The 65,443-nt window shown below is 38.2% G+C and overlaps 2 protein-coding genes across 3 annotated transcripts; both read right to left on the bottom strand.

The window, feature by feature from the left end:
• Nucleotides 1–19,643: 19,643 nt before the first annotated feature.
• rasd1 (RAS, dexamethasone-induced 1) lies at nucleotides 19,644–21,108 on the bottom strand. Its single transcript, XM_086063659.1, has 2 exons — nucleotides 20,744–21,108; nucleotides 19,644–20,630 (listed from the first exon to the last, which is right to left on the bottom strand). The coding sequence occupies exons 1-2, from the start codon at nucleotides 21,012–21,014 to the stop codon at nucleotides 20,104–20,106; spliced, it is 798 nt and encodes a 265-aa protein (XP_085919785.1). The 5' UTR covers nucleotides 21,015–21,108; the 3' UTR covers nucleotides 19,644–20,103.
• A 4,361-nt stretch (nucleotides 21,109–25,469) lies between these two features.
• pemt (phosphatidylethanolamine N-methyltransferase) lies at nucleotides 25,470–62,113 on the bottom strand. 2 transcript variants are annotated; one of them, XM_086064262.1, is made up of 7 exons: nucleotides 61,833–62,113; nucleotides 60,204–60,311; nucleotides 51,615–51,730; nucleotides 40,742–40,887; nucleotides 38,548–38,659; nucleotides 30,379–30,453; nucleotides 25,470–26,076 (listed from the first exon to the last, which is right to left on the bottom strand). In XM_086064262.1, exons 1-7 carry the CDS (start codon nucleotides 61,932–61,934, stop codon nucleotides 26,028–26,030), a joined length of 708 nt encoding a protein of 235 aa, XP_085920388.1. In that variant the 5' UTR covers nucleotides 61,935–62,113; the 3' UTR covers nucleotides 25,470–26,027. The 2 variants fall into 2 exon arrangements, with proteins under 2 accessions (XP_085920388.1, XP_085920389.1); XM_086064263.1 differs by lacking the exon at nucleotides 61,833–62,113 and adding an exon at nucleotides 61,163–61,396.
• Between the last annotated feature and the right edge of the window lie 3,330 nt (nucleotides 62,114–65,443).

Here is a 65,443-nt window from a genome sequence, read left to right as displayed (position 1 = left end):
AATAGATGACGTAAATGAACAAAGCCTTTGTCACATTAAATCTATTTCACAGAAAACAAAGAATATTAGTGTCAAAGCCACTGTTGTAGAAAATATATATTTTCACAAAAAGCTCGTTTTCTCCTTATTTTTATTTTTTACTTTTGCTAGATGTCACACAAATTACCTATTTTCAAACAGGGATTACTAAAGAACGGAATACGATAGAAACATACTTTTTTTCTACTGCAAGACTGGAATGCGATCTTTCATGTGGTATCCACCATGTTTATGTAGTAATAGCACAACAGTATTCTGTTTGCCTTGAAAGATGAGTTAAAATGCTCGAAATCGGCTGGCACATATTTTTTGACAAGTTCTATGCAGCCCCACTAGTCTAAACATGACATTTTGATTAAAATTACATTTGTGGAATATGACTTATGAAGCAAAATCCAGCAATTAAAAAACAAAAATCCATCTCAGGGGGCGGCCATTTTGCCACTTGCTGTCAACTGAAGATGACATCAACGTTTCTCAGGTAACAACCAATCACAGCTTAGCTATAAGTTGGTCACATATAACATATTGTCAATAAATGTTTAAGGTTGACTTCCACTTTAAAGGGGTTACTATAAGTAACATGCTAGCATGTTAGCATTAATATGACAGACAGTGTTTCTCTTTTTTTTTAAGTCGAGGGGACAGTCTCACTGTCACAGATGACAAATCCAGAAACGAACAGACAAGGGGATGGAGAGACAAAGACATAATGAGCAGCCAGGCAAAAACAGGTGATAAAGGAACACAAAACAAAACGAAGATCAAAACACAAGCATGGTCGGATGGCGGCGGCAGGGCGTATTTTACCCGAGCAGGTGGCTGGCGCGACGACATGTGACTAGTGCAGTTTTACGCGCTCCGTACTCCCTAGATGGCATGGCAATTTTATTTTTGCATCACTGTAAATAAAACACCTTAGACCGCATAGACAAGGCACAAGGGGATGTAGAAAGCTGATTGGCTAAAGACATGACAGAACGTCAAAAACAGGAAATGCTAACCCTAACACAAAACAAAAACAAAACCCAATGCAAATGTCAGCGTTGGTGGTTAGACTCAGCATATAATAGAAGACCAAACATGATGGTTAACCACATGCTACTCTTTCCTATTTACTTTAGTTGTGTTCCTTTCCTTCGCCCGCACTCCACCCCCCGTCTCTCACACCCAGTCTGTTTATAGACTTTTCCGTCTAATTGCTTTATGGCAGCAATGGAAACAGACACACAGAGCATGTTTAATATTATTTTCACACATGGTCATGACCACATCATAACAGAGATGATATTTTTGTGTTTTTGCAGCTTTCCAGGAAGTCCTGTTACTGGTGTTATGTGTTTGATCAAGTAGCGGGACTAACAAGAACAATGGTGGTGAGCTGCTATATATTTAACGATAATAAATCTTTTCAAATGAAAATAAAATAGAATACCATAATGTATGTGTATGTTTTATCACGCATCTCAAGGTGCACATGAATAAAAGTACCACAAGAGTCTGTTTTAGGACCACTGTTATTTTCCTTACTTATTTATTAAGATTTCAGTGTTGGTATTAAAAACAGTCGATATTATCAATCAGTCATCTGCCAAATTGGCCTCTCAGCTGATCCAGTGCTACAAAACGTTCAATCATGTTTCTGTGCTATCAAAACCACTCTTGCGAAACATAAATTGGCATTAAATCCAAGCAGGTCAAACACCGTATATAAAAGTCTGTTGATTCAAATGATAATTTATGGGACTGATCTTCTCTCCCTCTTCGAAGCCTCTTTCGGCCTGCCTCTTCTCTCTGTCATGAGTCATTTATCTAATCTTGGTGTTGTCCATGTCATATGCTATTTTAATTGATGTTATTTTAACTGCTTATTTTTCTTTTACTATGTTTGCACAGTGCCCTTGAGTGCCCTGAAAGCCACCAAGCTTTTTATAATAGCTTGCTCTCAAATGGCCCTCCTTAAATAAAAAAAAGTTAAAAAAGGAAGTAAGTAACAAAAAGGCAGGCAGACAAAGACAGTACAAGTAGGATAAAATTAGTGGAAAGTTTTTGTATGACTGTTTGAAAATTCAACAATATCCCTGCATGTGGAGTGAATCTGGCAATTCTGGAATTTATCAGGATTAAGATGGAGAATAATGAAGAAACTTCAGGACACAGCTTTCTGTGATTAGCCCTATGTTATTTTGGTAACAACAAGCTTTTGTCCGAAGTAAATCTAAAAAAAATAAAAATAAAAAAGGCACGCGCTTCCAAACCTTTTCTACGTCCCCTCTTATTGGGCTGGAGAATCAATAGCAAATGTTACTTAATGATTATGCAAAAGTGTCTCCACCCCCAAAAAATCTGCCCATCAGTCTTCCCTTTGTAGATCCAATACCCCAGGAACTTTATTCATGTCTTTATGACTGTTAATCTCTGACCCCCAAATGTTTGCCTCCGGCTAAATAGTAAATTTATTTCCTGGGATGGATAAAGAGCTAGCTAGCTTGAGAGCTAGCTGGACGAACGGATGGACGGATGGATAGATAGATAGATAGATAGATAGATAGATAGATAGATAGATAGATAGATAGATAGATAGATAGATAGATAGATAGATAGATAGATAGATAGATAGATAGATAGATAGATAGATAGATAGATAGACAGACCGACAGACTGGTGAATGGATGGATGGATAAAATAGCTAGATAGATAGATAGATAGATAGATAGATAGATAGATAGATAGATAGATAGATAGATAGATAGATAGATAGATAGATAGATAGATAGATAGATAGATAGATAGATAGATAGATAGATAGATAGATAGAATAGCTAGCTAGCCAGGGTGTTGCATTTGTGCTTGGTGATGAGTCAATGTGCAACTTTTTTGGGTGGGGGTGGATTTTATTATTATTATTTCAATCTTAATTTCATAATCTACTCATATGGGCTGTCATTGTGGTCCCCCCCCACCCATTTCAACGAATATATTACTTTTTTTTTTAAATTGCTATTTCTTTACCGCTGTAAAGCATTATGGATTTGCCTTTGTATGACTCAAGCTTTGCCTCAAGTGAAAAGAATGAATTATTGAATGAATTATTTTTTCTCACCCGAGTCCTTTTTACACTTGTGAGTTTAGTTTTGTGTAGTTTAGCGAAGACTGGTAATATATTGGCTTCTATTAAGGGTGCATGTGCATGCCGACTTGCTAGATCTGAGTCAGTGATTTGCGGAGTGTTTGCGTTCCATTGTTGCGGCAGATGAGTCATGCAATGGCACATTTCGGTCAGTCTGTTGGCCTGGCTCGATGCCACCTCTACTGTATGATATTTGCCTGCGCATCTCTCATCTCTCTCCCTGTATGTGTGTGCATGCAGGAACAGGGCACGATGTTTGTGGGTGTATGTCAAACACAGTAAGTAATTACTGAACAAACACACCGACGCTCGCCGACAGTTTAATACACTGATAAGCTCCAAATGACTGCAGGAGACAATTACTTGTAAGTTATCCAACGACATGGTTATGATTGCATCTATATTTTACTTTCTCCTTTGAAAAATGTTTTTGTTTTTTTCCCCCCGTATCATTCAAGCAAGTATATAACATTTCATGTAAGAGAGGCTGGAACTTGGCGATGATGCAACTTTGGCATGGTTGATAACAATATGTAGCGTGTTTTTAAATCCACAATATCACAATGATATTCTCGATTTTGATCACAGTGACGATCGAGAGCTACGTCGCAGAAAACAGACCATTTTTGTACATTAGTGGTCTGTGATACTGCAAATTTAGGTATCGATCCGATACCAAGTAAATACAGGGCCAGTATCGCAGTTACAGATATTGATATTTTGGGGTATATATATATATATATATATATTATTATTGTTTTTTTAATTAAGGTAGTTGTATCATCAAATAGCTTATTCACAGTCAATTTTCAACCTTTAAATGTGTTTGTGTTGTTTCCTTTTTAAACAAAGGACAACATTAGGACACAGTTTATTGATAAATAGAAAATACTTTATCAATGATTATAAATAATTATGTGGATTGACGGCCCCTGGCTATATTTAATAGTGTTATTATCTGCATTTTGTACTCACATGGAGACCAGAGATGGGAAGTTACAAAGTACTTGAGTAGTTTTCCGGTACTTTGTACTTTCCTGAGAATTTTTTTAGACTACTTTGTATTTTTACCCGTTACATTTTAACCTGAGTATCTGTACTTTTTACTCGATACATTCTTAAAAGTTTCTACGGAAGAGGATTAGGGTTGGCGGGATTCTCACTTTATTCTCAGAAATTTGACTTTCAAGTGAGAATTCTGACTTTAATCTGAAAAGTCTGGCCGATGTATACCCATTTTTTCTCCATTAGCTAATGTCTTTCAAATCGACGTAGGAGGGGAAAAATATTGGTACTTATTACTTCTACTCGTCAAGTACGTCAGAGTCTGTACTTTTGTACTTTTACTTGAGTAATTATTTGAGTGAGTACACAGCAAATCGGTCAGTGTTAAATTTCCAGTGTTCGATCAAATATGCAGTAAGGAGTGTTATTTTAACACTCTTAGGATAAAAAGTTGTCGTCCCCCAAACTTAAGAGCTTGGGTTCGATCCCAGGCCAATGTGATTATGTCAAAGTATCCTTGAGCAACATACTGAGCCTCCAGTTACGCCTGATGCTGTGTCATTGTTAGTCAAACTGCTTTGAAGGCCTTGTAAGGAGGAAAAAAACAATACAAATGACCAACACAAATCAATGTCACACTTGTTTTGTTTTTTTACAGTACAGTACTTTTTTTAATTTTTTAATTAATTGTTATGAAATTAATAAATGACTAAAAAATGCAACCATTTCCCAAAATTCCCAGTTTTATGTTAACAAGAGTATGAAAAATTTGATAAAAATATTGTACACTTTAATATGAATTTAGTTATAAATTGAGGTATAAAATGTGCGATTAATTTGCCATTAATCGCGAGTTAATTATTGAAGTCATGCGATTAAAAATTTTAATCGACTGACACCTCTAATTTAAACAAATTACACAATGATTAAATGCGAAAACCATAACTTGCACATGTATCTTGCTAAAGAGCGCTTCATTTCCAACACTAAACTGACGATCGGGAAGGGCCCCGCTGAGGATCCCTGGAATCGTCATTCTCTTCTTGGCACAGCTTGATCTTTTCTGCAGGAAAGGCAGACGAGGGATGTGAGGGAGAACTTGAGACGATGATTTCATAGTTATTGGAATTTCGTATTTTGCATGCAATGGAAAAAGAACAAAGAGGGAACACGTTGTGAGCCAGTGCAAACTGTTTGTATTGCTTATTCATGATTCATTTACAATCTATTCAGGAAAGGAGACGGAAGAGCACACGCTGTTTGTTTGTCTGCATCTTGCTCACCTACTAGGTGTGTGCGTTTGCGGGAAGTTGGTTAATTTCCCCAAGACCACCCCATCTTTCTGCCATCTATCTTAAATGAAAGTGCAGGGATTGCTGTCGACGTGTGCGGTGAAACTAATCAGGAACATTTTCACATTGCGCACGTACGCGCACATCTGCGTCGTCCTGCCGATAATTTATGAGAAGAACACACTAATTGGATTTGACACATAACCGCAACGACGATCTATTATTCCTTCACATGCCAGCAGTTCATCCAAATGAAACCGTTTAGGTACAGCAATGCTTTGGTTATCTTTCCAAGTGTTGAGCCCGATAGAAATGTTCTGACTGGTGTTCTTAAAGCAACGCATGTTTTGAACGTTAAGGACGTAAACGGCACACCATTGCCCATAAAGGAAGCCGTAGGCCTGTGTCCACATGGAAGTCATATTGAAAATGAAAAAGGAAATGAAGAATCAAGGCAACTTAAAATAGTGTACACATGGCCTTAATGAGTAAATATTGTGTGTATTCGTGCTTTGTGTATACACAACAGAAACAATGGATGAATTGCTTTAAGTGGCTACAAGAGAGAATGCTAACTTCTTATGTGGATGGTAACCCTTTTTGCTATAGAGGCATATAATTTAAGCTTTTATGAAGGCACACATAAAATAAATAAAAATAAACTTTGTTGTTTATTATTACAATGAGCATTACATGTTTTGCGGATTGTAGCAGCCTATAATGTTATTACATTACATTCCTTTATTTTTTATTTTTTTTATAAATATTTATTTATTTACGTTTGGGGATTTATTACATTTTCAGGTGGGTCTCCCCCCCCCCTCAAAACAGATCATGTAAAACTTGATTGATATGTCAATTTTTAGTCCAAAATTCTATATTTTGTGTTTTGAAGACCATTATATACATTCGCAGCAAAAATTGCAGTGTTAACATTTTGGTGTTGTGATAGGCTCCAGCACCCCCGCGACCCTCGTGAGGAATGAGCGGTTAAGAAAATGGAAAATGTTTCAAAGTTGATTTAAGCTAAATCAACTCTGCAGAAAGTTAATCAATGTAAGCTCCGCCCACTTGATTAGAACTGTGCTGCGGCAAACGTATGAGATATAATTTGTAGAATATTATCATGTAAATGATTATTACATTATCAGTAAACATTTTCATTAAAAGGTCAGTCAGGATTTTTTTATTGTTATTAAATTAGTGTAGTGGTGAAATTATTACATTCTTGGGGTTTATTACATTTTTGTTCGAGTTAAGTGCAAATTGTGTTCCATTTTCAGGCGTTTTTGACATTTTCCGGAAAATGATTGCATTCCGTCAAAAAAATATTAAATCATTTTAAAATGCATGTAGGGATGGGGGAAGGCGTCATTCCATCACTAATTGATGGAATAATGGATAAGATAATAGATTACAAAAAGATTGGTTTGTGACAGCTCGAAAACGCTGCAATATTAATTAATTAAATTTGATCTAATAATTATAGTAATTAAATTTATCTTAAGTCACACCACAAAAAAAAACATGCATAAATTGGTTTGATTCATGTGATGCCAAGTAGTATATGTAATGTGTATGAGCAATGTAAAAAAAAAAAAGTTCAACGTGATATACACAGTAATAAAATGAATTAAATCAAATTGAATTAGATTAAATTCTACTTACAGAAGAAACACACTTTACACAAAAAGAGGAAAAAGGAAAACATCTAAAAGAGGTTGTTTGTTTTCATCAGATCGCCATTTTCACCCTGCAAGAAATGTGCTTAATAATGCACGAATTCCAGGAGGCCAAATAGAGGCAACATACATCAGCACAATAGAAATAGCAATTTGATGTAAATGTGTCATCACGAGTGTCAGGAATTGGATATCGCGGGATGGTTCAACGCTTGACTCACTTGAAAGTGACGAAGCCCCCTTCCCGTTTGAAATCTAGATGAGTGTTTTTAACTCTAACCTTTAAATAAAGCTTAATCATCCATGGTGTGGAAATGTAAAGGCTTCTAGGATTTTCTGAGTGGGTGGCATTTTCACAAAGATATCCACAAGGAGTTCCAAGGATCCTGAAACAAGAAGAGCTGAAAGCGTTTTTAATAATAATAATAATCACTATATATATATATATATATATATATATATATATATATATATATATATATATATATATATATATATATATATATATATATATACATATATATATATATATATATATATATATATATATATATATATATATATATATATATATATATATATATTATAGGGGGAGGACGGATTTGCTATTGGGAGATTTTAGTCTAGGTGTGGGAATTATTATTTATTCCGAAAACCAGTCAATTTTGGCTCACAGGAAAGCTGAAGATAAAGAGGTTAATTCCACCCTCCAACCACAATGACCCAAAGCATACATCCAAATTGACAAGGATGTGTTTTTAATGGTCACACATTACCATACAACCTTATTTACAGTAGCCTCGTTTTCCTTTTACATCACGTTTGCTTTGTACTCACTCCTTACGTAACCCATGGGCTCGTTCCTTCAATAATGTGTGTGTGTCATTAAGAGAGCGAGGGACTCAATTCTGACTCAACTTTCTGTGTAAGGAAAATTGACACATTGACGTCTTTTCCTCAACAGATTGAGATAACCGCACAAAATAAGGCTCGCGCAGTGAGAGGCGGCGAGACCATGCCAAGTTGTCACATTAGCGTGTGTTTGTCTGTGTGTGCGTGAGTGAGAAATCTTTTAAATCTGTTTACAGAAATATAATGGCGCTGTGTGTCGTCATCAATAGTTACTGCCACAAGACACGCCATCTGTGCATTTACAGATTACGTGTAGGTTGATAATTAGGAAGCAATGTGTGTCATACTATCTATCTATCTATCTATCTATCTATCTATCTATCTATCTATCTATCTATCTATCTATCTATCTATCTATCTATCTATCTATCTATCTATCTATCTATCTATCTATCTATCTAAACATTCCATCCATCCATCCATCCATCATGTTGCTTAACAAACACTGCATCTGCTATCTCTCTACTGTTACTGTAGCTTGTCCTGTTTTTGCATGTGTTTCTTGTCTTTTTTTGCATAACAGCAAACACAAAACCCGGGGTGCGCATGCAAATTCCATAACGGAGCGCCCAAGCTGATATTCTAACCAGAAGGCTATGTCTGTGGGGCAGACATGCTACCCACCACAACTGTGCTGCCTTATGCATCAACATGATAGATACGTTTTCATTTTTGAAACCCCAGGCTCTGCCTCCCCCACATTCATACAGCGGTGCGCAGTGTTATATAGTAACAAAAACAAGATAACCGTGTGGACTGAAAGTAGCCGTGTGCACTCTCGCCCACGCTAACATCTCTCAGTTGTTCACCCACTCTCAGGTTGGCAGTTGTCTGTCCATTTGCTCCCACTGAATGAATCGTGAGGAATGTGCATGCACAGATTACCAGCACAACAAAGATGAAATATTGCTCGCTATTTGTTTTTGTGTGTTTTTTTTAATGACCATCCATACATTTTACATCACACTTTTCCTTATTAAAGGGTAATTCCCCCAGTCACAACCTGTCCAAGAAACATGAAAAAAATAGGGGTAAACAGAACGGGAAGTCCCGCGACCCTTGTGAGGATAAGCGGTTGAGAAAATGGATGGATGGATGGATGGAGAACAGGAAGAAACATGAGGAATGGGGAGGAGAAAAATAAAGCTCAAGCTCTGCCTCTTTAAAGGGGACACAGTATGAACCTGGAAAAAGTTTCACGGGTTAAAAATATTTGAGTCTTTAGTGAACCGCTTACACTTTTTTTGGGGGGGGGGGGTGGTTTAGTGTATTACCGTTTTTCTCCATAGGTCTCCATTTCTTGAAACTGAAATGACATTTTCAAAATATCATGGACAAATCTCAAAACCACCTTACAATTTGGTGTCAGCTGAATGGCATCCTTCATTGCTCTCATCAAATTGCCAATGTCTTAGCACATGTCTCAATTGCCTCAGTGGATCTTTGCAAATGGTTGTGTACATTTAGCCTACAGTTAGCACATTTTCCAAATGAATAGATCTTGCTGATTTTTACTTGCAGTGCTTACAGAATGCTAAAGGGACGATGCATTTTGGGGGCACTGGCAACTTGTATGACATAGAAATTAGATTTTGACACATAGGTGAGCTGTTTTGGGAGAGAGATGAGCTTTTGCAGATGATCTAAGGTGTTGTGCAAAATCATCCAAGTTACTTTTGGCTAAAGCACTAAGAGAATGCAGATGAGCCAAAGCTATTGAGAAGGATCTTTGCAGTTGTGACAGTACCGACTCTTTGTTTGGGAAAGGAACTTGGAGTGAAGCATGTGTGAGCAGTTTTGGGATAGATAAATGCTTTTGCTTATGAACAATCGTAAGTCTGTTTGGCCAAATGAGCTTGCAGTTTTGAAAATGCAATTTCAGTTTCAAGAAATGTGCCAAACCTATGGAGAAAAACTGTTTAAAAAACAAACAAATGTTCAATATGCAACAAAGTGCAGATTTACCAGTTTGCCACTGAATAACAACATTAAAAAAATGCTTGCACTCGTTTAGAAACATTTTAAAAAATAAGGCCTTTTCACACTGCACTTAGTTTTCTTGATGTTACAGCACCCTAGTGCAAGTTTGCCCACATTTGGAAGTGCTTGCGTAGCAACCAACCAGGAAATTACACGGAGGCTTTTCCTGCTTGTTGGTCAATAGCTGTTAGTATTCTGAAATCACTGCCAGTCCGTCTCCTATTGGATGCTTACCAACCACGCCACTCTCGAGATGAATGATTTTTTTTTTTAACTACTTAAAAATATATATATATTTAAAGACACAGCGTGTTACAACTTCAAACACAATCATTTGTATCGAAGCAATTAAATATCCATCCATGTGCTTGAGCACATGGGCCAGAATTGAGCATGCGGGGGTGCTAGACCCGAACATGAGAAACATGATTCCACCAGTGGAATCCATTGAAATTCGATTTTTTTCCCCCACCCACTGAACAGCAACGAATGTGCCCAGAACCATTCAGTGAGAACTATAAATAACCTTTCACAAAGTGTATGCGTTTATGACAATGAAAAGAAAGCATGTAGCACTGTGACTCAGTCAGTGTAGCTATTTCCTCTTATGAAACCTTTTTCATCATTTTGTTCGTTGCCACCACTTTGTTGAACCCCCGGTCAGCAAATTTGACACCTAAAGGGTTTTTTTTATGAGAGAAATGTGGACGCAACCAGGCCGAAACCATCATAATCATTCAAAGCAACGTTTATTCTCCACTGCAATGTCGTTTCGTAACCCGGCTTGAAAAGACGGATAAATGTTTATCAATACGGAATATTACTGTGACGTTTCTGGATGACGTCTAGTTTAATCCTTTGTATTTGTGTATCTAGTTATTTTTCAGGGAGGGGGGGGGGGGCTGCCACTTGTGTCACGTAAAGATCACATGATGGTCAGCAGTGGCATAGATTTTATAGACAGAGAAGTTTGTGATGTCAACACGGGGCTCTCAAGGGAAATGTTACCGCTGTAACGAGGCAGCTATAAAACTTAGCTCATCTCATCAGATGAGCAAATCATTTTGTTTATATTCCTCCCGTGCAATGGTGTCACCTTTTCGTTGTTTTGATGATGTCAGCATTTAGAAGGGAAGGCCATAAAAACAATGGAGGCAGTTCAAATTCCAATTAGGATTTTCAAGAGTATAAAAGTATGGGAAAAAAACAAAACAAGACGTCATCTAATGTGGCCGGAGCAGCGTAAAATTTCTTCATGAATGACATATGAGCTTTAGGTTTGTATTTAAATGTCTCCCTGCTCAGTCTATGTGAAAATTATTTTATAAAATAAACAAACGCTTTTCCCACTTAAGCAAAAATAGCCGAAACAGATGTGTGCAGTTTGTGGCTCATGCAGCCAAACAAACAAAAAACAAAAACAAAAAAAAAACAAAAAAAAACAGCTAGCTTACTTAGAGTTAGTAAATAACTGACTGACTTACTAAATTATACAACAACTCTAAGTTACTAATTGTTGGTTACAGTGTTCTAGAACTCTGCTGAATCATACTAAGATCTTGTTTCTACTGTATGAGCCTATCCCAGCTGACTTTCAGCAATAGACGGTGTACACTACGGACTGGTTGCCAGTCAATCACAGCGAACATACAGAAATCTACGCAACTATGGAAATATTTTGAGCCTTATTATGAATATAACGCCTGTCAAACACTGAGCAATGTAGCCGTTGCACTGCAACAGAGAATCCGCCACCCTGTATTGGGTTTTGACACATAAAACGAACCACAAAAACATGGCATGATTGTCAAGAAATGTTATTCGACATTTTTAAATCTCAGTTTTAGTTCAGTTTCAATCGCGCTTGTTAATTTTTAACATAGTCAACCTCATCCCGTTTTTATTTAGTCAACATTTGGTCGATTATAAACCTAGCATTTTAGTCTTTATTTTAGTCCAAATTTTTTTTATTTTATTCGTCTGGTTTTAGTCAACAAAAATTTTCAATGTTTTAGTCAGGACAAACATTTTACCTCTCATCTTTTTGATGAAACAACTTGACACAAAATTACAGTAGATCAACAAGTGGCTACCATGGCTCCATGCTACAAGCTAGTAAGTTAGCCAGCATTAGTTAGCGGTCGGATTGACATTATTGTTGGAACGTTATAGCGATTGGATTAATGTTACGTTATAACTATAATATATATATATTTTTTACTTTTCACCGTGAATTCATCTCCTGTCTGTCCCATGTGTTTGTGCATGTTGCACACGCTAGCTTCAGATTCGAAAGGGTGTGTGTCACATGATTGTGACAGATGAGCAGAGACAGGATTTTACAAAAGTGTCTTAGTTCATGGACTAAAATGTCCATACATTTTAGTCCAGCTTTCATTAAGTGCAGTACAGTTTCGTCTTGTCTTAATTATCTTGTCTTTGCCTTCTAAGCAATATAGTTCCGTTTCCTAACACGCTATATGTGTATGTAAATATGTACATATCTCTGGCGTTGGGCCAAAACCTCCATAAATCACAATTCGGGAAATGTCTTGTTTTTTAAAAGGTCTATACTAGTGGGCAGTCCACACATATAGGTGTTATTTATTAATTTATTTATTTTAATGTTATTTATTTTTATCTATTATTATTATTATTATTATTATTATTATTATTATTATTATTATTATTATTATTATTATTTATTTATTTATACACTGCCAGATGGATTAAGGCTAGTTTTACAAATGATCAGTACTCAATATAATTGAAGAAATAAAGGGCCCCACAGAGACTGACTTCTGTTAACACTTGAAGATCATGCGGCGTGCACATCACGAGCATCGCTGTCGAGTGACAGCAACACCGCCCAGTCGCGGTTGCATCAAAACCACAAAGGGACCTTGACTTGTTTGAAGCATGACAGCTTGTTTAGCTTTTGTGACGTTGTGCGTTAGCAACCCTCCTGCGCTCACAGCGGGGGCCTCTCGGATAAAAGCGCCTTATGTCGCCCTGTAATTTCATCTTCACGCCAGCGTCTGTCTTGCCTCCGCTTTGATACGAGGCCTTGCGAGGAGCAGCCCGCGTTCACGGGCATACACAAACGTCATTGTTGTTGTTTATCATCGCCGCTGCTCTGCTTTCGGTCAAAAGCGTGTGTGACAAAACGGTGTATTTATTTATTTTTCTCTTGCTTTTGATACACGGGCACCGACCAACGAGCGGCATTCGTTTCAATGTTGTTATGACTTTCAGCATGACAACAGAAGTCATCCCATCGGGGCAGTTTACGCACGGAGCAGCTCAAAGAGCACTTATCGAAAGACTAACTGATCCCCAACTAAACCTTAATCAAATCCGTTATTCTGATACATAAGCTCTGACTGCTTGGATGCCTGCGAGCTCATTTCCTTGCGCGTTTGAAACAAACTTCATTAGATCTGCTTTGTGCTGTTGAATCAAATCTTTCACTAAAATGCAGGACTCTCACATCAAAGGGATACGTATTGCTGACATCAGGATGCCAAATTGAGAGGACATATCTTGTCACAAGTCTGTTCCAAGATAAACAAGCAAGCATGTGGTTACTGGGATTCGTAGTTACCAGAATTTATGCCACGGAATAATCATACAGCATTTTGAAAGTTAAATGTGTGTTTATTTTGGTTATGTGATTGTGTTCATTCCAAATACAGCCACATCCTCAGTTTTAAGAGGGTGCACACACTTATGCAACCACATTATGTTAGTTGTTTATTTTAAATTCTCCTCTCTAAAAGTTGTGTAGAAAAAAGTTTTCAAAAGATTTAACTTGGTCTAATTTATTTTTATTTTATATATTTATAACTGGGGTGACTAGACGTCCCTGATTGTCCGGGACAGTCCCGTTTGAGTCTTGGGTCCCGCATCCCGCCAACCTCATTGTTTTGTCCCGATATTACGCAGGTCCCGATCTGGCGTCTCATTATTATTATTATTATTTTTGCCATGTGTATGTCAATTAGTTGTCATAGCGATTCATATGATGAATCAATTAAAAGGGAATTTAATAGTAACATTTTTAACTATTTATTTCAAAATTCACGTTTGCATTCTCATTTGCATCCACATCTAATTGGTATCAGAAAAAGGTAAATCACCAAGACTACTTGGCTAGATATAGCTGAGATCACACAAGGGTCAGGGATAAACCACGGGAACCTCAAACCAAAATTCCTTTTTTGTGTCCTGAATGTAAAAAGGGAAGTCAAGTTAAAAAATGTCAGTACAATAATATTTCTATACACTATACTATATATTTCTAACACAACATTCTGATTAACATCTGGCGTTGTTGACCATATTTTGAATTCCAAAAAAGAGGACAATCTCTTGAATGTGTCGCACGGCGTGGGGGAGGGTGACTCTCCCGATCACATGTTGTTTCTTTAGGAACGCTACGAGGCCATTTTATGTCACTACGCACTGAATGCGTTGCGACGTAAATAACAATGGCGGCGTACGTCCAAATAAAGTTTTTGTTAAAGAACAATTATTTAAAGGACAATGCAAACTTTGCCTCTTTCTTCCGCACCTCTCACCTTCCCTGCATGCACATGCTCACTTGAGTATATGAAAGGCCGATCATATAAAAAAAAAGAAGAAAAAAAATACCTAATTTCCTTTGAAAATACCTCATTATTAACAACACGGTGTACTCCGCAATGAAAACTGGACATATTCATTAATTTATCAAATCCCCGGGATGTCCGGACAGGATGTAAAAAAGGGGACATTCCCGGACAAAAGAGGACGTTTGGTCACTCTAATCTCAGGGCGCTAATTAGCGAATAGCTAAGCTTCTCGTTCTATCTTGGACAGGTAGTGACTGTGAAAAACAAATTCATTGTGTGTTTTAACTTTTTACATACTACATACTAACTAATAAACATGATTCTGATTGCGGTTGTGGAATATAAAGTCACAAATTTACGAGTATTTTTCTCGCAAATTTGTCACTTTATAAAGTCGCAAATTTTGAGTATTTTTTCGCAAATTAGCCACTTTATAAAGTCGCAAATTTGCCACTTTATAAAGTGGCAAATTTGTGAGTTTTTTCTCGCAAATTTGCCACTTTATACAGTCGTTTATAAAGACATGTAACCAAAAGGCAACGTGCACCCGTGGCCAGGGTGCTGTGAAGCATAACCCCCTGCCCACTAACCATTCCCTAGTTTAACACGCGATTGCAACATTTAGATCAAACACACACACACACACACGCACACGCACACGCACACGCACCCCCGCACACACACACAAAATCTGTATGACAGTCACTGCAAATGACTTCCTGTGGCTCAGTTAAATCTTAACCAGTCAACTCGGTGATGAGATGCAGAGGCCAGAGGAGGATGTTAGAGGAAACCAAGTCGTTACTCAGTTACTTTGAAGTGTGTGTATGCATCACACATCACTTCCAACTGTCCTATTCATTACCAGACACACTAAATGCACCGGGAACACTGGACAAATCAAACATGAATAGAACATGAACAAATGCATAAAGGCCAATATTCATAATCAATATTTTCCTCAAAAGTGATTTTGTGAGTCTCGGTCTGGCTTTCATAGAAGCTGCCAAGTCTTTCAAATGGAAGCTGCAGTTATTATGTCACACCTGTGCATCAGTTATATCACAAAAGTCTGGGCAAGGTCTGACTCGACTGTCATGCTTGGCTGCAACATAAAAACATTACCGATGAACACAGACACTGACCCGGAGACTCATCTCGCCAATGAGGATAGATCATTTTTCTTTGAGGAGACACTTTGGCCCACCTGCTCTAGGGTTGCGCAAGAACATGCAAAATAAATACCACCTCCATCTGCAGCTGAAACTTTAATTATCACATGAACACATTTAATTGTTCATTTGGCTTAGACCTGTTTGTGCAATGTCATCATCTCATAACAGTTTTTTATAACGCAGCTTTTCTCTTATATAGCTTATAACAGGATGAACCATTAAATGAAAGTTCTAAAGCTCTATTTCCGTAGACAGTGCACTAACTCATTCACTGCCATTGACGGCTATAGACGTCAAAAATTCATTTTAACTATTTCTATTAGTTTAACATTTTTCCCCACTTTTGTTAACAAGAGTATTAAAACCTAGAATTATTTTTAATTGTATTAGAACAGAAATAAAATGTGTGATTAATCGTGAGTTAACTAGTGAAGTCATGCGATTAATTGCGATTTTTAATAATCTTTTCTTTAAAAATTAAAAAAGGATTATTAAAAATAAAAAAAATACAATAGAAAAGAAAAGATAATCATTAATTAGGGGCATCAGGCGATTAAAATTTTAATTACAAATTTTATTTCTGTTCTAATACAATTAAAAATAATTCTAGGTTTTAATACTCTTGTTAACAAAAGTGGGAAAAAATGTTAAACTAATAGAAATAGTTCAAATTAATTTTTGACGTCTATAGCCGTCAATGGCAGTGAATGAGTTAATTGCGACGTGGCACAAATGTCGGCAGATTCTGATTTTGGGATTTTTGTTTGGCAGTTTGAGAGACCGGTTTCTGCCAAGCAAGAAAGAGTGTCTTGGAGATGCACCAGGTGGCAGAAAGTCTAAACCTTATGCCTGTACTACGTCTAAGACGGGTACAGGGTAGACAGTTGGTCTAACATGACGTATTTAATACATAAATAAAGCTGCTCTGCATTAAAGATTAAATGTAAAACTGCCTTAAAACAAAAAGAATCAAACGTTGTCTGCTAGCTTAATGCTAACATGCTACTTATAGTAACCGCTTTAAATCATGTTTAAATGTTTTAAGTTAGAAAGTGAAAACACCAAATGCAATACTAAATGCTCCCCATTCACACCTGAGACCTTGTAACACTAATGAGTCACATGACATCGTGGAGGGTAAACATTTTCACTTAGGGGTGTACTCATTTTTGTTGCCAGTGGTTAAGCTGTGTTGAGTTAATGGACCGTAAATGTACACAGTTAAAAAAAGCTGCATGTTGGACGATTTTATATTGTTGAAAAGCCATGACATTTTTTTTTTTTACAGAAATTTGACAGGTCTACTCAGTTATGTGAGATACTTTGAAAGAGAGAGGCGTGGGACTGGCTATTACTTCTTCGAGCAACCGATATATGCCAGAAGTTCTAGACAAAGTGTAAGTTCACATGGCAACAAATTTATTTTCATCTTTTTTAATAAGCTAACCATACAGCCAACAATGTTCACATGAGGCTGCAAAAACAAACATTGATATAAAGTGATGTCAGGCCAGCAGTTGTCAGTTGCCATGCAAGCACAAACACAGCATCCTTGAGTTCTACCATTACTGTGACTCACAGCACTCGCATGTGTCCAGAAAACTCAACACACACATTCTCCTGTTTTTATTTGCATGGAAACCAAGAACGCTGTCAATTTCATCTTTTTCTTAAAATGGTTTCAGACAAAATTAGCATGAATTGATATATTTATTTTTTTTACATTTTGGGGATCTGGCAACTAACTGACTACCACATCATGTTTGTGTTTTTTTGAAAAGCTTCATGTGCAGCCAATGTTCACATGAAGCTGCAAAAATCAACGAGATGATGCCTGGCCGGCAGTTGCCATGACAGCACAAACACAACATCCTTGTGTTTGACCAATCGTGTGACATAATGCAATTGCACGTGCCCAAACTGAACTATCGCTTTTTTTTTTCACTGAACTATCAAGTCCTTTGGTTTTTATTCCACATATTTAGATTTCTTTTTTCTTAAACTGAATTACAGTTGCCATTCTGGAATGATATGTATTGTATACCACAATGCATGAGCAGAAAATGTAAAAAAATAAATAAATAAATAACAGGAATTGGAAAGTAAGGAACATTAAATTATATTTGTTAGCAAAGAACTAAGCTTATTTCAAGATATCGATACTTGCGACTTGTGGGTTAGGGTTAAGGCAGATACCCATTAATATGCCATTTCTGAGAGTATATGTATAAAATATATAAATAAAATAGAAAAATATAATAAAAATGCCATTAATTTCATGCAATTTCAAGTAAAAATGCTATATTGGTCTTTGAAATTATCTCATTACTTTTTGTGGAAATTTTATGTAACGCCAAACGTACTAGTCGTGACAAGCTGGCTGGGCTAAGATCCAGTGCAACTTTCAAGTGACTGACGTAGTCAGGAGGCCAGAGTGCATTGTGAGATTATGCATATGCATTGTCATGCAGAAACCCCCACGTGCCCCGCAGGTGCATCGTCCCTGCTAACATGCCAAAGCCAAAAGGTAAGCAGAGCTGCATGGAGTTCTGTTGAATGCCCAGATTATTGGTGTAAAAATTAATTCATTCTTTCGAGGATTACCAAGGATTTCATGTTTTGTTGTGTTTTTTTAGACCTCCAATGTTGTATTCCGCATTCAGTGGGTCAATACATGTTTTATTCATATATGCAAATTAGAGCCACGATGGGAGCTGGTATTCATGTTTATCTAATTATAAATGTAACAAGGAGTCAGGCACATAGTGCTACTAATTAGCAGCAAGGCAGGGTTGGAGCACACACATAGCCTGCGAGGCTTATTGCTGATAGCAAGGAGAAAGCTTGCGCGCGCGTCACAATGGATGCCGAGGCGCTCGAATTGCTGCAGGGTGGATGAGAACAAATTCTGAACAGACTCAAAAAGATAATAGACAACTTCACGACTCTATCGGGATTCTAAAGTCTTCGGTTCAGGTGAAGGGAATGGGATTTTTTAATAGGTTTCAGGGGAATTAATGAGTACAAACTCACACGCACGCACATATGCACACACGCACACGCACATAAAAAAAGGGAGAGAGCAATGATGATGACATGTTGAATCGGTAAGATTACCGAATGAACAATACTGAGCTCTGTCAGCAAAAAAAAAGAAAATAAAAAAAAAAGATAATAGACAAACACACAGCACAGCTATCAAATTGACCTGTAGAATGAAAACAAAAGATTTAGGAAGAACAAACGAAATCAAGTGTTGTTGCTCAACCAATGTGAGCAACAACACTAGATTTATTTTGTAATAGTATATGTAATAATAGTAGCTATCTAGCATAGCATAAGACTAGCATACAATTTTATTATTATAGCGTTTAAGACTAATTAGCCACTATTATAGGAGACCAGATTTTCAAAATTAAAAACAGGACACTACAAATTCGCTGAAAATGAAATATAGAATCCATTTCACCAAATGTAATCACTAGTAATACAGCTAAGAAGGGTTCGAACCCCTTCCAGTGTGGAGTTTACTGTATATTTTTCAGGGAGGTATCTGTTCTATAGGCCTTCTTCAAATATTTATTTGTCTATAACTTTACTTTTATTTTCTGTTTATTAATCATATCCAGATTTTTTTTTCTACAAAAATATCTGTATCTTGTGCTGGGATGGACTTTACTTGATGGTTGGATTTGTTGCGTAAACATCAATGAGGGCTTTTATTTAAATATTAATGAATACAATTGAGTTGTGCAAGTTGTATGTGCTTATGAGGACCCCATCAACAAAATAAATAAATAGAAGACTGCAGATGATATTTTTAGGTAGTGTTTTTTTATTTATTATTATATTCTCAGGTTTTCTTTGCAAAAAAAGTGACAGTCACAATAAATATACAGTACGTAGAAATAGTGCTGATTGCAAAGTAACATTCCAGTGTGGTTATAAAAACAACGATGTAAACAACATTTCTGTCCGCTGCTGCGGCTCCATCTCAGAGTCTCTGATGACGTCAACGAACACATTTTTTTCTCCCCCTCATGACGCGCACAAGTACGGTGATGAAAAGTCACACGGTTGGATAAAACAAGCGAACATTCTTTGAATGTGTCGTGGGTTATGTTTTTTTTTTTGGGCTTTTCGGAACCCGCTCCGTATCCATCGTGACAGTCTGCGCATGCGCGCGCACAAGCTGGAACGAAAAAGCCCATTACGGCTGCTTTTCCTCTTTTTTTTCCCCTCTCTTTTCGAATGTCTTCTTAACATCGAGTTCTCCTAACTGATAACGCATCTTTCTTTATCTTTGGCTTGCCCGCCACCGACCGCCTTCTCTTTAATGTACATGAGGTCGCTGTGCACGCTGGGTCTCCGCGCGTACGGCGTGACCATGCCGTACGCCTCGTCCTTCACCTTCTTGCTCTTCACCGACTTTCTGTGCAGCATGTCGCAGTATTGCACCGACACCTTCCTGTGCAGGTCGGGGCTCATCTCGTGGGGCAGCTTGGCCAGCGTGAAGAGCGTCCGGAACATCCGGTCCACGTTCTCGTTGCGCTTGGCGGAGATCTCGAAGTAGGCGCACTTGTTGTCGTCGCCGTCCACCAGTTGCTCGATCTCGGCGCGCTGCACCTCGCGGTAGAACTCGCGGTCGCCCTTGTTGCCGCATATGACGAGGGGCACGTCGAGATTCTCTTTCATTTTGTTTTTCAGGCACGATTTGGTCTCGTAGATTTGACGCTTGAGGCGTTGCACCTCGTGGAAGGAGTCTCTGTTGTCCAGGCTGAAGACCAGGATGAATACATCACCTGTGAGAGGGGAAGAGGAGTAAGTTTAGCTGTTGTGCAATTTTTTATTTATTTTTTAGCTTTTAACATAAGTAAATAAAAAACAGTGTGTGCGTAAAAGGGCGCGCAAGTACCTGTGAGGATGGAGAGCCTCCGCATGGCAGGGAACGGATGGTTGCCAGATGTATCCAGGATGTCAAGCTGGTAAACGTCCCCCTTGATGCTGTACAGTTTCCTGTGAAAGTCCTCTATCGTCGGCGTGTACTGCTCGTCGAACCTCCCGTTGAGGAAGCGGGACACGATGGCGGTTTTCCCGACTTTGGTGGAGCCCAGAATCACCATCCGGTAGCAGTTCTTGGCCGGGATGTCAAAGTCGCTCTCCGAGGGGGATATTTTCTTAATCATGGCGTCTTCTGGAGAGCAAGAGGTTTTTTTTGTAGGTTCGTTTACGGAGACTGCTGTGTGTTGCTGTCTGGCAGGATGAGGGTTGGAGCTGTATTTAAGCGCCGCGGTGGGACCCCGCCTCCTGCGAACGTCACGACTCGGTGACAGGGCGCTCCGTCGAGCGCTGTAAAACGCGCGGAGCAAACTCCCACCGGTGCGTCAGTCTTGCAATTCCCAAAAAGTCACTGGAATGAAGTTTGTCTGAATGTGTGATGGGAGAGAAATGGACGGAGGGCTCTTTTCTATTGAAAGGATTGATTCAACATCGCTGATAGCCACGTTCAATTCCATGGACAGTCGTTGTCCTTAAGACGATTGCGCACTAGTAGAATAAGGCAGATATTGGTGACTTAAAAAATACATAAATACATTTCTACAAACACTTCTTAAAGACTAAATTCTAATATATTCAACTTAATGAACTTAAAAGTTTAATACAATTGAATTGTTACTGGCTGTTATTTTGTGTACCACAAATATTACGCAGTCAATTTTACTCTACACAGAGTCTGTGGTATACAAATAAAGCTTACATACTACTATTTGGTCCCACTCTAAACGGTGTCAAATTTACACTTCGAAGAATGTAAAAACAAAAAAAAAAAGTCACTCAAGGGTTGAGGAACAAACCCACAGCAATTTTGGTCTCCTTTTGCATATAAGCAAAGTAGGAGTGGCATAGCTTAGGTGGAAGCTGAAGGTCGTGAATTCGTTCCTCTCCCCCTGTGTAACTTAAAAAATAAATAAAAATAAAGTAAAATTTAGTCAAAATCTCTCCTTGCAAATTGTTTTCTTTATTATTGCAAATTCTCGTACACTAAAAATACACACAAAAAAATGGGTCAAAAATAGACCGATCCTCTACTTGGGTCAATTTGACCCCACTTTGAGTCAAGAAATCTTTCAGTGTAAAACAACTCTCAAATATTGGTCAGATCCTTTAATTGGGTCCCCCCCAAAAAAGGCTCATTTTGTATGGAACAACCCAGAAAGTTGGGTCAAATTGACCAATAAAGTGGGTTGGTCCATTTTTGATCCATAATTGGGTTATGTTTGACCCAGCTGTTTTTAGAGTGTACTTTTACTCTGAATATTTTACTCTCTTCCAAGGGTATATTTTTACTTTGTATAGCGTGGGACCAAATAGACTCGGTTTAGAGTAAAATTTACAGTGTAACACCAAATGTGGCAAAATTGTACAATAGTTGACATACTAGCAAGCTAGATGCTAACAAGTCGACTATTTTAGTGGCACTAGTAGCACAAAGTTGCCAACTAGTGCATTTTTGCTTCACTATATTGTCCTAGTATATCCAGGGAGTGAAAATGAAGAAATAAAATAAAAAGAATGGTTGTTGTTGTTTTTTTAACCCATATTGACCTCAAAGATGTTTTTGTGCTGCAGTGCTGGTGATGTCATGAGAAGTCATGAGCAACAACTTGGTAACTGTGTCGATAAGCATCTGATCATAAGTCTGCGCTCGTCATTAATCAAATCCATCTTTGTTACAATAATGCTTAATAAAAGATGTAAACTGAAGGCCAGAAGAAAACTTGTTTTTTCCATAAACATTTGCATAGGAACTTGGGATTGCTATATTCTGATCTAAAAAGTCTACACACCCCAAATAAAAATGCGAGTTGGGACTCCTACTGAGTGTGTCAAGCAGAAGAAAGGTTGCTGATTTTTTACTTATTTTTGGGGATAAACTGGTTGACACCCGTGCCGTGAAAGTGTGCCTAAAGATTTACTGAGACGCCAGCAATGGATGCAGTTATAAGAATGACCAATAGGGAGCGCTAAAAGCACAATGTTAAGCAGATGTGTATTGCACATCTGTTGAAAAGTGGCTTGCAATCTCCAACTTTATATTATATGAACGTTTATTATTTAGCCATTTTTCAGTTCTTTTCTAAAAATTATTATTCTTGAAACACAAAAATGACATTTCACTTCTGTTCTATTCTTACTTTTCAAAAATGGTACTTGCACAAGGAAACTTGCAGAAATTGGTGGGTTAAAAAAAAACCTTAAACACTTATTTAAAATGAATAGAGCCTAGTATATAAATACTGACTATATACATTGTATGCAGTGTGTGCCCTTCAGCAGATGACGTTGTTACATCCATCCTTTGATTGCTTGTGCTCACACTCACACAATAATAAAGGGCATTGTGCTTGGGGTTCTACTTATCACAAATCAAGTGATCCAATAAATGCACTCCTCACAAAAGGTTAGAGATATTCAGCATTCAGGTCAAAGTTTCTCGATTAACCTTTCAATGCACTATAACCTGTAAACAACAAAGATGGCTGACTATGATAAATAGTTGGTTGTAATGCAGTCACTATCGAATATTTTTTTAGAATGGATTAATCTATCGATTATTCAATTAATCGACAAATCTGATTCATTTTAATTTTGCATTAAAGTGCATTAAAAATAATTTTTTCTCCGATTACTGTTTATTAACTAGTGATGGGTGGTTATTTGGTGCTTTGTATGTGTATAGCGAATCAATAAAAAAAGTGGGGATTGATGTTACCGGTTCGATCATTGTTTTCCAAAGTAAAAACAGATGTTTGCAAATGTCTTATTTTGATTATCTTCTTTCATCTGCAAACAATTACTGTCGATATGCTAAAATCAGAGGATTTGGACAATAAAAAAAAAAAAAGGCTCCAAACGATTACTCGGTTATTAAAATAGTTGCTGATTAATTTGACTTGTCGATGAATTGATTAATTTTGACAGCTCTTGTTCTGGTCCACGCAGTCAGTACAAATCACATTATGTTACGTGAAATTACTTATTTTTAATAACTAAATTGATGTCATGAAAAATAATCTTATGTTGAGAATCTTGTAATTCATGTTTTGTCATTCACGGTCTGTCTCTACGGAGGGCCGGAGAAATCAGTGTCCTAACCCTGATGAACCCCAAATAAAGATCGAGTCGGCTTTTCCTGACATTCGTAGTCCCATTTTATAAAGTACAAGTCAAGTCCACAGAGAGCATCCACAACATTAAGGGGATGACATTGTGCACAGATAACAGTCAGAAGGGTACAAACAAATGTTCAAGTCATTAAAATGAACCCCGGACTCAATTAGACCACTCAATCTTGATCACCAGAAGGAAATGAGATTTGCACTACTGGCAGGTCGGGGCGTGCGCATGTCGTGACCGAGTGGACACGATGACCTTTGTTTAAGCACTTATCGATGAGACAGATGTTCTCCTTCAATCGCTTTCTCGTCATTCTTGAAGTGGGATCGCCCTGCTCCACCCACAAGTTCTGCGTGACCAGTAAAGAGTCGCAGCATCGTAATTTCCGGGCGTCAAACCGCTAGTTTCCCCGCGCTTTGATATGAATTCAAAAATGTCATGTTTTCTGGTTGTAAGGTGGTCGAGTCAAATCAAAGTCTCAGAAATACCAAAAAGCCTTTTTTTTTTATTATCCTTTTATGGGTTTTTCCTGAGGCTGCCTGCTCAGATACATGCAGTCGATACAAGTTATTGATAGAACACTCAACCTTTTATACGTCTCATGAGCATTCCGCCTGAGGAATTCCTGATTTCTGAGTCACGACCTCGGGTCTTACAAGCATGTTTTTGTCTCAACTGGATGTCTGTAGCACACAATGTAGTAACAACAGTAAATTTAAAAATAAAAAAACAGTTGTCAATATTGTTTTTGTGTTTACTGTACAAAATGAAAAAAGGGAAAAAAGCGAGAGAAAGTAAAGTCGATTTCATAAGACATAAAAAGAGACATCGGTTATTTCACTTCATTTATTACATAAATATGTCCAATCAACCACCTCCAGAGTGAAAGAACATGTTCAAGTGTGTCTCGTTATCTAAGGTCAAGGGTCAACCAATGAGCTTCTTCTTAGTATCGTGCAGACACAGCAAATGCTTGTTCAGCAATAAAAGAAGAGCTTCAACGCAGTGGAAATGTGGCCAAAATAAAAACACAGTTTACAAGGAACTCATGATTGATTATTTGAAATTGGGCTTGCAAGAAGGAAAAAAATGTGGCCATGAACCTTGCAACACTTTTAATTTTTATTTTTAAGTTTATCTCTATAAACAAATGAACTTTACAAGACTGACTCCCAAATGTGAAATTTGGGAGTCTCAAAATTCTTTAAAGGGGAAGTCAACCCCCCCAAAAATTCTTGAAAATATGTTCTGTGCAGCCCCACTAGTCAAACTACGATATTCTGTTTAATATTGCAATACGTGCAATATGAGTTAAGATGCAAAATCCAGCAGTTTTGATCAATATCAAAAGGCGGCCATTTTGCCACTTGCTGTCGAGTGAAAATTGCATCACAGTTCATCAGGTTTCAGGTAACAACCAAACGCAGCTCATCTTAAAAAAAAAAGGTGAGCTGTGATTGGTCGTTATCTGAGCCCTGAGCAAGTGTGATGTCATCTTCAGTCGACAGCAAGTGGCAAGATGGCCGCCCCCTGAGATGGACAAAAACGGCTGGATTTTGCTTTATAACTCATATTCCACAAATGTAATATTAATCAGAATGTCATGTTTAGACTAGTGAAGTCACATATAACATATTATTGTCAAGAAAAATTGACTTCCCCTCTAAGAAAAAAAATACTCCTTTTTGATATTTTATTTTTTACAAAAATATTTTGCTTCAACTTTCTGTAAAATATATATATATATATTTTTTTTTATGCTCCGACATAATTTTGTGTTTTGTTTCTAGAGCACTAAAACACATTTCCCACACGTTTTGACACAGTTAGATGAGATCTATTTTTTAATAATAATAATAATAATAATAATAATAATAATAATAATGACCAAATTTTCTGCAACTACCAATGGATAGAAGAGCGCGACGGCAACCGATTTCCACTGGAATTGCCTCACTAATGGATAATCTTGCGGCCCTCCGGGTCCGAATGGAATCCTCCCACAACCCGAGCGGATGCGCTTATTCACGTTTGCGCGTCCTCTGCTGATAGATGTGCTCAGTGAAAGGTCTGCAAATACAGCAGCACAAACATATTATGGCGCAATCAATCAGGCACCTGAACACCGTACCAGGATCCTGCACATGTTCCGTGAACCGCGAGTTGACTGTATGTGTGTGTGTTTTTTTTTTTTTTCAGGGGAGGTACAACAGATGCAGATAATCAGAAGAAATTCGGCAAAGGGTCCCATGGTCAGATTTCTCTGAAAGATGACTTGAGTTGATTAGACTGATCTATAGTCCTAAGAGTGGTTTTTCCTTCGTTATATGCTCGGAAAACAGTCAACTGATAACGGGAAACCTGTTCACGATCGTAAATCCGAATGTATAGGAATGGGAATCAAACGCTGGTTCTTTTTGAGAACTGATTCAGAGTCATTTGATTCCTAGGAATTGTTTTAGTTTGATCGCCTGATGATTCTGCTTATTGGATTCTCTGAGAAAAAGAACTTTGACCAGGGCCGTGCTGCTGGTGAGGCCGCTTAAAGTCGTCATTTGACGGAGGAGTCCTCGCTCTTGTATGGTTTGGTCAATATGTTTGAAATTGTTGTAGCAGTTGGGCTCAAAAACTGAAAGCGTATTTCAATTTCTCTGGATCAATATGGACTCTGACATCTTGTGAGGTTGGCAAAAACAGCATGACAATGTTTTTGGTCTCTTGACATGCAGTATTTAACTCATTCATTCCCAGCCATTTACACTGAAGCAAACCCCTTCGCTCCCGGCTGTTTTACTGGATTTGGACGGATTTTGAAAGGCCCACAGAAAACAAAGATTAGAGTCTCCTCTTTCATCAGGAAAAAATAATAATCGTATCTGTTTCCGTTTTGCAGCAATTAGCATGAAAATATAGCTAAGTTGATCATTATTCACAAAGCTGTTAAAAACATTGGCAAAAAGAGCTTGTTGCAAATAGCCCTGGCTGATCTCTTATACACTTTGTAATAACTACCATTGCTTTAAACGACCACTTCAGGGCAGAAGCTGCATCAAAGCCTTCTGTATGCTCTAGCATTAAAAAAAAAAAAAACATTAAAAAAAACGTATAAACACGTATAAATAAGTTTTGGGGGACGACAAAGTATTAACTCATTCACTGCCATTGACGGCTATAGACGTCAAAAATTCATTTGAACTATTTCTATTAGTTAAACATTTTTTTCCACTTTTGTTAACAAAAATGTAAAAACCTACAATTTTTTTTAGTGTACATTTAGAACAGATATCAAATTTGTGATTAACCGTGAGTTAACTAGTGAAGTCATGCAATTAATTACAATTACAATTGTAATCGACTGACGGCCCACATATTTTATAATCTTTTATTTTATTTTTTAAATTGCGTCAGGTGAATAACATTTTTCATTGTAATTAATCACATGACTTCAATAATTAACTTGTGATTAATCACAAATTTTATATCTGTTCTAAATGTACAATATATATATATATATAGGTTTTCATACTCTTATTAACAAAAGTGGAAAAAGTAGCAATAGTTCAAATTAATTTTTGACGTCTATAGCCGCCAATGGCAGTGAACGAGTTAAAAAACAAATGTATACGTTTTTGGGTTTGAATGCGTTAAGAAGCAAGTCACCTAACTTATTTTCCCTAAGGATACTTTTGATATGTTGTACCATGTGTCCAAAGTTGTAAATGTTAGAGATAAAGCAAACAAACACACTCATCATATCGATAGCTGAATCAGAATTTGCAAGCTATAGCTAAGAGTCATTGTCTCAACACACCAACACTTATTAGAATCCCTCCATCAGTTTGGGGACAAATATTCCCGTGATATGAAATGACTTCAAGCCTTGCATGTGTCATAAGCTGCAAACATGAATGGTTAATGTGTCATTTCATCATGCCTTACAGGACCCGACCAAGCTTTTCTAAAGCAGCTGGACTCGTCAAACGATTCCCTGACTAAACGAGGCCATCCGAAAGGAGAGAATTGGGTGGCTGCTTCCGGAGTTACGTAGTAGCCTAAATAGACTGTCTGGGACAATTTAAACAATTTAACAAGGTAAGAAATGTTCCAGTTTTTTTACAATGACGTACAGACCATGACTGTTGAGTACAGATTTTGGGGGCGATCACATTTTTACTGAACACTGAAACGGTACCAAAATAACCGATTTTTATTGTAGCAGTTATCCGTACAGCTCCTTTGAGGAACGAATTGAACAATATTGACATCATACCGTCATTATTTGAAAATGAAATAAACTGTACCACTTGGCGGAAATGTGAAAGAGGCCCACTTGGCCTGCTGCGAACCTCAAAGCATTCCAGTTAAATTTTTGAAACCTCATCCAATGCGTCATCATGCAGATGGGGGTGCAGACTATCATATTCGAAATTGCAGACCACAGCAAGTTTGCTATTATCAACGGGGTCTTTGAAAATTATTTTTGCTCCTGTTTACTACTGTACAAAATGTCCATAGGATTAGTTATATGTTTTGTATTAAAAATAAAACTTGCTTTTGGTGTTGTGATTTTCGTTGGCTGAGATTCATTTGAGCAATATCACCATAATACTGATGACTATGACACTGAAGATCTGTGACAGCATTTTCCCCATGAATGGTGAGAAGATCACAGTCTTGGCTGATCCAAGCTCTTGGAACATATGAGCAACATCTAGCACAGCTTCCTGCCAGGAAAATTCAAGGTCTGTTCCCAGCTCACCTTGTGCCAACACCTGCTACTGAAGCTCTGTGACATCACCCTATGACGGACTTAAAGCGGGATGCAAATGCCAACAATTACAGCAGGGCCTGGGCCCAACACGGCGCTGTTGGGAAGAAAAAACACGAAGCTCCCACTGATATGCATCAGTGTGACACTCATCTTAGGCCTGTCGGGCCAAAGCATGAAAGCGGAATGCAACCAGGCCGCCAGTCGCCTAAAGCACCAACAGACTGACTGGAGTCAGTAGGAGGTGCCTGGCATTGGATGCAGATTGGCACCAAAGATAAGCGGTGGCAAATCCAGGTCCAGACCTGGATTTGCCACCTCTGCCAAAAATGTGGTCTAAAATCACAGAAAAAGACAACCTGCATTGCTGTGCTGGAAAGGACCATGACATGGTATGTGGCCTCAACAGCTCAGTCAAAGCCTGCCAGCTCTGTGAGTCCCTGAATCCATCTGGATGCAACTCAGATTTGGCGAATGGCATTGCAGAGTCCTGCACAAGGTAGCCAAAACACATGTGACGCACAGGCTAGGTTATCCGGGCTAGTACCAACACATCGGCGGATCCAAGTCATCGGGTAAGAGAGTGAGGACAACAACACTAGTGCAAGTCAACCTGGAGATGAGTGTAAAACCAGAGTTGACCTTAAATGCTAACTTAAGTTCCCCATGGAGATTCAACAGACTTCTTAACAGAGACCAGTCTTCATGACAAAGCTGTCTGAGGGAATGAAGATGGCAGGAGAGAAACAAGGGGAGGTACACAGACACCAAACTTGTCTACACTGGAAGATCCACCCGCCATTTTCCAGGATCACAGACGACCTTGTAGTGGACTTGATTACAAATGAAGTTGGCATTGGATCGATATGGTTTTCCTCTTTGGCCCATAGAACAAGATGTCCATGATTTCAAAAAACAATAAACTCATTTACTTAAATCGATTAAAACTCAATAAACTCAAACAAAACTCATTCAAAACCAAAAACATGTAAATACGCTTTTTAATACTTTGTCCTTCACTCTCAAAAACATACTTATACGTTTTTTATTAATTAATTATTTTTTTTTAAATACAAGAGCATACAAAATGCTTTGATGCAGCTTCTGAGATGAAGAGGTGGCTTAAAACAATGGTAGTTATTACAAAAAACGCCCAGCAGGTGGCAGCATAGTATACGAGATCAGCCAGGGCCATGTTGCAACAAGCTCTTTTTGCCAGTGTTTTCACCAGGAATGTGAATAATGATGAAACCTAGCTATATTCCATATATTCCATGTTTTTATAGCAATAGAACACAATATTCTGTGGGCCTTGCAAAATCAGTCAAAATCCAGTAAAAACAGCCGGGAGCGAAGGGGGTTGCTCCAGTGAAAAGGGCTGGAAGTGAATGAATTAAAATGTGGACTCGTCAGACCACATCCCACTTTTCCACTTTGTGTCCAGTCCATCTCAGATGAGCTTGAACCCAGAGAAGTTGCCGATTTGGCTGGGTGTTATCGTTTCAACAATACATATCTCGTCTTTGTATTGTATTCAAATGAATGTAGCTTGAAAGGATTTACAAATCATTTGACTCTAGAGTTCAGTCTTGCGTAGGACTTACCCCTCAAATCGTATTGCGATCTTGTAGACCAATGCTACAGTCGCAGTCAGGACGAGACCCATTGGACTTGCACCTCTGGAAACACACAAAAGGAAAACGAACCAGAGAGAAAATAAGTCATATGCTTTGTGTGTATGCAGCCAAGGTAAATGCATATTAAAATTGATTACAGAGTACCTAGGTGAGGGCCTCTCAGTGACGTCAATTGATATAAAATGTATTTCCGATTATGTCTGAAATGATGTCTTGTGACGGCTGCAGATGAAGCAAATATGCAGTACAATACATTGACCTACTTTTGCTGGTCAGAAAGTGGCCTACTTTTTTTTTCTCCAGGAAAATAAAAACACAACTCATACAGAAGGCAGACTACGATTTTAAAAGCTTAAAGAAGGTAGAGAAGGGCACAAAGGTCAATGAAAAATAAGAAGAAAAACTGCAGGTGGGTGGGAAAGTAGGAGCCTACTTGTTTAGAATAAGGCACATTTTTGCATTAAACTCAAAACATTGAAAGAAAAGAGTATCTCAGTCTTAACAACCGATCGTCCATTATCAATGTCGTTGTAATGAATGACCTAAAAGAAGAACTCGAACGCCATAATGACACCAACATAACATGGTGGTGGGAGAAAAAAAAATGAATTGTTGATGAAGCTTATAACACTGACCCAGTTAGCCAGAATGTGATGGCAACACACAGAGAAGAGAAAGGTGGTCAGTGTGGTCGCAGTGACTCAATCATGCTGTGTCCCCCTCCCAGTATTTATTTATTTCAGGATATTAATTTGGTTTATGTGCCATTTGGTCATTTTGTGGCATGCATCCATTGCCAATCTGCCATTATGAACACATTTGATGTTAAATTGAATATGTGAAAACTTATTTGTGATGCCTTTAAAAAAAAAAAATCCCATTATTGCTTTTCCATTTTCTACTAATCTGCATTAGGGATAGACCAAGTATTAGCCGGGCCAAATATCGGTATTGGCCTTTTTTCAAGTACAAAAGTGAAGAACTGCCGAGATGGAGATAATATTTTGGCGAGTACATTCTAACGGATTTGCGATTATGTTCTAAAGTGTTCGAACCGTACTCGCAAGTACGTTCAAGCATTCTCACAAATACCTTCGAACATACTCTCAAATTTGTTAGAAAGTACTTAAAGGTTAAATGCTACAAACTTAGCATATTTAAAACCTCGGCAAAGCTGAAAAGTTGTTCAATAAAAATATGCTTGAAAAAAAATTCAACAAAGTTAAGAATTGCTGTTTGTATTAAAAAAAATGTTGACACCAATATTATTATTTTTCCCTTATACAGAAAATCTGTATCAGCTCCAAATATTTATTATTGGCCTCTTTGACTACTATTAATAAGTATCTACAGAAGCGTATCGCATTCACTTAAAAAAAAAAGAAGACCCTCCTGTGTTTTGAGGGGAGTTTGTTTTTGGGTGTGTATTTTTTTCCTTCTGTTTTATCTGAATATTTTTTTTCTGCCAAAAAAAAAATATTCAGAAAAACAAAAGGAAAAATTACTCAGAGGAACAGAAAAAATATTCAGAAAAACTATTTTAAAAAACTGAATTTTTTTTGGGAGTATTTATTTTTTACCTCCAAGTGACTTGTTGCAGACTCGCTAATGGCACACTTTCTCGCATACCTCCAACACACCTCTACATACATTGTGGCGGCCGCGGCTCAGGGTGACGGTCGCTCAGTAACCAGAAGGTCGGCTGCTCGATCCCCGCTCTCCCCAAGTCATGTGTCGTTGTGTCCTTGGGCAAGGCACTTCACGGAGGGGCCGTAGGCGCACACTGGCAGCAGCCACGCTTCCGTCAGCCTTCCCCAGGGCCGCTGTGGCTACTTAAGTAACTTCCCGCCACCACAGTGTGAATGTGTGAGTGCATGACTAATGTATCCATTCCATTGTAAAGCGTCTTTGAGTGTCTAGAAAAGTGCTATATAAATCAGATTATTATTATTTAACTATGTCACTTACTGGCTCAGTTAAGGTAAGTATATGAAGATGTCTGTCAAATGATCGACATGATTTTAGCAAGATAACGTTAAGTTTCTACGGAAGCATATTGCATGCAGGAAGTGTCCTCCATTAGCGAACAGTGAGTCTGCAACAAGTCACTGGAGTTCAGAGGTAAAAAAAAAAAAAAACCTCAGATAAACAGAAGCTGGTGCTCTGCTTTTTCGGAAATCCCCCCCACCCCCACTCCCCTGTTTTCTGATTTTTGGGGTTTTCTGAGCAATCTTTGTTCCTGTTTTTTTTTAATTGTTTTTTATTATGACAAAAAAAAAAGCAATAAAACTGAAAAAAATATTCCAAAAAACTGAAAAAAATACACAAAAAAGAAAGCTTTCCCAAAAAATTTGTCATAAAAACAGGAGTTATTTTTTTCTTTCCCCCCCCTAAGTGAATACAATACGCTTCCGTAGGTATCGGCCCTGGGAAAAAACACACACACACACACACACACAAATCGGTCTAACTCTAATCTGGAAATGATGATCTTAATTATTACCTGCCCTGGAACATAGTAAGAACCAATTTAGTGATTCCATGCATCTAGATGGATAGTTGAAAACATGTAATTATGTCCCTTCCTTTAAATATGAGGCATCCTCCACAATGACGCATTTGCGTCCTAATGCATTCTGGGAACACAAATTAATCAACTTCGGCTTCATCCCGTCAGCCCTTTTTCTTTTGGAGTATAATTGTATGTGAAAAGTGAATGTTGTAAATTGATTGTCCAAAAGGAAAAATGAACAAATAAAAACAATAAAATAATATCACGTAAATCTACTAAAGGTGTTTCTTCGAATAAATGAGCGTCATCACACTGTGAGATCATCATAGCTGCATATTGAGCAAAATTGTGTCAGGTTGTATGAAAAACAAATTGTAATTTATGTCACAAATGTTCATCCCATCTGGAGTGTTAATTTTACGCTAAAATTTTTCAGGTTTTTTTTTTCTCGCCCCCAGACAGACCGTCTGTTGCGTCTGTGCACACAACTGACTGTGCTCATGAATAAGCACCACAGGTTTGCGCACCGCCATATGGGACTTCAAGATGCTCGTATGATGCACGATAAAAACATGAAAATTGGAGCCACTAAGTACTAAGGCTCGTACATTCCGACTCCAACCAAGATTTTTGGGAAATATCTGCCTCAAAGTTCCAAAGGGACTTCAAAGATTAACAGCTCTTTCTTTGGATTTTTTTTTTTAAAAAATTTGTGAAGCTACCAAATACGTTTTGTTTACGATGTACACCACCACTCGCCTGAAGTCAAATGAGAAAGGCTCCAAGTCACCCACGTCACTAATGAAGACAACACTCCAGAAAATGCATCTAAACTAACTTGCGTCATTGTGTTTATGTTTCAAAACATCACGTTGTTTGGACAAGCAGTAAAAAAAAAATAAAAATTGAAAATGTCTTAAGAAAAAGAAATACATGAATTATGCCACAAGCAAAATGAGTATATGAATAAAACGGCTGTTGTGTAAGAACTCTGAACCAGTTTTGGTTAACATGAGAGTGCTTTTCTAACCTTTTCTAAATCATTGCTCGGTTGTTCTCGTCACACAAGCAGAGCACATGACAACGAGTGATGTAACTGAGAGGCCGCAGTCATATTATTGATAATCCCCTTTGGTCATATTACGATAATAAGGCAAGTGAAAGAAGTGCAGAGGGTTTTCGTACCAGAATTGATCACAAAACACAATTTTATTAACGGGATTGCTTCTTTGATCGGTGGCTACAGTAAGTTAGGCATGATGGCAGTTTGACATCTCAAATTTGCTGTGGCTTTCTTGTTCCTTGTTGGTTCAATTCCCAGTATGAGTGCAAACAGGGAACTGTAGGAAGCGTTTAAGAAAAAACTAAATTATAGCTATCCTCATTAATGCTAAGGATGTCCTGAATAACAAATAATTTTTTAGAGCTCGCGATTACTTCCACATAACTAACCCATTATTTTCATTTAAATACTTGGAAATTCTATGACTTAGTCAAATTCAAACATGCGTAAATAATGCATAAATTGCATAATAATTTACTTTGTCGCAGTATTCAGAAGTTTCAAAACAGAGACGATGATATGAAGGGAACTGGTGTCCTCAAAAAACACAAGACAAGACTAACATCAAACTAAGATTTGCCTGGAATAAGTCTGAAAATGAACTGGAAATGTGTAGCTCAAGTACATCTTTTAAATGTATGTTACTGAATAAATATATGAACTAAATATAAAAGGAAGTCTATAAATATTGCCGTTTTTTTTATTTAGTTTTTTTTTGCCTGACTCTATGGACAATTTTTTCATTTGCAAAAGTGTTAATTCTACTGTAAATGATGATGAAATTTGTTTTGGTGTGTTGAAGGATTTTCTTTTGCTGAAGTAAGTATGTTTTATAAAAAAATTAACAAAAAACATATTAGAATATAGCTAAGTTTCGTCATTATTCACAAATCTATTTAGATTTGTGAGTATTTTTTTTCCAACATGGCCCTGGTTGATCTCTTCTACTCTGCTGCCACCTGCTGGCCATTTTTGTAATAACTAACATTGCTTTAAGCGACCTCTTCAGGTCAGAGGCTACATCAAAGCCTTCTGTATGCTCTAGCAAAAAAACATTAAAAACGTATAAATACGTCTTTGGGACACTTGAAACATTTAAAATAGAAGGTATTTATAATTTTTTAGAAGCAAATGAGTTACGGTTAATGAAATTAACACTAGTGGCAGTTATAGTAATATTACACTAATTTACAAAGCTGACTCATGTGGCTGGTGTGGTAATTTCACAATCGCAATCAAAAGTCCATCTATCCCAGCTGACTTTAAAAGGGTACAACATGTGGTGGTCACAAGTCATTCAAGGAACATTTGGTCTAGTCAAACGACCTTTTGCACTCACATTCACGTTATCGGGTGTCAAACTGAACTGATGAAAATTCACAAGCCAGACCATGTTATTTTATGCGGAAGCTATTGATGTTTCACTGAAAAGAAATGATTTAACTCGTTAATAAATGTTTTGTTGTTTATTTTGGGAGGAGGGGCTTGCATTTTTTAGCACAACTCATTTGAAACGAATAAAACTGTAATCCTTTTTTAGAGTAAAAAGAAGTACAAATAACTGAAATAAGGTGGTTGCACAAGTGTGCACACCCACTTACATAGAACTGGTGGATGTGAAATTATTGAACAGTTATCTTATGGAGAAAACGTGGCACAACAGTGACATTACGAAGAACTGGATGTTCCTTCAAAATTGATGAAAAGAAGAAAACTGATCATGAATGGATGGTTCGAGAGGCTGCTAAGAGGCTGACAGCAACACTGAAGCATGTCCATGCTGTTTAGGTGCCCGTGACAACAAGCTCCGGTCTTCTCCATCAAAGCCCAGCTACATTTTGGAAAAACAACAACCCTGAAACTGCCACTGAAACCAGCCACCAAAAGTTAAGGCAAAACATTCTTAAATATTCATGGCAAAAAAAAGGTCTCCAAAATCTCAATGAACAATTCCAAATACCAGTAAGTTGGGTAATAAGGTTAAACGTGACATTATTGGTGGGAAAGTTGTTGTTTTTTTGTTCTATTTTTTGTGTATCACAAAAACCTGGAATTTAAACAGGGTTGCATGGATTTAAAATATATATATATATTGTTTTTGTATCCACAGTAGGTCTTACATTTAATTTGTAATGGGCTGAAAACAATTTCCTAAATTGAATTTGATGAACCCTGCAAAAACTGCTCAAAGTCGAGACGAATCGCATTTTGCTTAACAAATAGCTACCCCTTTAATTCTTCATCCTTCTGTTCTTCATCTTCTACAGTAAATGTAGTCTTTGCGAGAATTGCAAATTTAGGACATATTATGTTACACGTATTTTTTTTTTTTCAAGTTTTAGTCGTGAATGCTTTTTAAAGATACACCTAGGAAAAAATAAGTGGAAAAAATTCAATGGCTGCTTTGTAACAGCCCTTAGAAAACAGCTGGTAAAATATACCGGCATTGGAGAGTCTAATATCAACCCAAGCCCAAAAGTGCTCAAATTAGAGCAAGTACATTATCTTGGCCAACGACACAATAGCTGAACAACGGCTCCATGGCTCTGTAATAGACATAAGAGCACCTTTCCAGCACAGTATTATGGCTGAAGTGAGACTCTGCGCATAAAGATCTCGCTACAAAAAGAACAACGTCATGTGACCTATCCAGATCCTTGCATCCTACTTAGCGAACAACATGAGTCTGGCTCATGTAACCAGTAATCTTGTCTAAGTGCCTCTAATGTGTGTCAGCTAACCTCCCATCCTGGCTACACAGCAGGCTGGTAAATGGCCTAATGTGGGGGTCTGGCACAGCGAGGGGCGGAAGGATAACGTTCATTTTTTCCCCTCCTCTCTTTATACATACTCTTTATTTGCATCTTCTAAGGTGATTATAAAGACGCTTTTCTCTCATGGCAGATTTGACAGAGATACTTTCAACAACAGTAAAGTTTTGCTTTGAAGCCATTCTGTTCATGAAAAATAGTACGTACACTTCTTCCTACGCATGTTCCAGACCTTTCGAAGGCAAACGCAGGACCTGGAGCTCCATCTCATCATTCTCGCCTTAAGGAATGCCAACAATTAGCAGAGCTCACACGATATTAAATACATTTATTTCCGTGGCTCGTGATGCACTTGCACAATCTACTGTACAGTGCACGCTGTGATCATAATAAAATCCAATCCAATGATGGTCAATGGACTGCTTTTTATATAGCGCTTTTATTGACATCATATGGTGCCCAAAGCGCTTTACATTGCCTCACATTTACCCATTCACGCACACATTCACACACCAGTCCAGGTCCATTGGGAGCAAATCGGGGTTTAGTGTCTTGCTCAAGGACTCATCGACACGGTCACCATGGGTGAGTATCGAACCCACAACCTCACGGATGGGAGACGACTACCACTGAGCCATGCCCCCCCCCGAAGCCATTAGGACGGACGTATTATGTTAATATGATGGTAATATTTGCACTCCATATGAAAGTAAATGGAAATGATCCTTGTCAAATTTCAAGTTTGGTGCAACAACTCAGAATTTGTATGGAAAAGTATATCCGTATACACTATGCAGCTGATATAAAAAGTCTATACACTGTTCTGCCTGGTTCAAATGCCGGGATTTTGTGATTTAGAAAATTAGACCAAGGTAAATTATGCAAAACTTATGTAAAAAAACCAAAAACGTTAATGTACAACATTTAAAAAGCAGTTACAGGGTTAGAGATTTAAAAGCAAAAAAAGCTTACTTGAGTTACCAAAAGAGCGTACAATGAAAGAACAAGATTTTCGAAAACATGAAAGACCTTAATCACAGGTATGGGAAAATAATCTGTTTTTTCAATATTTTCATTCATATTATTCACTCCGATAGTAAAGGATACCTGCAAATCGGGGGAATGTATTATACACAAGTACAGAGAAATAAAAAATGCTTTTTAAGGGTGATTTTAGTGGCCGTATTATACGAGATTTCACGGTAAGATTCTGATTAGTTTGGAAATTTGTCCATTTAACGGCCCACATTTGTTTCTTCCTCTAAGGTGGCTTTTATAAATTATACCATTGATTGTACTTGGAAAGGTTGAGCAACACCTTAAATATGAACTAACCAATATGGGCTTAAGCTCAGAAAAATTTGAAAAAGTAAGCAAACTCATTCATGGTAAAAGGACAATCAAGGGAATGGATTAAGGACCAGGGTGAGAGAAAGCAGGCAGGCTATACAGCAGCTGTTAGTAGCTCATTAACCCTGAACCACTTGCCTTAGCAGACCGAGCAGGTTGTGAAGTGCTCCCTGTTTCCATGGAAACGTATTTCCACACCATCTCAACAAGGAGGTAAGTTGGAGAAAACATTTATTCATTCGCAGGCTATTATCTGGGCCCTTTCCACATTACCTCCCATTATTCAGAGTGCAATTTCATGCAAATTGACCAGCCATGTCAATGTCTCAGCACTAAATGGTTTGTGACAAATGAGTGAAAATGAGCAGCAGTTGCTTAATGCTACATTGTATATTCAATCACACAAGCATGTACAGTATAGCGTATATTCAGACACTTACATAAGTGCTAAGCCGAGGTAGTTGGCAGTGCTGCCCCAGTACATTGGATTCTCTGTGAGGCTGAAGGGAAAGCCTGTCACCTTCTCGTCCATCAGAATGCCAAAGTAGTCACCTGCAGAGTACATACAGACGTCAGTACAGCTCGATAAATACACGTTGCCATTCCAGATTACATTAGAGTCAACTGTCATGTCAGTTATGAGCTGCAACAATATAATTGGAGCGAAAGTTGAAGTGCAAACTAGTTTTATCCTTGGTGGACATTCAGTGCCTCAGGGGTCTGAACTAGGCCACTAATTATTGCAACCTGAGCATGCAACAGGTTCTCCAGAGCAAGCAAATGTAAGAGAAAAAAATCTTAGAAAAGGAGGGGGGTGGGGGGGGGGAGTCTAAAAAAAAAACATCCTGTGGCCTTGTGAGCTGCTAATGTCAACGTTATATAACTGCTGCAATGATGCATCATCATTGAGACCCCTACGGGTTGGAGGCAAGTGCTTGTTTGTCTTTGAATTGGGGTGAGAAAAAAAAACATCAACAGTGGCATAACACTAAGTTAACCCAATTTTTGGCCACTGCAGTAAATATTCAAAGCCGAATGAAACCTGCTGTTTCCTTGTGTCACCAATGTTTGGTTTCATTGTGGTGGTGCAAAAAGGGGCAACCTGGTTTCTCTCAAGTGTGTAGTAGCAGTAAAATGGATACGTTTGACCGCAATGGCCAAGTTGTGATGCCAGGTGGTTGACACATTAGCGCCCTGTGTAGTTTGATTATCTTTGTTTCTGCTCCATCACCTTGACTCTTCAGGTCACGGTGACTTTAGGCGCTTAATATAGAGCGCACATGATACATGGAATCAACACAGCTTTACCCTCAAAGGCCCGCGTGGGTCGGAAGGGCTTAAGTTGGAGTATGCATTTTCCCTCTGCAAATTAAACTCAAATCACGAGTACGATTGCTTATAAATCTGCCGATGAGAGGCTCGGAGGTGTCCATGATCACATCACACCGCAGAAGTATTAATTGCCCATGTAGGTAATTGTATTTTAAGTAGGCAAACATCATGACCTGATGTTTTCTTAACTAAAGAGGCCCTAATATGCCCAGTTTGTAACAGTTTGATAAACCAACCCACTTATGAGCACACAGTAAATTTACTTTAAGGATTTATTGTGAACATTATTGTTTAATGATATACATACAGTGCACTCATAATTGTGTTACAAAATAAGGGCTACTACTGGGTCACCGTTAGAAAGAGATATACTTTACTAGATTTGCATTACACTAAATTGACATAAATATTGGGACACCTGGCCATTATACCTACAAAGGGTAAATGATGACATACAGTATATGGACTTGGTCCCCCTCCAAATGGACCAGTAAAGCAAATTCCTTAAATTTAGCTGACATTAAATGATTAAACTTGGAGGCAATAGGTCCATCTTTATTTACATCTGCATTTGATATACAACTTTTAGGCAATCCTTTTTTATTGACAGAGATTTTTCAGGTGAGCAAAAGGAAAAAAAAGTGAATAAGACTGAATAATACTAAAAGTACTAATAATACTAATAAAATGACTTTTTTTCCTTCCTCTGTCATGTCTGACACAGCTCACCCTGTGTATAACATGGCGCTTGAACTGTGGAAAAAATAAAAAGCATCGTCTTGGGAATGACTCATCACAACAACTGACCTAGAAACCAAATGTGAATGTGAATAAATGTGAAGAACACAAAACATTTGTATCAGCGGCAGAAAATGCATTATGTGCACCATATGTAAGGCAACGAGGCCATGCATTTTTTTTTTGTTGCGTGATTTTTATTTATTTTTGACCTCCCTCCCACAGTTAAAGAAGGTGATAACTGCCACAGGCCATCTTCTGAATCTGCCACATTGCCTGGCTTTGGTGGCTGTATGTCTTGCATTTTTGGGCAAAGAAAGAAGTGCAGCTGTAAATTGATCCCTCCCTTGTGGAAGAAAAGAAGTTGGTCCGTCCGACCTAGAAGACCCAAACGTATTGTGAGGGTCTGCTGGGAACGTCTGGCAGAGAGTCCTTTGACTATGCAGAGGCCCGAGTAGGGCCAAGGTCTATGGTTTTTGACCAGCTCGACACCCTCAGCAGACCCTATATGGTGAAAATGTGTATTTTCTTACATTTGTAACATATAAAACCTATTCGACTTACCTAAGAATGTTCCAGTGAATCCCAAAGCGAAAAAGCTGCTGACTACAAGCAAGGAGCCCGCCGCTATGAGAAGCACACCGATGTTAAAGACCTCATTCCTGTCTAGTGTCTCCCACCTGGCTTGGGTCCTCATTACTACGGTCATGCTGCAGGGAAAACAGATCACAATGATGACATTAGTGAGTTATTTTAAGCACGGTTCAAAGTGATTAATGACTAAAGCGGCAACGGGAAGGCAATTCAAGGCGTTGTTCACAGCTGAGTGGACCCATTTAAAACAACTGCATAAATACGACTGGTGCTATTCATAAAAACACCGTGACTATATTTGTAGTGAAAGGAATTTAATGAGCCAAAAGATTACTCCTGTAGTGACACTGGCGGACTTGCAGTTTGTTTCTATTTTGAACCAAGTTTTGCTAATGTAACAGAAATATTGGTTCTCGGCTCTAACTGTTGCCAGTGGAGACAATGTTTTAGGTAACATGTTAAAGAGAACAGTGATCAGACTGTGAGTTGAATAACCAATGTATCCATGTATTTTAATTATTCTTTCAAGAAAGAACTCTAATCGGAAGTGTAGGACTGGTATCCAACCTATTGTCAGCTTCTTAGAAATGGTGTGAATTAGAAATGGAAGCAAGGTCAGGCAAAAAGCGGCAATAGAAATCAGTGGCCTACTTTTAACATCATTTTTAAGAATCACGCTTATATGAGCAATTCAAATACAGGAAATACGTCAAGTTTGTCATGGTCAGACCTTTGTGTTGCTGAAAATGTGACATTTTCTAACAATAAATACATTTATGTAACAATATACTGGTGCTCATCATTGTGGTTGTGAGTCTGAAAAGATGCAGAATCATATTGCATCCTACTGAATGCACATCTAATATATTTGACTGTTTTCATACTGTCATCTTTGATAGGTTCTAACTCTAATTTTGTGTGAAAGAAAATGGATTAGAACTCAACTGAACTGAAGAACACCGGAGGTCCCAGTTCTTCCGTTACAGCGAGTTCATGACTGTATGCACCTTTTCACACTGCACTTAGCAACGGGCTTGTGTAGTGTATGTGCTAAGAGGGCGCATGAGCCTTGTCGTTTTCCTCCCCCTTCCTTAGTTTTTTTTCTTCTTTTCATCTGTAAAACCTGGGGCGCTGAAAGGTGACCCACCAGGCTTCCCGTTTTGTCTCCCTCTATTGTTGTTTTTATGTTTTTTGGATTGGCAGTGACTGGGCGTATTGCCCTGCTAGGAATCAATCAAGTAATTCTGAATCAATGCATGTTTTAGGAACAAACCTCAGAACTGTGACACGCCTATCCACCATTCCACCTTGCTTTGCCATAAAAAAACAACTATTTTTAAACCCCTGTGTTCAAGTGCCCCAATGTTCAAGTTGATTTCTCCATGTCGCACTGAAAATGCCCACCATGAAGCAGAGTTTGACCTTCAGCCCCCCACCCCCTCCCTCTTAAGTCTTAGAAAGTCCTAGTAATGAGAAGTCTTGTTACAGATGCAAATGTTTGACGTCATTAAGCAAAATGTCATCACTACGGGCCTAGTGTACGCAATGTGAAATTACTTCATGGGAGGAAATGTTCTCTACAATTGGAACTCCACAGAAGGTAAGGACATAATGTACAATATTTCCATTTTCCAAACATGAATGACTGCAGGTATAAACTAACATTTGTGTCACAGTGTGTGATAAATAGACAACTACTTGGGTCGCTCACATGATCAAATTATATGGACCTGAATGAAGACCTGAATCAATGCATTGTGATAAAAGGATTGCTGCTTTGTCAGAGAGGCGGTTTCAGACACAATAACCCACAGTACAACTTCAAATAGCTAAATAACATTTTCCTAATTATTATTTTTGTAAATTGTGCTGCTTAAGTTATAATATAAAAAAATTAAAATTAAGTAAAAATCCTCATTTAAACCTCAGTTGTTGAAGCTTGCCTGATTGATTGAATTGAAATAAATCTGATAACTAACTGATAAAACAGTAAAATAGTTATGTTGTCCACAGCGGTCAGTATCTCCCCTCCCTTCATAAAACATGGCAAACATCAGGAAGCAGCCTGACAAGGCCTAGAAATCACGGATTAAACGTGTAGGCAATTCCTCCTACTTTTTTGACATGCATCTCCTTCTACATAATTCCTCCAATTTGCATAATTCCAATTTCAACATATTCCATAAATTCACGTCATGTGGGATAGTACTTTTCTCATTCCTAATAATTAGTTATTGCAGAATTTAAAAAATGTTCACCCAAAAATGTGCCATTCTTTTCCCATGAGGCCCAATTTTCCCCAAACGTTGTTAACCAATGGCACATTACAAGTTTACATTGCTTCCCCTTGAAATTTAAATCATTCAGCTCATTCAGTTGAAGTTATTTTCATTTCTCAACATGCCAACATTTCCTACTACCCAAAAATCAACATTTTCACTTTTAAAATACCCACAATAAATTCCTTATTCATTCTCAATGAACAAAACAGAATTGCATTGTACCCATTTGAAATTGACTGAAAATGAACTCATTCAATTCACCTTGGCAACAATTTTTAAAATGCCAAAAATGTGCACATACCAAAAATTCTCAAATGTTCACCCCTAAAAATTCCCACAGAAACATATTCAACATTACTCATTCCTCCTTCAACATTACTTGACCGATTCAAACCGTTTCAATTTGAAGGACACTGAGGTGTGTGTGTGTGTGTGGGGGGGGGGGGGGGGGGGGGGGGGGGGGGGTTACATATTTTCTCTGCAGGGTATTGAAAGCAAATACAGACTTTTTGAGTCCAACAGATCAAAAAGTAGTTTTGGGGTCAATACGAAGAAAAAAAACAACAACTGCTGGGCTAAGATGGACTTGTAGGACATACTGCTGGGATTTGGGATGGGAAAGGAAAAGAGAAATGGGGCATAGGTAGGGTTTTAGTTAGATCTCTGAATAGGTTTGTATTTTTTTTAAACAGACAAGAGGTTAGTAATATGGTTAGCTAACTATAAAGGGTATTTGCGTTCACTGTATCATTATTGTTCTCACACTGCTGTAACATGACATAAACAACTAATTGAAAACAATAAAACAACAACAACAACAACAACAACAATTAAAAGCGCACATTTGATGAGCTTCGACACTGACTTTGGCAAAATTTTTATCACTGCCGGCGGCACACAGTATTAGCTGTTGCTCATTAGTATGACCACCGTGAGTAACTTGATAAGACGTCCAATTTTTATGTGTCACTTTTCTTATTAAAGTGTTGTTTGCAGTTCATTTCTTTTTCTCTTTCTATCCAAATATAGCCTTTGCTTCATGAAATTACATTGCATCATACGCAAGTGGCATAATTAAGAGTTTTGCTCTTAGGTGGCACAATTTGTGTCATTGCAGCATAGAGAGAGAAAAACAATACATAATCGGATAATGTCAGATCGGAATCAGGCCTCTTCTAAATAGGCTACAGATTAAAAATGTGTGACGTATCAAATATCTGAGAATGTGTGCATTTAATTCAAAAAGTTGCGTCAAATGAGTAACCTGTGGTATATGTGACCAAACATTTTGTGTTCAATATATAACGCAAGTAGTTGGGTCCATCCCTTTTTAATTATTTTTTTACCCAATTATTATTACTATTATTATTATCAGTAGTAGTAGTAGTAGTAGTAGTATCTAAAAATACCTGCTGTAACACTTAATCACAGTGAAAGCATTAACAATTAAGTATCGCCGGGACCTCGTAAGTCACAATTTGGTAGAAATGCACTCATTTGTTAAAAAAAAAAAAAATCTCGCATGTTGAAAATGGCTTGCGCTCATTGATGATGTAATGCTAATGGTTGAACAAACATGCCATATTTGGGGTCTCCTGAAAAGTGATGATTTTGGAGGTGTGAGGATTACGCCCATCACCAGTGGTACTATGCTAATTCTTGATTATTAAATAAGCACAATCCTTTCTGATGACAGTCGGTGGAGTGACGTGGAGGTGACCCTCGTTTAAAAAAGTGAGGAGAAGAGTGGTTTGCTGAGCATACTGACTTTTTCATGTGTTCTATTGGTGTTAACAAAGCCATAATATAAATATACGTGTCACTTGAAATGGAAATAAATAATTGGATATGCATTACATTAGAATTGGGCACTTGGAGATGCAGTATAGCTTCTGTCTTGTTGGTAGCAAGGGCTGGCATCTGATGAACTATGGGAAAACAAATTAAACACAGGAGATAATTTACCATCATAACCTGTGTTTAATGATTCTGATACATATAATTATTCATTTTTAACATTAGTTGGTGTAGCTCAGATCTTTTTTAGTTTGCATACCAGCAGATTTTGATCAACATTGATAATTGGCGCTGTCATAAACTCCATTTTGCCTTAATTATTTCAAGGCATGACTAATCAACAATCAATTCCACCCAATTGACAGTGTTGTTGACAATCAACTGAATGACTAACTGATTTTTATACCTACAGGAAGTGAAAATAGAAGAAAATAGTCAGACCCAATGCATTAGTTAACACGCTACAACATAAATTTCTGAAATTATAACAGCCTAGACTAGTGTTATTTTAATCATGAAGTCAATTCTGCTCATATTTCTTCCTTTGAAAACAGGAAATGAGAAGTTATGGTTAAGAAACACAGAGGCTGAGGAAGCATATGAAGGTCAGAGTAGGAAGCATGAAAGAGCCAATTTGCAGCATGTCGCTTCCATCCGTCCATTTTCTATTCTGTTTATCCTGTTCAGGGTCATGCGTGGGTTAGAGACAGGGTTATAATAGATTTGGATTTTTCATATTAGTTTTTATTTCTTTTTGACAAATTCAGTACTAGTTTTAGCTTTTGTTTTTTTTTTTTTTAATATATGGAGTATTTCTCGAGTGCAAGACAAAGAATAAAAACGGTCACAATGTATTGTGTAAAAAATTAAAGTAACTTCAATAAACACGGACCCCAGCCAGTCAATTTCTGCTTCAGTATTGTGCACTTCCACCGCCCTGATTTGAACGGCAATGAGGGGAGCCCCTTCAATTTGCTGGGAGTCGGCAGCATTCCGTCGCACAATGGCGCAAAACGCCATATTCTATCTGCGCAAGTCAAGCTAAAATAACCACAAAAAACAACAACTCCAAAGCACACTACAGTAGAGTGTGCTTTGCGCTAGACAGGGCCCAAAAATAGGACCCAATATGTTTTAAACTTCTTCAACTAACAATCATATTCATGTGGGTATGTTTAACATTAGCAACACCCAATATAGTAACATTTAAAATAACAATAATAATTAAAAAATAAATAATAAGAAGAAGAATATTTCATAGTTTGTATCATAGTCCTTAACTCTTTGACCGCCAAAAACGTTTAATAACGTTTAGTAAAATCCAAATGAGTGCCGCCAAAGATGTTAACTCTTTGACTGCCAGACGTTTTCAGAAAAGGGATGCCGTCAGTGCCAGCCGATTTAAGCATTTTGACTGATCTTTCAAGGTCCACAGAAAATGTTCTGTTTGGACTATGGAAACACACGTACTACCAAATGAAAGATTGGACTTTCATCTTTCATCAGAAAAAAAAGTTTGTTTCTACCTTATTCCGTTCTTTAGTAATCAACAATAGAAAATGGTTAGTTTCACCCAATTTCGCCTGTTTTGGACCAAAATACGGAGAAATCAAGCTTTTAGTGAAACGATATTATTTCATGCATTCTAGTGAATTTTACACTTCTTTTTGTCCATGAATGATGCCACAAACACCTAAATAGTGCTTTACTTCTATAAAACACTACCACCAAGAATGAAAAAGTGTTTTTTGATAGCAAAATACATTTATTTACATTCAACAGTGTAACAATTTGACAACAATTTGGCAAACTATTTACAAATGTGTGCAACTGTGGTGCTATTTACAAATATGTGGATGTTTCAACGACAGTTTTTCTTTTTGTAACACTCTCCTGCGTGCAAGGAGACGCAACAGCATTTGCACAACAGATTGCCTCTTCGCGTGCTCCACTTTCTTGCAGGCCGTTTTTTCCGGGGAATAGCAAGTATATACTGCAGTGTGTGTTGCCATCAAGTCTAATATCAGGATCATGCTACGGTTTCGTTACGGTGATGTTACGTCTGGCTTCCTCATGTCCTTCAGTTGCTACACCGGGTTGTAAGAGATGTTCTGATCCATTTTATCCACTCCATTCATGGTGGCATCGTAGTCCAGAAACAGTGTCTTCTCCGTGATCAGACTGTACCCGCTCCTCCGATGAATATGCATTGGACTCGGGGTACTCTTCATTGTCCGATCGAATGTCCGGTCGGTTATTGTGCGCGTTTTCCGGCCTTAGCAGCGGTAGCCGCGCTAGCCGCGCTTAGCCGGTGAGGCTTACTACGTGATCATAACAGTCGCGTCAAGGCTTCCAACTTTGGCGTCAAGCTCGGAGTCATCATCATCATCAACATCATCAATCTGCATTGGTCGATGCCAACTCTCCATCGCCCGATCAAATGTCCGATTGTGTAGAAGTACCCGGTCGGTTATTGTGCGCGTTTTCCGGCCTTAGCAGCGCTAGCCGCGCTAGCCGCGCTTAACCGGTGAGGCTTACTACGTGATCATAACAGTCGCGTCAAGGCTTCCAACTTTGGCGTCAAGCTCGGAGTCATCATCATCGTCGACATCAATGCGCTTTTTAGTATTGATTGATGCTTTCCGTCTTTGAAAAAAATGCTCAAGCGTGAGCTGCTTGCAACCGGTTGCTTGGTCAGCCATTGTGGCTTATTCAGCCATTGTCTCCTCAACACTCTAGCTCCGCCTCACGTCTTCTACTGACGCCCACGGTGGGCGGCCCATCCAACCTTGTGCAAAGAGAGTCATCGCTGCCCTCTAGGGGCCAAAACGAGTCTTTTACTAACCAGATCTGCCTGATACTTTCAGCACAGCTGCCCAAGGCTTTCCTGCACCCGTTTCCAAAAAAAAAACAAAAAAACATAGGGGACGTCTTTTAACGTCCTCGGCGCCCTTCCCTAGGTTTATGCTAAACGTTTTATAACGTTTATGGCGGTCAAAGAGTTAAAAGACGTTCACTATGGTTTTTGGTTTTTGTTTTTTTAAACGGGCGGAGGAAAGCCTTGGCAAGCTGTGCTGAAAGTATCAAGCAGGTCGAGTTAGTATAATGCCTATTTTTGGGCACTAGATGGCAGCGATGACTCTCTTTGGACAAGATCGGGTAGGCGTCAGTAGAAGACGTGAGACGGAGCTAGAGTGTTGAGGGGAGAATGGCTGAAGAAGCGAAAATGGCGACCGGTTGCAAGCAGCTCACGCTTGAGCATTTTTTTCAAAGACGAAAAGCATCGACCAATGCTAAAGAGCACGTTGATGATGATGATGGTGACTCCGAGGTTGACGCCGAAGTTGGAAGCATTGACGCGGCGGCTTCGATCACGTCGTAAAGCCTCACCGGCTAGCGATGCTAACGGCGGAAAACGCGGTGCACAACCGAGCACTTCTGCACAGGCGGACGTTCAATCGGACGATGAAGACTACCCCGAGTCCAATGCATATTCATCGGAGGAGCGGGTACAGTCTGATCACGGAGAAGACACTGGTTGTGGACTACGATGCCACCATGAATGGAGTGGATAAGATGGATCAGAACATCTCTTACCACCCGGTATAGGAACTGAAGGACATGAGGAAGCCAGACGTAACACCAGGTCACCGTATCATGATCCTGAGAGTAGACTTGATGACAACATGGCCAAACACACACTGCAGTATATATCTGCTACTTGCCGGAAAAAAAGGCCGGCAAGAAAGTGCACGCGAAGGGGCAATCGCAGTGAAACTAATCTGTGGTGCAAATCCTGCTGCGTCCCCTTGCACGCAGGGGAGTTTTACACAATATACCTCACAAAAAGAAAAAAGTTTTGCTTGGATCCTAAAACACAAATGATTTGCATGTGTCTGCATAATTTATAAGAACAAATTTGAATTCTAAAATAAAATAAAATAAAATAAAAAGTATGTCAGTACCCAGTAGGATCCAGACATACCAACCAACGCAAGGCCACTAATTTGTTTGCTTTCAATGCTTGACAAGGTTTTCCTCGTACATACATCTCCATCTTACTAAGTAGAAAGCTGAATTATTTGTTCATTTCTTTTATGGGCCTAATCTATTCAACAAATCACAGCTCACACAATCTCTTCAAGCAGAGGGGAGCAGACAGTTTTGTCAGTGAGGGCGCTTGGAAAAATAAAAACCCTTACAAATTTGATGGGCATTGGATAAATGCAGTCACATTCACTACTGACAAAAGGTTTTCGAATGCGGCATTCATCTGACCTACATTTTCATCTGACGTGGTGTTTTATAATAAAGTTGTTTAAGTAGTGCCATTTTAGGCAGCAGGCTTTCAGCACTATGAACCACAACATATTTGTGGTCAAATGTACGTACACTTTTTCTTTTTCTTTTGATAAATAGGTCAAGGTTAAGAACTGTATGATTTCACGCTGTATTCCCAAATAAGGACACACACAAAATAAAATGGCTAACATGCTTTGCGCTCCAAAAACGGACGTTCATTGCCATCAACTGGACAGTTGACTTGTTAAGTACTTAAGGTATAGTATGTTCCAGTTTGCTTACACCCAGAAAAAAACATCAGTGACTGACTAGAATCACACAAAACCATCATCGCTGACACGAAAATTGTTATCCTTTGCACGTCTGCCGGTAGCAATCTTGTTTTTCCTTTTAAGTAAAATTACTAATTATATAAGAAGAATGCAGATTAATCCACCCACCAGCACGACACTGATTTAGTCAATGATGAAGCCAATTAGGTACACAATTTGGCAGGATGGCAGTCATTTGTTTAATGGTCATTATGCTGGTGAATGCATTCAGAAATATTAGAAAATGTGTCACATATCTTTCACTGGTCAGTGACACACGATTTAAGGAGGTCCAATACAACTGGATCAAACATTACATAGTTTTGATAACCACTGTCAGAAAAGTATTGCTGGTAGTCTCCAATATTTAGCAATATGTTTATTATTATGATTCTATTTTGTGTAGTGTAGAAGGATGCCGCATCATTCTAGGTCTTATTGAGAAACATGAGAGACAGTCCATTAGTATACATTGCTGTTGTCTACAAACATGTTCTCTAAAAGTTCTGTTCCCAGGCAACACAAATCGCCGCAGAAACGGAGCGGAAAGTCCTCAAAAGCTTCAGTCGCCATTTTGAGCCATTGTGGGAGGTGTGGGGGAGGTATGCGTGGTATCAAGAACAAAATGACTTGTTACATTAGAACAGTGTTGTTGGAGGTATACTGAACCCCACCCGTTTCCTATGCGCCTTCACCGAACACTTCTTTATTGAAAAATTTTATAAGATTTTGTTTTTTCATATTCAAGACTAGTAGTGAGCATAATAAACAAGGAGTGTAGCTTTTCATCAAATCTGGCTCTCTTCACCTTGAATTCAGAAAGCGTTGTGCTCTTTTTAGTGCTGTCAAAGTTAAAGCGTTAACTAATTAATTAATCACCAAAAAATATCGCATTAATTATGTATTAATGCGGATTAATCACACTCATTAATTTTGACCGCAGACAATCCTTTTGCTTGACAGCCGATATTTACGTTAAAGGTAGCACAGGTTGTGTTTGAGCAATAAACCATTAATTCAAGTAAAGCATTTAATAAATGTTTGTTTATGCCATTCAGAATATTTGTTCATGTCAAACTATCAGGGTTATTTTTCCCCCCATTTCGCCTTCAGCGACACGCCCCCCGCTCTGTGATTGGCTGGAGGGGTAAACATCGACTTTCTGCCCACAGACGTCCCTCTTATGGCAAAACACAACAAAATGGCAAAATACAGGTTGGGGTGGTGGTGATTTTGTCATCAACCACCACCACACATTAACAGAAGTCCAGAGGTGTTGATTGAGAAGGATTACACGTGTATACATCCGGTGTTTATTTTTCTGAGTGAAAATTTAAGACCGTTAAAGGTGGCTTTAACTGATTAGAAAAAGAGGAGGATGAGCGTGTGCAGAGGATAAAAAAATGATGAAGGCGTCCCCATAACATTAAATGTCGATGTTACACATAACAGGTGCTCTTTAAATTTGGCAGGCAAATTTTTTTGATAAAAACCCTTTTTAATTAAGCAATTAATCGTGATTGATCAAAATTCGAAGAAGCAATTATTCTGATTAGAAAATGTAGCTCTAGTTCTTGTATTCATCATAGAGGTAGTGTTCCTTTAGTTTTGCTATGAGCTAGTTGTGCTGGACTAGAATTGCTCAACGCTGCATTGCAAATAATGCAGTTAGGCGTGGACTCCCATCACTCAACTCAACTTTATTTATAGAGCACTTTATAACAACCATGGCTGTTTTCTTAAGATGGAACCCAATGAAAACAGTATAGGCCTCAGAATTGAACCCTGAGGAACACCATATGTTCCGTTATCCATGTAAATTCATATTGCACATATTTGTTTGACCATTTTCTTTTTTTGTTCGAAATAGTTGAAGCGATTACAATAATAAAGAACTCACATGACGTCCCATCACAACAGCCACAAGTCGACTACTGAGCACACCAAATTCCCTGCAGCACAGATATCAGTACGAATCATTTGAGTCGGGTGCGTGTCTCGACCTCCGCCGAACACTTGAAACTGACTCACCGAACCCCTGACGTTCGATCGAACCCAGGTTAAGAACCACTGCATTTTAAGATTAATACTTTATGGCAAAAATTACAATTTGTGTTATTCAAGTCACATGGATTAAAAAGTGTGTTGTACCTGTGGCTGCGATACACATTGAGGAGGATGATAACGAAGCCCAGGACGTAACAGGCGAGGTAGGGACTTCCAAACATCTTGGAGAGTTTCTGTGTCCGGTGCTCCCATCTTGCTACCTGAGGCAAGAAATACCAATGGGGATGAAGAGCTTTCCTCTTTCGTTCCATCCTATATTAATCAGCACTGTGCTTTAAAACTAGAAATGTTCTTGTTTGAAGAACTGATCTGATTTTAATACTGTTCATGTTTCACCTACATATGAATGAATGCACAGGAGCAATATAACAAAAATCTTTTGAAATTAAATGGGGAAAAAACATACTGTAGAGATGATGGCTTAGATGCCAAACTCTAAATAACCCTCTGTGGGTTGAGGAAGTGCGTAGATGACTAGATGGCTGGGCCAGAAAGGAATAGACATCGTCATGGCAACTTGTTGGGTTTTTTCATTGGGGAAAAAAAAAGCATTGAAGGAAGAGAAAGGATCAAGACAAATCTCAACGGAAATGGACTTCATGTGGTGATAAAAGTCTGGTTTGCTCAGGGGCTGAAAACCCCCCTGAAATTCTATTATGACAGTGCTGATAAAGAGTGATTACATATACAGAATGATTTTTTTTTTAGGCATGTTCAGAACATGATTGTGTCCTTCGGTAACTAGACCGTGAGACTGAACAGCCACTGTTATTAGGATGAAATTCTATATCCTGAAATAAGTAATATTTCTGATACATATTCTAATATAATGAGTTTCTATAAAATTACATGAAATACATACCATGTTTTAAATCTATTTATTTGTATATATAAAAAAACCAACAACCACAACAACACATTTTTATATAGAAAACACTGCATCATGATATCACACAGCGCTACCACTGAGAATGTTGAATTATTCACGCAAAAATATTTTTAAAAAAGAGAGAGAAAGAGGCAGAGATTAATACAGAACAACACAGAGAGCGGACGAGTGGGAGACATGAAGAAAGAGAAAGTGAGAGAGAGTGAGATAAACACAGAAACTTAATTCATCCCGTGTGGGAAATTAAATGATTGTCAGAGGTTTGACATCAGAACACATTATTTTTTTCCCATGGCTTCCAGTGGGAAAGGCAGTTTGTTTTTCCAAATCCACCCCCAAATCAGACAAGAGACCAGCGGAACAGGATGTTTTCAACCTCTCAGGTCCCAAGTTTTGAGCCTTGTGTTTAGCATTAGCCAAAGTAATAACAACCACCAGTTACGAAATTGAGTGTGATTAAACTGGTTATAAATAGTTCCTGGTGAGAATTTATTGTATATTTGATTTTCAACAAACCTATAGTGTCCTGGTTTTTAATTTTTTCAAAGCTACTCGGAAAGAAGGGAACAACAATTATTTGAAAACTCCATTTTACATGGAATCAATAATCAACAAAAAAGAATTGAGAATTAAAAGCATAAAGCTTTGCCTGGTCAATGTATGATGTACTCCCCCCTTCTTTCCTCTTCGTATATCAATAGAGAAGAAAAACATGTAGAGTACAAACCTATGATCACATCGCATTATCTTTTGTAAAACATCCACCAAACACATTAGCAGGCCGCTCCTGTTTAACAGGAATTCAAGCTCCCACACACTCTGCTTAAGTGATTTACAAACTCTCCAGTGAATGATGGCGCACGCTAAAAATACTGTTCTTGTGCTGACAGACAAGTGATGCTGTACTCGAGTCATCAATCAAGACATGAAAAAAGCAAAGTATAAAGAAGAGGCTTGCAAATTCAATCAAGTCTTAGGTAACAGGCTCATTCTGTCTCCCCACCAGGACACTTAGCTCTGACTGTGGCTTTGATGTTCCCCACCGACCTCATCAATTCCATGAATACACACTCTGACAAAAGATTTCAAAGATGCCCTGTGACAAAAACACATTTAGGTAATGTCATACTGTCCCGGGATAGATCTGGCTGATATTTCCATCAATTAGATTTTTGCACAACTGTGTTGAACATGGAACTAAATGCGAACACACGCCCAGCCAAGTATCCACAGATTCATGTGTGGATGTTATGAAACGAGACCGGGAACAAAAACATTGATCGCATGAGCACTCTGATCAAATATGTCTCAATTAGGGCAGTTTACAATTAAGCCCAAACTACTATTTTTAGAACAGCGTACAGCGCATGGGCGTGGACAGTTGATTTTCGGACAAGAAACACAGGCAGGCGACTGGGGGGGGGGGGTGTATTCGTACGAGGCAAAACTTCGCTATTTCACCAGACTACTTAACAGACGTATTATGGTTACAACAAACCTCTGCTTGCTTTGGTGTCTACCGATATGTGACTGGCGATGTTATGACCGGAATCGAATAAAGGGAGTTTCCAGAGGAACGTCTCCGCTGGGTTCAAGCATGTACAATTAAACGGCAGCGATTTACGCGAAAAATGTCACCGAAGACACCTGTATGTGCTCTCTACATTTCGTCGGTGGAAATGGGTCAGCAGCTGAAAAGAACCAATCGATTGCAGGTATGTTTATTGTCTGCTTTCTCTCCGTTAGCCTTGCTGCTAGCTTCCTGCTACAACATGCTAGCTACTATACATCATGATGTAAATTCACCAAAAATACCTCGAGTTTAGCAACGTAAGCCACTGCTACTTAGATGTGAAAATTAATATAAGCGTTATAGGAGAACCTTATGCCTACAACAACATGCTAGTTGATCAGTGTCACAAGATGTGAGCGGTCACTGTGTCACCATGCCACTTTAACAAAAGTAACTAGACAGAAGTAACAGCCCAAAGGTAGGCTTAAAATCTTCAAATGAAAACCGTGACTTTAATGTGTTTCGTTTTCGAGAAAATTAGCGACCAACATGATATTAGCAGTCATCTGGACCGCACCGGAGTGGCAGCAACGATCATACAATACATCTTACCTTTCTACGAAAACTGCTTTCTTTGCACCCACTTTGAGGTCTCCGCATGTCAACCACCGTTTAAGCTGTTCCAAAGTGTGTTTGTCGATTCAACCATGTTGAAATTTCACGTCGTTCTCTTCCAAAATGATGCGTACGCGTGTGCCCTACGGAGTTAATTTTCTCCGACTCATGCATACTAATGAGGAAAACGTAACGTCATTGAGATCAACCCTATTAGAACAGCCGCGCTGACTGAATATTCAAACATCTGGAGAGGCATGAATGTTCTGTGAAGCACACACAAAAAAACAAAACACTCATCCTGTAAGTGTTTAAAATTCAGAGTTGCAATAAATACTAGGGATGAAACGATAAAAGCAATATTTTGATATCGCAGTATAATCGTCGTCACGTTATGACATTAAAAGCAGTACACCTGTTAAAAAGGCCAGGTTGTTTTCCCATTTGTGCAGTTCCAGCACCTTCTGGTGGTTAGTTTAATATTGCCATTTAATTTTAAATAAGCATATTTTGGCCACCTACGTTTAAGACCCACACTACTTGCCAGATTAAGGGGAGCATGTTTTATAGGTGACATAAGTACATGCAATTGCTCATGATTATCTGTATTTGTATATTTTGTTCTACAGAACCCCCTCCCCACAATAAAATGATGGGTCAAGCTTATTTCTTTGTCACTGCTGTTATAATGTACAAAACACAATATTGTGCTTTTTTTTCTTTCAAAATGAGCTATTTTTTTAATCATGGGTTTTTACACTATATTGTGAGCTTTTCTATATATTTTTTGAATCGCCAACCTACAATATTGTCATAATTATCATATTGTGAGCTAAGTTCATATTGTGACATTTGAACATCCCTAATAAATACTGTATGCAAATGATATCCCTAAAGTGATGACATTCTCCTCAGAAATGCAAGTTTGGATTTCTAGCCTTAAACAGATTGTATCCTCAATAATCCTCCATCACTTGTCACTTTAGTAAGGTTGCATAATGTGTAATATATGAAACAAAATAATTTGCATATTTTTAGTAGTAGCACTAAAAGGCGATCCCAGAAATTTTTTAATAAATACACAGTACTTTTTTGACATTCCCATTATTTTTTACCCCAATGCAACACTTGACAACAGCTGTTGGGGAAAAAAGTTTTTAAAAAAAGCAACGCACTTGACATTTTTGAATATGACATTTTTGTACTCTCTTCCCTAAACTTTTGAATGCTCACGTCTGTTCAGCTCCTTGCTAGAGAACAGCATGTTCAGAACGTATTGAAATACTGAACAGGTGGACATGTGCATACAAAAGTTTAGAGAAGGTCACATTAAGTAAACATGTAGACGATACAGTGAATTTTAGGTCTCACTGCAAAGGCGAATATCCTAACTTTTTGTGAGTAGCGTACACAGCCATGAAAAAAAGAAGAAGTGATTGCCACTTCTTTTTTTTCCCCAAGTACTTGTTCAATTTAATGTTTGGAGCCACTGAAAGACTATCAAGTGACTAACTGGCACAAGAGAAAACATGGAATGCCTAAAAGTTACTGTTTTTGGCAGAACAATGTCATAACAGTTATGACCATTGTCGGGGAAATCAAGTCAAGAGACCACTGACTGTACTATGAAAAGTAAACCTGTAATGAGCCAATCAAAAAACTACAAATATGTCATGAAATAAAGACCAAAAATGAATGAAAAAATGAATTGAGGCCAAATGTAAGAAAATCAACCAATCCTTTAAAGTGGCAACAAGAACAAACTACTTTGGCATTATTCTCAAGAATCCCACAAGTCTAACTCACATGCCCCCAAACTTCAGCCGACACAAAGTACGTCATCTCAGAGGAGCCTCAGTGTTAACCAACGCAACTCACTAAAACCATCACACCAGACAAGTGTGTCACGAGGTCAATGCTTATATAATTGATATCCATGAGAATCTCTATACTGACTGATGCAAACACTCATTACTTAAATATTTGATCACCTGATACAGCTTTCCCATTTGGCAGTCATTTGAGGTTACGCTCTGACAAATAACCCAAAATACATGAATACTGTATGCCATACTTGGATTTTATCAGCCAAAGGTTGACTCTTTAGATAGATGAGCCTGTATGACACCATAAGGTACACCTGGACAACATAGGGCGGACCAACACAAGGAATGTATCAATATCATTGACAAGCCGGTTTCTTGGAAGTATTTTGCACTTTTTTTGTTATTATGTCAGTATATTGGGAAAAAAACGTATTTATTTCCTTGGTTAGATTACGGATTTTCCATCTTTCGACTCTCAACAGCATGAGACGAGTACGGAATGAGCTGATGAGTTTGTTCCCCTGGATTTAGGTCACCCGCCAATGCAGCCCTGGTGACCGAGAAATTTCATATGCAGTTAGATCAGGTGATGCTTAATATGCCACCTCGTCTCTCAACTTCATCGCCGCATATGGACAGGGGGGAATGCATGCGCGCGGGCGCGCATATATTTGCTCAACTAAGGCTGACCTCTGCTCGACGGGTTACAACGAGGGTAAGACGTTTTGCTCACAATAGGAAAAAGAAAAGAATCATCTGCATTTTTTGTTTTGTTTGTCCGTAAAGGACTTTGCTTTGGGAGTACAAGGGAGAAAGTTGGACGACCGCTGCAGCCAAGAACATACAGGAACCGGGCCCTGATATAGGCTTAGGCAAGGGGGTGGCAATGCACCCACAACTGCCCTGATTGCTGCACAATACGTAATGGCAAAAAATCCCAAATAAAATAAAAAATACCCGAGTAGACTTGTCAGAGCGCTCCATCGGAGCCCTCTCTCCTCTATGCTCTTGTCCCTCATCTTAAGGAGCTACTAATTGGTAGTTGCCAGCCAGTCACTTCACTTGCATAGACACTCACTCAATGCAGAGCAGAGTAGAACAGAGCGCACAGACCACATTAAAATCTCTGCATTCAACAGAGCCCAGCAACTATTTTTGATTGTCCTCCGCCATCTGTCACCACCACGACAATGGCCAGTCACAACTGGATTCATCAATTTGTCCACTCATGAAAGACAGGAAACAAAGGAGTGGTATTGACTTCAGGAAGTAGTCGAGCTGTGCAAAGAGCCCATTTGAACCAAGTGACGATTGCACAGATTTGTGGTCGCTAAAGCTAAACTTAGCACTAGCAGTTTCTCTAGTTGCTCTAGCACTGCTGTCCCCGTCACGGACGGACGGACAGACAGACAGACAGACAGACAGACAGACAGATAGATAGGTAGACAGATTAGAAAATACAAAAAATGTAAAAAAATATATATATATATATATAAAAAAAAAGGTAATTGCAGCCTCAACAGGACAGCAGCCAGCCAGTGTCCTGTTTGTGCTGGTCTAATGCAGAGGGTAGTGTCAGGAAGGGCATCCAACATAAAACCTAATGACAAATCCGGACATCCGCACATTTCTTGTGAACAGTAATATGCTTGTGAACAAAGTCAATACGTGTAGGAACTCAATGTGTGCTTGCATTAGCAAGTAAATGTCTCAATATTGTGTGTGTGCGTGTGTTTTAGTATGAGCTCCTTTTTTTTTTTTACAATATTGTGTCCCTTGTATCGCCAACCTCCCAACAATATCGTGATAATTATCGTACCGTGGCCTTTATATCGTGATAATATCGTATCGCGATGTTTGGATATCGTTACATCCCTAAACTGCAATAATGCTACTAATTAGCAGTAGCATTTTTACATCAACCACAAATACTCATAAGAGAAAATTGCCATTGATTTCATGTGATTTTAATGAATAATATTACAGTATATTGGAAATTATAGTATATTGCCTTCGAGATATGAATATAAAAGCCAGTCTATATCACACAACTCAAATCAAATCTACTGACTAATTTCCATGAACTTTCGCCGTGCGTTGATCATCAACTTTTTGGATTTAGACTCCTCTTTGTTTAGGTTTTTGTCCCCCAAAACGTTTTCAAGCGCAATTAATCAAGCCAAGCCTCTCCAAAACAACAATGTTAAAGCTCTATTATTAACATTCTTCATGCCTGAGATGTCTGCTGAGATGAAGTGAGATAGAACAGACTGACCACTCAGCTCCTGGTACCTCATGTCAGCTTGACATGCATCTAACGCTCTCGCCTCCAATCTAACGAGAGCTCCAGATGGTCTGATTTGACTGAAAGAGTTTATTTATGTGTGCGGAGATAATGAAGTGAGGAGCTGATTGGAGCCACAACCTCACATTGGAAAAAGTTGAAAGTTGGCCATGAAGGCTTTGTTTTAGTCACCCGCACTCTTACTATTGTGCATGTCTGTTTCCAAGAAACTATTTCCTCATCTTTAAAAGATAAAATATGAATGCATATGAATGGATCCTTGAATTAAAATAAAAAAGTGCCAGTATTGTGTGCCTGAGCGTTTAAATTTCTTCTCATCAGTGAGAATTCCAAGTAAGGAAGCGTGGGTGTATAATGAATCTAGCTGTTACTTGTTAATTATTTTAAATCATTAAAATATTAAATTTTCAAGCAGAGCAAGGCTTTCAGGTCAAAAACATAATTGAGACCAGCGATTTACTATAATTGTCACTGTTTCTCACTGGAACACACATTATACTTAAGTGCAATTTTTTTTTTAATTGCCATCATTTTCTAACAATAATGAGTAGGTTTGGAACATGATTGGGCAGTAAACAGCTAATCATCACTCCACAGTATGCACTATGCAGTTTTTAAAAAACACTTCTTGTGACTGGCAGAATAAGAACAGTAGCTGACAAGGCAGAACAAGGCTGGGGAATACAAGTATAAGTACGTGGTGCAATCGATAAACAGGCAGGAGGTGCGATGGGGAGAAAACTGCAACAGGAATAAATTTTTTCCAAAAGCTGAGAACGGACAGTGAGTGACAAAGCGATCAAGGTAAAGGCAGTCGATAACCAGAAATGTTTCTTGTTACTCATCATCGGTATACTATGATCAAAATGGCACTACATAAAAGCTTGAAATATGTCACTATGTGTAATGGATCTCTATAAAATAACAGTTCCACTTTCTGAAAAGCGATGAACTATACCTCACAAAAATTTTGGGAAAAATCACATTTGTCAATAAATGAGTACATTCTGCCGCTAGCTAGCTAAAGGTCCAGTAAACTGCACCAAAATGGGACATTTGGGATCATGCCAGTCGACAATGAAGTCAGCATTAATGACCCGAGGGCAAATGCACTGATTGCTTTTACTTTCATGAGAAGCGTGCAGGTGAGAGAGGGCTGAGTCATTAGTCGCATGAGTCACACTTAAAGGTTACCTGAAGAACATTGATATGGTGAAGAAAGGCAAATCTTGACACAATTTACTTTTTGGAGTGTGTGAGTGGTTGATTGGCCCTGAGCAGTTAGGGGGATGTTGGTGTGTTGCTGGTGGGCATTTCATAAAAAAAAAAAAATTGAAAATAAAATAAACACACAAATATTCAAGTTTTAAACCTGCTAAAATATTCATTTAAGTCACAGTAGTTTGTCTTTCCATTACCAAAAATGCGCACACAACTTGCTCATTTTTGAATGGATTCATATGTGGTCCACTCACACGTAGGGTGTGACCAGTGCAAGATTGCAAATCAGAACATAAACACTTACCACATTCCAGAAAAGTGGGTTGAAAATGATTGCAATTACAGCAATGTGGAAATTCGGGTCGTGAAAGTTGACGTGTTTTAAGACTTCGTCAAACACCTTCAAGTCCATCTGAAAGGAACAAGAAACAACCATGTAAAGGAAACAGGAGCAATTAGTCTGTCAGTTTCAAGCCTCGTTACCAAATCTACAAAATGGCTGCCAATTGACCTTGTTCAATAACTATATTTATTGATGATGGTACTTCTGACTAAAGCAGCAGGAACAATTTGGAAGTCCTTCAGGTAAGATTATCTGCTTATGTCAGACCCGAAGGATACTGCGAAAGCAACCAAAGAATTATTTATAGAATGTTATGTGGTAGCCTGGATCTGATTAAGCACGTATTTCACTTGCTGAAGACTACACTGAAGATAAAAAGCCTCAAGTGCAAGCAGGAAAGTGAAGACAGTTGCCGTAGAGGCCTGGCAGAATCACCAGGGATCAAATCCAGCATCTGTCGTGTCTATGTGTTCAAGACTTCAGGCTGTAGTTGACGTCAAACGATATGGAATTGCAATTTATGTTAATATATTCCATTACTTCTAGTCCCTTAAAAATTGAGAGGCATGGAAACTGTTGAAATTGGTATTACATTCACCTGATTTGGATGTAATTACCCAGAATTAAAGCTGACAGTTTGCAATTAAGGCACATCTTATAAATGTGTTTAGACCCAGAAATATGAGAATGATGTTGATTTTTCAATTGTTCTACATGTGTGGCTTCACTGTGTGTGTTCAAATATCTGTTGTTTAAAGGGTTGTAAAACGGCCACATAGCTAATAGCCACAAAGGCTACGTTGCTGTTTTAAATACATAAAGCATTGTCTAGAGCTTAGTTTGATAGTTAAATTCAACTAGGAGTGGCACAAACACGTTGAAATTTCTTTTTTGAAGAACCTTTAATTAATTGTACCTACCAAACAGCTGCTTGTTGTGAAGTGAGTCACTCCCACTATACATACAGTGCTCAGCACATATCTCAAGTATTGCTCACAAGCCGAAGCAAATAATTCGACCGAATGACGGCTTGTGTTTCAAAAAGGTGGCCATTTGATATACAGTCAAAATAATAATATCTCCGGTGGCCATGGCTCGTATCTCAATGCACCACTATGTACAGTGTTCGAGTCGACACCGTTTTGTACAGTATCTTTATTTAATTTGTCCATAAATGTTGACAAGTTCGGACTTGCGCACTGTTCGCTCACGATGCTTTTATCGTGAAAGGTCAACCGGTAGTCAAGCTTACACCAAGCATCAGTACAGTATAATGTTAAAACGTGGACTTGAGTATTTTCCCTGATTTCAGTTTACTAATTACTTGTATTACTTATCTTACTCTGCATGAAAGGCTTATATATAGCATTTTTACACGATTTTATTTAATAGTCGAAAATAATACCTTTATTTTGACACGTCAAAGCGTACCGGGTAGTTTCCTACTTCCCGTCTGTCAAGCCACGTAGCTGGTACGTACGCTGACACAAACAGTCAGTGAAAGGTAGCCGTTAGCTTTTCAAAGCATTTCCACAGTCACCAGTTGAAGTTCTTAGTGTGAATTATGTGTGCAGCTGTTTTGAGTTTTACCTTGGAGTAGTCGACGTTGCCGAGGCCTCCACAGCAGTCCGGCAAAGGATGTTTATTTGCTGCAGGATTGTTGCTCACCCCGCCAGCTGGGTTGTTAATCATGCACACTCAGCTGAGCTAACAATAACACAATGTCAACACCGTCCGGTATATATGTATGCAAATATATATATAAATATATATATTTTAAGTTTAAAAGTGCAAAAACCTAAGTGGAATATTGGTTCAAATGAGCAGCATTCACTCAGTGCTTCACATGGTCAGCTAGCTTATCGCCCAGCTCGCGCTGCATCCTGGGAAATGTAGTTTCCCCTCCAAAAAACCCTCCGAGTCAAGATTTGTGATTCATTCAAAGGGAGGATTGGTTTTATTGTTTAAAAGTGTGTTCAATTAGCCTAAACATAACTATCACGAATTAACCTGTTAGACTTGTCACTCATAAATCACATACACTGTTGTTGTTTTCTCCTCAGTACAGTATATGGTGCTCTGCTATGGTGTCGTTAACAGCGACATCTGCAGGCGGAGTGTATACAGCAACATTATTTGCTTGTGTGTGGGCATGCTGCTACAAAAATGCAGTTAACTAAACTACAAGTTGTTCTACATTAAATTAAACTTCACTACACTGAAGCTACCCAGCAGAGAAAAATATCAGCCAATACAATAAAAATACAAAAAAAACGCCAAAACAAATCAAATCTAAACTCTTTATATATCAAATTTTGTAATTGTACTATTGGGGTATAAATGCAAACTTAATTCTGGAATATTTGTATATGTAGTCTTAATATCACTGCAATATCAATGTCTTGGATTAATTCAGTGACAGCACTATGTTATTATTCTATGTGTACTAAACCAATAATGTAATGTAGTTGTCTCTATGTTTTGTAAACATTAGTCAATGGGCGTATGTCCAAGAAAATTTGCGTATAAAGTGAAGTACTATGGTTTGATCATTTGTTTGCATGTCTGTGGTAGTTTCCAAGAACTGACATATTTGACCACTTTGGCTAATTAAGTGTATGATGCCAAATTAATGATGTATCATCAAAATATCCATTGGAATAGTCAGATGAGACTGCAATAAACATCTGAAAGTTGCATGGAAATATCTGAAGAATTAAGAAAGTTGCAGGATTGTTGGGTCACAGCTTTTGTTTATTTATTGCCATTGAAAAGCAAAGGACGGTAATTGGCCCTCATGTACAATAATCAGGAACTGTCAGTTTTTAACATACCAAAGTGATGTGTCATTGGAACGCTTACGCCATGCTTTTTTAGGCTAAATGATTTTAGCATGTAGCCATTTTCAAAATGTTGCTAATATACCGAACAAAGGTAGCAACAAAAGATCACGCCCAAAATGGAGGCAAAAAGCTAGAATTCGTGAAGTACAACAAAACACATGGAGTCTTGGTAACATGTAAAAAGGTCGAGCTTACTAACACAGTTGTGTTGAGGATGTGTAGGATAAGATGATGACGTAGACTCCAAAGCCATAACACCTCTTTTGCTCACCGTGAAAATGCACATCTTGGATGCAAATATATGGGGCCCTCTCATTGCAGAGCTCATCCCGCCAAAATCCACCTGAAATAAATGTTTACATACGGCAGCACTATACTCATAGCAAGATTTTAATCAGTGATTTTACGTACCGCTTGCAGAAATCTGTGCACATTTTCCAGTGTCCTCAGTCCAAAAGAACTCATTATACTGGAGGACAAAGTTACATTGATCACATGATCATTTCTATGTGGCGAAAATAAAAGTGGCATGATGAAATCAGGACTTTTGTATTGGACAAAGCTTTACCGAAAATTGCATTATGGAGTCCAGTCCAGACTACGTCATCATTACCGCCCTTACAAATCAGTTCAAGAACAAATACATTTTCCAGGGCACCGTGGATGGAGACCAGATTCCCACCCAACATTTTGCAGACTCTCTGAAATCAGGCGGAATCATTCAAATGATTTCACTCGTTTGATTCATCAGATAGTTGGCAAGACATTTTGACCCTGACACATGGTCTTCCTTACCTCTGCATCTGCAAACGTCCTTTCACGATCGTGGAAGATGTAAGAGTGAGAGCCCAAACGAATCCAGCCTTTAAGACAGTTATTGCCTGCATTTTTTTTTTTTGTTATTTAAAAAAAGAAAAAAAGACATTTCAATTAAAGCTACAACTAATTGACAAAGTATCATAGAGACACAGCTACAAACCACTCCAGTTATGGTGAGACCACTGTAAAGTTAAAATGTTAAAATCAGCAAAGGTTTGGTTGATTGTCCTGTATCAATTATGCCAATGTCACATGACAATTTATGGCGCCTTTTGTAGCGATATACTCTCGTTCCAATTTCACTTTAGAGTTGCTATTCTTGTCAAAAGGGGTTGAAGGCAAGATCAAATGAAAACTAACCTTGTTGACCTTAGCTGACGTTTTAATTAAATGCTTTGCCAAGTTTTGTTTCTTTTTTTTTCCAAGTAATTGTCTTTGTCCTTGTCACGTACGAGTTAGGACAAACAGGGCGGGGCTGAAAAGGACTTAAATAATAAGAGTAAATAAACAGGACTAGTTGCATACTATTCACCGTCCTAAATTCTGTGCCAGCGTGGGTTCACTTCATACTCAGTGACAGTGTGGATTTGATTGTTGTTTGTTGTGGTAACCAGTACAGGATGTACTGTACGTAAGTTGCGAAATCAGCCGTACAACCTTGGACAGGGTAAGTCGTATAGAAAAGGGATGGAAAATTGCATTTCAAACAAAGATCATTGTTTTTACTGGAACAGAAAGTGTTCCGTTGTTTTATTTTAGATCCTACAATGGGACCAATGTGGACGCAGAAAATTGAATGTCAAATCACTACTGCCACTTTTTTATTTATTTATTATCATTTGTACGGAAAAGGATTAGAGCCAGCGAAGAGAGAGAGAAAAAAAAGAGTTTGGCAGGATTCTCACTTTATTCTCAGAATTCTCACTTTATTCTCAGAATTTGGACTTTAAAGTGAGAATCCTGCCAAACTAATTTTTTTTCTCTCTTCACTGGCCCTAATCCTCTTCTGTACAAATTATAATAATAATAAAAAATAAAATAAAGTAAAGGTAGCAGTAGTGATTTTACTTTCTCACTTTAATCTCAGAATTCAGACTTTTTTCCTCAAAATTCTGACTTTATTCTCAGAATTCTCACTTTAAAATGAGAATAATAGTAGCACTAATAAATAATTCTGTAGTCTGAGAATAAAATCAGAATTCTGCCAAACTTTTTTTTAATCTCTCTTCACTGGCCTTCATTTTCTTCCGTAAATGTGCATTTAATGTTATTGTTTGTTATTCATCTAAGCCTATCAAGAAGCAAGTACAACATTGGACACATCAACAGTCGATCACAGAGCATATTTATATTTTTATGAATATATAATTAATTGGGTTTATTAATGTAGTGGTGCCAGTTTTTAAAATGGGGTATATGCCACGGAGGGGGCGGGACTTCCGACTTCCGGGTTTCACACACCGGCGCTGTTTCCATTTGCTGTTAGCAACGTATGGGCCGAACTGCATTTTGCCTTCTTCACATACACAACGCGCACAT

This window comes from Leptonotus elevatus, chromosome 20 (genome assembly GCF_054856555.1).
Source record: "Leptonotus elevatus isolate MCC_2025b chromosome 20, RoL_Lele_1.0, whole genome shotgun sequence".
Classification (NCBI taxonomy): domain Eukaryota; kingdom Metazoa; phylum Chordata; class Actinopteri; order Syngnathiformes; family Syngnathidae; genus Leptonotus; species Leptonotus elevatus.
This window is presented reverse-complemented; position numbering and strand designations above follow the sequence as displayed.

Excerpts from the sequence above, each read along its gene's own strand:
- rasd1 (XM_086063659.1), bottom strand. The coding sequence starts at position 21,014 with ATGATTAAGAAAATATCCCCCTCGGAGAGCGACTTTGACATCCCGGCC. Across the intron at positions 20,631-20,743 it reads GAGGCTCTCCATCCTCACAG|GTGATGTATTCATCCTGGTC; the intron begins GTACTTGCGCGC and ends CCCCTCTCACAG.
- pemt (XM_086064262.1), bottom strand. The coding sequence starts at position 61,934 with ATGATTAACAACCCAGCTGGCGGGGTGAGCAACAATCCTGCAGCAAAT. Across the intron at positions 40,888-51,614 it reads AATGTGTATCGCAGCCACAG|CATGACCGTAGTAATGAGGA; the intron begins GTACAACACACT and ends TTTTCCCTGCAG. Across the intron at positions 30,454-38,547 it reads TACCTCGGCTTAGCACTTAT|AGGTGCAAGTCCAATGGGTC; the intron begins GTAAGTGTCTGA and ends GTGTGTTTCCAG.